Source organism: Schistocerca cancellata, chromosome 4 (genome assembly GCF_023864275.1).
Source record: "Schistocerca cancellata isolate TAMUIC-IGC-003103 chromosome 4, iqSchCanc2.1, whole genome shotgun sequence".
NCBI lineage: Eukaryota > Metazoa > Arthropoda > Insecta > Orthoptera > Acrididae > Schistocerca > Schistocerca cancellata.
In genome coordinates, this window is record NC_064629.1 from 838419297 (window position 1) to 838491385 (window position 72089).

Genomic DNA, 72089 nt, shown 5'->3' on the forward strand with positions numbered 1-72089 from the left:
TTGTATTGGTGTCTGGAACTGGATCGTCCAGTGTATGGCGATACCACGGCCACCAAATTTGGACTTCCACATTACGCTGCTCACTTCCTGGATGGCTGGCCACTGTGGCCGAGTGGTTCTAGGCACTTCAGCCTGGAACTGCGCTGCTGCTATGGTTGCAGGTTCGAATCCTGCCTTGGGCATGGATGTGTGTAATGTCCTTAGGTTAGCTAGGTTTTAAGTAGGTCTAAGTCTAGCGGACTGACAACCTCAGATGCTAAGTCCAATAGTGCGTAGAGCCTTTTGAACCATTTGAACTTTTTGGATGTAGCAACATCTTGTCTGCCCCTCGGTTGCGCCTCATTGTATTGTTACAGTGCAACAATAAGTTCCCAGAAATGACTTTACATGATTGACATAAACGACAGTTCAAGGAAAAGGGAGTTGGAGCTTAAGAGTGACTGGTGACGACACCTCCAAGATTGAGTATGGTCCTTTCCATACCTTCTTAAACTTTTTGACCTGACTCTTCTTTAACAATTTGTAGTTCAAGTAGAAAAGATTTCCAAGTCGATACTGTGGTGCGACTGCTTGGCGATCGTATTATTTCGCTTTCTGAAGAAAGGATTGATGGTTCCAGTGTTCCACTCCCCTCCACGCTTCCTTTAGCTTGTGGGATAATTCCTTTACATGCTCATTGCTGATTCTAGTGGTCAGTCAGACAAAGTCCAAGGGTAAATGCATCCTCCTTTTATATACAGTTTCATATGGACTTAGTCCAGTTGACATGAGCATTTTTGCATTGTAAACACTCATGGTACACAGTAGACACACTTCCCAATTACCATGTCTGCTGCTTACATATCTTTAATGAGTGTTCTGTGAACCCACTCAGTGGGCCCATTTCTTTCAGGGTGTGCTGGTAAAGTCCTTAGCTGCATTATTCACATCAGCATGCAAGTCAGTTTAAGCAATACACTCCCAAAAATCCACTACTTGATCTCTGATTATGCTTAATGGTGATCCAAACTTTAGAACCTACTCCTTAACAAAAACTTTAGCCACTGTCTCAGCACTCTGATCGGGTATTGGTCTCATGAGAAGATATCTGGTGAAATGATCTATCATGGTCAGTATGTATTTATTCCCGTTTTTAGTCTTAGGTAAGGGTCCAACAATGTCCAATCCTGCTCTTTCGAATATTTCACGAGCCTCTGACAGTTCTTGTAATAGTACCTTAGTTTATCCCAAAATATTCTTCATCGAGCCATGTTCGCAGTGCATCTTCATCCAGAAAGAAAATGCCTTGCAGGCTGTTCGACAGAGAGCGGAAAACATGAAAATTTGGGGATGCAAGATCAGATGAATAAGGTGGGTGCAAAATGAGTTCCCAGCCCAGCTCCTGTATAGCGCGTTTTGTCAGTGTAGAAGAATACAGGCAGGCGTTATCATGGAGTAGCATCACTTCACGCAGTCTTTCTGCTCGTTGCTCTTGGACTGCGTCTGCCAGGCGTCTCAGTTGTTGACAATAAATGTCAGCAGTGATGGTTACCCCTCAGGGAAGCAAAAAAATGGCTCTGAGCGCTATGGGACTTAACTGCTGTGGTCATCAGTCCCCTAGAACTTATAACTATTTAAACCTAACTAACCTAAGGACATCACACACATCCATGCCCGAGGCAGGATTCGAACCTGCGACCATAGCGGTCGCGCGGTTCCAGACTGTAGCGCCTAGAACCGCTTGGCCACCCCGGCTGGCTCAGGGAAGCAAATTGTAGTCACTGTTCCATCATATGCATGTCATTATATTTGTGGGTGCATTCAGGTCTTTATATGAGGAGTTGCTGCTTTGTTTGGGCTCAGCCACCTCTTTCTTTTCCTTGTGTTACCATAAAGACACTATTTCTCATCACCAGTAACGATACAAGATAGGAATGGTCAGTGTTGTTCACGAGTCAGTTGATGACAAGCAAGCAGAGATGCACATATGGCCACCCACTGACTTTTGTGATTTTGGTGTAGAGTGTACAGTACCCATATACTCGATTTTTGAACATTTTTCGTTGCTTGCAAATGTCGCACGATGGTGGAATGATCACAGTTCATCACATTTGCCAGTTATCGAGTACATTGACCTGGATTATTGTGGATTAATGCGTTTAAACTATCTTCATAAAATTCCCAAGGATTCCTGAACATGGAGATCCACTAATGTCAAAACGATCCTCCTTGTAACGAGAAAACCATTTTCTCGTCGTGCTCTCGCCAGTGGCATCATCCCCATACACGGCGCAAATGTTTCGGGTGCCTCGGCTGCTGTCACATCTTCATTGAACTCAAACAGAAGAATATGTTGAAAATGTTCCGATTTCTCAACTTGGCACGCCATATTCTAGCGTCCACAGCTCCACTCACTATCTCCAAATGATAAAATGGCAATATGTAAACTCAAATAGCAACAGTGAACCACAAGTAAATAATAGCAGTCGATAAATAAACTCATAGCAATCGGAATACCAACACACAAAACAAAAACGCTACCAACTTTTGCTCCTACCCCGACCTAATACTTTCACCTCCTCTGTATAATTTTCTTGGCCTACACATAATTCTTAGTTAACCCCCCCCCCCCCAAGTTTGCATAACTTCTCGACATTTAACCTGTGCACCCTTAACTGTGGCAACCGCAACTTATCCCTTTTATCAATGCAATACCACATTAGTGAGGTGTGTGCTCCTGTGTCAGTAAGTAGTTTCATTCATCATCCATGATATACGGCACCCATCACAAAGATATTGTCGATCTGATTTTCAGTGGGGCTAACATGAATCTCTGTCTTGGGCAGGGCACATACATCCCTATACTCGTTTAGTGATCTGCCAAGTTATCTGATGCTCGCATCTTCTTTTCTTTTATTGCAGCAATCCCTCAATATGTATCCCACAATTGTAGCAAATTCGTTTCTTCTTACAGTCTTTACACTTCTGATTAGGTTTCTTACATCTGTAAAATTCTACATTTATGTTGAATACACGACACTCTTCTCTTCAAATATCATTCGGCCGTCTTAATGCTTCCAGGAAGCCAACAGATGGGTATACTGCTACCTGAAAGGCCTTACATCCATCCTGTTTCGCTGCTTTGCTTACTACCTCTCCATACAGCCTGTGGATGAATGTGTCTGAAGCTCTCTGATCGGCCTTGAACAGCTGAATGCCATTCTCAATCTCATCTTCTACTAGCTCGTATGTTTGAAAGTTAATGTCTCGAATTCTGGCGACAACCACTCAATTGATTCGTCCTATCGCACCCACAAACTATGAAGTTGCCCTCTGTGGAATCTGATACCATTTTTTTGTTTGAATCACTGAACAACTGTCGCTGTAAACTCTTTTGATTTCGCACAAGTGTGCTCCATGCTAATGAAGTCTTGTGCGGTTCCCTGAATTCTTGATTTAGCAACTGCTGACTTATCTGAATCAGTCCATGAACCCAACAAGGTAGCTCTTCACGTTTCCGAAAGAATATTTTTACATCTTCGTCGGGTTTCCTGCTAAACTCTGTTACTGATGTCAACAATGAGTTCTTTATTAGGCCAGCACTGCATATCAGTTGACAAATCATGTGAAACACTGTGCTCGCTTCTGTCCGTTTTTAACCTGACTCTTGCTTCGCAAATCATTTACAGCGATTTGGAACCAACCGTGTTACTCGAATTAGATTCTGCGACTGGGATCACGCAAGTACAGGAAAAAGTTTTACAAATCCATCACTGACTTTCATATTTTAGCCAAATCTGAGTAGACCTACCTCAATTCCAGCGTTGGATGTCCCCATGTTATCATATGATGTCCATGCTGCTCTGCTGCTGTGTCATCTTGGAATTTCTCACATCGTTGCACCTCCTCAGGACTGTAAGGTTCCATAATTGATCCCCATGCTGACATCACTTGGATAGGGGGTTACAGGTTTTGTATCCTCAGCTGAGGACCTCCCATGCTGTTTGTCAGTATCGTGCAGGCCTTGGGTCCTTGAGGTACAGAAATATTTGAACACCGAGTAATTAACCTTCAGCAATTTATTTCTTAAAATATTTGTAATAATAACGCGCTCGCTACGCCAACCTGTCATAACTGTGCCTGACGTGCAAGTACTGCATAATATGGACTTGTCAGGACTCTTTTGTGAGCGGAAAAAGACATATTCAGCATCCAAATCACACAAGTTGAAAACAGCCTTGCCTTGTTGAGCGGCCAGTGATGGGACTCTACTTTGTCTGTGGAAGAGCTCTGCGGCAGGTGCACACCAACACTGCAGTTCGTCAGCATTCCGAGATGGCGCCAGCTAGCACAGGTATGTTATTGAGATGGCTTGTCCCATCATGTAGCCCTTACAAAACTTACATTTTATCATCACAGTTTAAACGAAAATATAATTTTTTCCATTCCTTACATAGTGAAAGTATCACGTTTTTTCCTGTCAAAAGTATATTTTTACTTAAGTGGTTTCCTCTATTTTTACATTAAGGTATATTATGAATTCATTAATTTTTAAAAAAATAATTGATCTGTGAGGCATTTTCCTAGTAGTCTTTGAATACATTTACATTATTAATTTCCCTTTTTTATGGGAAGATTATTGTATATTTTTGTACCTGACTCAGTAACTCTTGTGTGTACTTTTGTGTGAGTTGCAGAGCGTTAGCGGACATGTTTTTCCTGTCTTGTATCATGGTTGTGAGTGCCACAATTAGTCTGAGAGAACTCCCTGTTCTTGGATACAAACTTCATCAGTGAGTACATGTATTGTCCTGTAATAGTAAATGAGAGACTTGAAGAAGTCGCTACAGGATGTTCTAAAGAGGCCTGATATATTATATTACTGCTAGCTTTTGAAGTCTGCAAACATTCTCAAATCCTGCACCATTTACCCAGAAGATTACACCACAGGAGACTATAGAATGGAGACATAAAAAATATAACAACAATATGATTCATGTCTGATGATGATGGTTTGTGGGGCGCTCAACATTGTGATTATTAGCTTCTGTAAAAGTTCCAAATCTTTCCATTTCCAGTCTCGGCAATTCCCGAATGATGATGAGATAATGAGGACAACACAAACATCCAGTCCCCGGGTGGAGAAAATCATTGACCCAGCCGGGCATCGAACCTGGGACTCCGTGATCCAGAGACATCAATGATAGCCACTAGACCATGAGCTGCGGACTGATTCATCTATCAACAAAGTAAGAAATGGTTCTCAGTGCAAAGTGTACTGCACTAAGTTTCTTGAGCAGCTGATCAATTTCCTCATTCAATCTAATCTGATTGTCCATCTGGTTTCGTAGAATTTTGTGTGTATGATTTCATTAATTTTCTGGTAATTAATATCAATTTCAGGAACTCAGAGCTATTTATTTGCTGTCTGAAACTGTAGAATATTAGGTTTTGAAAAATTTATAATTAGCTTATTTGCTGTGAACCATTTGAATGCTTGGTTAATAACTGTCAGGGCTGCACCCTGCACCGTGAGTTTGGCTCTTTGACAGAATACTTGTGATACCAGAAAACATAAATATTTTTCTTCTGTAATTAATCATAATTGGTAAATCATTAATGTAGATGCACAAAATCAGTGGCACAGGAACTGAAATCTAAGGGACTCAATCCTTCACATTTCCCCAGTCTGAGTTTATTTTTAATCTTGCTCCATTAAGACAACACTTTGTTTCTTCTAACTTCTAACCAAACCAAAGATTTGTCTTTAATGCTGTAGTGTGAAAGTTTTTTAGTAATGTCTTCCAGTTTATGCAGTCAAATACCTTGGCAAGGTCACAAAAGAAATTCCATTGTATCATTATCATCATCATCATCATCATCACCATCATCACCATCATCATCATCATCATCATCATCATCCTTTCAAGGATTAGGCTGTTGCCTGTTCTGAGTTCTCAAACAAAACCATTCCCATCTTTTTTAAGGTCCTCCAATATCTCTTTTCCAATCCAGCTTGTGGTTGAGTCCCTTCTGGTGAGTTCTGTAACCTGCCATTTTCATGAGATGGTGTTTCCAATTTTCACACAATATTCGAATTTTTTTCACCCATGTTGACAATATTTAATTCTGTTCCAATATCTTCATGTCTGCTGTTCCCATTTTATTTTCTTGTTTTGAACCTCCATCACTTTATAGAATTTCATGATGCACTCTGTTTGTACTTTATTGCCCAATGTTCTGCTAGTTGTATGACAGACAGCTTGGAATTTGTGTATTTTATTTTGAGTATCAGATTCAAGATCAAAACTTATAGCACAGTCCAAATAAGAGAGCTGAGAGACTTGTATACCATCTGAAATATAGTCCACTTCGAATTCAATCCATTAGGCTAAATATAGCTCTCTTTATGGAAAATTCCTTGTGAAAGCCAAACTGTGTAGGTGTCAGCAAGCCACCTTCTGTATTGCAGCTATGAATTCTATCATACATTATTCTCTCAAATGCCTTTTGGAAGACTAGCAGCAGAGAGATGGGTCGATAATTGTGTATTACTTCCCTGTCTCACTTTTGGGCATTAACATCACTACTGCATATTTTAGAATACCGAGAAGTACCAAAGTTTTCATTGACTGGTTACACAGTTTGCACAATATGTGACTGATTAAGTCTGCACGTGATCTTAAAATTTGATTTGATACATCCTTATATCCAGAGTATTTTGATGTAATTTGCATGCAGTTAGGTAGCTTTATAGGTTCTGTATGTAACAGTTTATTATAGTTCCCTTTTTCTTCAGCTACAGTGATAAAAAATTTATTGAAGTCTGAAGCTGTTAGATTATTCTTGTCTGTTCAGTTAACAGATGATAGTGGTGTCACTGCTTGTTCTGTTTTAATGTTCCTGTTTGTCTCACTTTTTATTACTTTATTGTTTGAGTTTCTAACTTTTTTGCGTAATTCATGCAGCTTTCCTTCCTGATTGCACAAGTTAGGATTTTAGAGTAGTTACTGTAATGCAATTTCACTGCTAGGTTTGTACTAGCCCTGTATACTGATCCCTCTTTAGAAATATTTTATTTTAATGTCAGCTGTTAACAACTCTTTCCTTCCATTACAAGTTGGTCTGATTTTAATCTGTCTTTGGAGGGAGCAGGCTACAAAATGTTTAAAAAATAATTTCAAGAAAGAATTAAATTTATCATCTGCTTTGTCAGTCTGGTACACTTTCTTCCATTGTTCCTGGTGAAACCATTTCTAAACAAACTAGTAGATTCCTTATTTATTATTCCAACATGCTTAACTTAGGTGTGATCATTTACTGCTTTTAGAGCTGGCAAGTTTTAAGGTTGTCATTTGACCATTGTAATCAGACAGACGATTTATTTACTTCACAGTAATTTGTGGGGACTAGGAACAAGTTATTAATGATGGTCTTAGTGTGCTCGTACACTCATGTTTGAAATAAGTTCATAGGGAATAGGGTGCAAGTGGACAATAACGATTCCATCTGTAAACAGAGACAAATATTGTTACAATACAGGAAATAGAAGTGATTACCATCTTTAGACTAAACAACTTAAAAGACCCTACAAAGGCTACATTAATTAAAGAGAAAGCTAATTTGTAGACCAAAATGCAGAGAAATTTTAAAAGTAATTAAAAAAATTTTCAGTCTCATCTTGTATATGAAGTTTAAAAGAATATTCAGAAACTAGTTATTATAGAGGATCTTTTTACAAAGAAGATCACCTTAAACAACTAAGTATTAATTGAGATGAATAGTGTACTGTGTCACCTATCTGCTGTTATAGAAAAATGGTTGTTCTTCTATTTCTCTTCTTAATTCAGTTACAGTATCTTCAAGTACACAGCAGCCTACTGGTGCAAGCGTTGCAAAGGAACATGCTGAATGAGGGATTTTGAGTATAGTGGTGTTCAAACATATATGGATATACTCGGTAGTTAATTAGAACAATATTTTAATATACCTGTAACTACACTGTCCATACATTTGCAACATTGCTCTGCTTTTTATCTTTTTTGGATGAATTCCCATGTCATTAATGTTTGTAAAATGGTTCAGTTTCGTTAACTGAGGAATAGATACCACATAAATTAATAAGTGATGGTATTGATCCCCCATGGTATCCAAAACGGGTCAGATCGCTGTTGCAGAAGCATCGAAAAATGCATGCCAAATTTGAAAGAACGCAAAATCCCCAAGATTGGCAAATATCCTCGGTGTAGCAAAGCAGCTTAAATCACTTAATAAAGGCAAGGTCTCAGGTCCAGATTATATACCAGTCAGGTTCCTTTCAGATTATGCTGATACAATAGCTCCCTATTTAGCAGTTATATACAACCGCTCACCCACGGTAAGACCTATATCTAAAGACTGGAAAATTGCTCAAGTTACACCAGTACCCAAAACGGGAAGTAGGAGTAATCCGCTGAATTACAGTCCCATATCGCTAATGTCGATTGTAGTAGGGTTTTGGAACATATACTCTGTTCGAGTCAGCACAGATTCAGAAAATATCGTTCTTCCGAAACACAACTAGCTCTTTATACTCATTAAGTAATGAGTGACATCGACACGAAATGTAAAATTTATTCCATACTTTTAAAATTTCCAGAAAGCTTTCGACACCGTTCCTCACAAGCGCCTTCTAACCAAACTGCATGCCTATGGAATATCACCTTAGTTGTGCAACTGGATTAGTGATCTCCTGTCAGAAAGGTCACAGCTCATTGTAATACAGGAAAAGCCATCGAGTAAAACAGAAGTAATATCCAGCATTCCTCAAGGAAGAGTGCTATAGGCCCTCTATTGTTCCTGATCTATATTAACGACATAGGAGACAATCTGAGTAGCCCTATTAGATTGTTTGCAGATGATGCTGTCATATACCGACTGTAAAGTCATCTGATGACCAAAACGAATTGCAAAATGATTTAGATAAGATAGCTGTATGGTGCGAAAAGCGGTAATTGACCCTGAATAAAGAAAAGTGTGAAGTTATTCACGTGAGTAGTAAAAGAAATCCGCTAAATTTCGATTACGCGATACGTCACACGAATCTGAAGGCTGTAAATTCAACAAAATACTTACAGGTTACAATTACAAATAACCTAAATTGGAACGATCACATAGATAATATTGTGGGTAGTGCAAACCGAAAAATACCATTCACTGGCAGAAAACTTAGAAGGTGTAACAGGACTACTAAAGAGACTGTTTACACCACACTTGTTGGCCCTGTCTTGGTGTATTGCTGTGCGGTGTGGGATCTGCATTAGGTGGGCCTGACAGATGACATCGAAAAAGTTCAGAGAAGGGCAGCTCGTTTTTTATCATCACAAAATAGGAGAGATAGTGCCACAGACGTAATAATATATGGATTGGAGTGGCAATCATTGTTCGTTGCGACGGGATCTTCTCATGAAATTTCATTCACTAGTTTTCTCCACCGATTACGAAAATATTCTTTTGGCACCCACCTACATAGGGAGAAATGATCATCACAATAAAATAAGAGAAATCAGGGCTCGCACAGAAAAATTCAAGCGCTCGTTTTTCCCGTATTCGAGAGTGGAACGGTAGGGAGACAGCTTGAAGGTGGTTCATTGAACCATCTGCCAGGCACTTTATTGTGAATAGCAGAGTAAATACTGATTCACATCGACTATAACAGCGAATTTGACGTTTTGAATAGGATGATGTAATAGTATTGCATTGTCCGTGGCATCTTTTACTTCGTAGAAGACCTCCAACATTTCTCTCAGTCCCAGGTACCTTTTTGTTCCCTGAGGTGAATTTGTCAATGAGAAGTCCTGTCAACAGTCCCTGTTTCGCAGCTGCTTGTGGAAGATGGCGCTAGTACATATTTAATGTTTCTAAATACTCATAATTAATTGAAAGATGTAGGAACAGGAAGTTTACAAATAATCTGCATCCTGTTAGGGATTGGAGACAGACCTCCTGCTGAAACGGTGGTACCCAGAAACCTACACTGTCTTTGCTGAAAACAAATTTCTCAGTGTTCACCACCGTCCCAAAATCCTTAAGTCCTGGAATAGCCTTTGTAGATCCGAATCATAGATCCGAATCATGTTCTTCAGGGATAGCCGAAGAAACGAAAATGTTGTCTATGCAACACAACAAAAAAAAGGTAGGCCTCTTAGAACCTAGTGGATAAACCTTTGCTGGGATTTTATGACATTCTTCAGCCCAAAGGGCATGAAGTTGAAATGAACCAATCCAAAAAGAGAAGCAGCAGCAGTCTTCTCACTGCCCCTTCTACAGTGTTGGTGCAGTCTGCCACCTGAGGCAATGGATGTTTGTTGGAAATGGTGTGGGAGCTAAGAACTCTATAGTCCCCACACATGGGCAACTTCTGTCCGTTTTTTATTTAGATGTATAGGCAATGCCTATTTGCCATCACATGGAGTCACAATGCCTTCACAAATTTGTCTGCTGATGTCTTCTTTTGCCACGGCATATTTTTCTGTTATGAGTCTGCAAGGATGATCCACCACCGGAGGTTTAGGAGATATCCAAATATAGTCTTGTGTGTCATGCTTGCAAATCAAGCCTCTGTAATTTCAAGGAAGTCCTGCAACACAGTGTCATCCATTAGTAACTTTAGATAACTGTGCTGCTTTGAGAAGGCATTTGCCAAAATGTTGGGATGTAATTTGGAGAAATGCAGATAGTCAGCTCCTCAAATAGCTGTGTCACATGTGATACAGTAAAAGACCACTTGAATGGAAGCTTTAGTCATAAATCTAGTGAAAAAAACCTTCCTTCTACAAATTTCTATTCTGGAATTATTTGCTGCTATTAGCAGAACTGGCTGCTTAGAACTGTTTTTCCTGTGAAAGATCTTTCCAATAAGATGCTGCAGTCAGAGCGAGTGTTCGCCAAATATGACTGCACATCCATGGAACACACAAATCCGATCTTTTTCTGTAGCTGTATTCTATCTGCAGATTGGAGCTGTTCAAAACAATAGTTCTTAAACTCGTCCATGAAGGCTGTGCTTTGTCCTCTTGTAGACTTCCTTGAAATACAAAAGTTGACAACCTCAGTCGGCCTGTAAACAGCCCCATGCATACCATTATACCTCTGGAATATGTCGTTCTACATCTACATCTACATTTATACTCCGCAAGCCACCCAACGGTGTGTGGCGGAGGGCACTTTACGTGCCACTGTCATTACCTCCCTTTTCTGTTCCAGTTGCGTATGGTTCACGGGAAGAACGACTGTCTGAAAGCCTCCGTGCGTGCTCGAACCTCTCTAATTTTACATTCGTGATCTCCTCAGGAGGTATAAGTAGGGGGAAGCAATATATTCGATACCTCATCCAGAAATGCACCCTCTCGAAACCTGGCGAGCAAGCTACACCGCGATGCAGAGCACCTCTCTTGCAGAGTCTGCCACTTGAGTTTGCTAAACATCTCCGTAACGCTACCAAATAACCCTTTGACGAAACGCACCGCTCTTCTTTGGATCTTCTCTATCTCTTCCGTCAACCCGATATGGTACGGATCCCACACTGATGAGCAATACTCAAATATAGGTCGAACGAGTGTTTTGTAAGCCACCTCCTTTGTTGATGGACTACATTTTCTAAGGACTCTCCCAATGAATCTCAACCTGGTACCCGCCTTACCAACAATTAATTTTATATGATCATTCCACTTCAAATCGTTCCGCATGCATACTCCCAGATATTTTACAGAAGTAACTGCTACCAGTGTTTGTTCCGCTATCATGTAATCATACAATCCTTCTTTCTATGTATTCGCAATACATTACATTTGTCTATGTTAAGGGACAGTTGCCACTCCCTGCACCAAGTGCCTATCCGCTGCAGATCTTCCTGCATTTCGCTACACTTTTCTAATGCTGCAACTTCCCTTTCCCATAACTGTATGTGAAACATTGAACAAATCTCATGTGACATACCAGAGTATGTACCGCATTGCCCCACCAAAGGAGTTTGAGTGAGTGCACAGACTGTTACACTGACATACTGTTTTTCCGAAGTGCTAATGGTACCAACATCAAGAATTATTATTTGAGTCTCTGCACTCAGGTGACTTTTGTTTAGCTTCATGTGTGGACATTGCTCCCATCGCTGTGCTGCCACTGTGGCATGCAATTCTCTCGCACATTGTGGCAAGCAAAATTTTGTGTTGGGGCTGCACTGTCTTTCTTCACTGCTGAGGCCTGATTCAGGGACCACAGCCCTGCTTGTCTGCTGCACAATGCAGCAGTCTTTGTGCTCCAAATATACAGCAGTTGCTCCTGATTTATCTGCCAGTGATAAATTAGTATGTGCTGCCAAGACATTGTTAATTGCCTGTGGATGCTGGCTAAGCCTTAAGTGCAAGGAAGTCTAGGCAACAAATTATTACATGTTTATTTTTATTCTGAGAATGGCCTTTTTCGTGAACTATTGATGTTTCCTGATGGCAGTTGCGAGGTGCCGGGGCAAGCAGTGTATTTAACTCTAAATTCTTCTAGAATCTCCATATGTAAATGATGCTCTAAGCCCCCCCCCCTTTATTCTAACTCCGACTTTTGCTGTTGCACATGGATTAAAAAATATATACGCAAACTGGCTGTAATCAACCCTGCAAGTGGAGTAGAAAAGAGTTTGGCACCTGCAATAATTTAATTTGATAAGTAAGTTAAATAAAGGAAGGTTTCATTAACATAGTGAGAAATGATGGGTTGCTCTACCGATGAACAGAATGAAAGTTCTGTCCAAAATAACAATATGATTTATTAAGACTAAACACAAGATAATAAACAAAAACACATGAAACATTTATAATACATCAAATTGGCTCAAACTGGATACTCAAACAAACGCTATGAAGGTGAAGTTGTCCCTAAACTAGATTGTGAGGTTTAAGACAAAGTGGTATGTGGAGCCAATTCCTTGCCACTCAAATCTTAAGAGAGACACACAGCTAACCCAACATTAATTGCTGCTACTCAAGACAGAACAAAGTTAGAAAAAGACGAACAGGCGCGCTCTGCTGAGCTCTGATTATCACCTAGGAAAATCCCTATCTGCCGGTGCTGCGGACATACATTACCAAACTGTCTTCTTAACTGCCAGAACATGATCTGGCGTACCGGAGGCGATGGCTGGTTGCTTCGACGTCCTCGACCGAAAGGCAAGAGCCGACTACCTAGAGCACCCATACAGGCCGAACACACAACATTCCCGCCCCCACGACAGTGGCCGTGGTTAAACGTTCCAATCAGCAACTCGAAAACCGGCGGAAAATTCCACTCTATTGCCGGAGCACTACCATTCCACCAATGGAGATTCTTGGCGCCAGTTTCTGCGCTGATTTTGCTACGTCACGGAGCTATGCCCTGAGCAAGCCAATCACAGTTACTATTTTGCAGAAAGCGCGGGAATTTTCCCGCCACAACTGCCTGGGTACACAAGTCATTCCCACGCCTCGCTGGTAGCCCGCCAGAAAGTGTTTTCGCTAAGTTTCTGCGAAGTAACGGAACCTCTAGCCCAGCCGCTACTTCAGACCCCTCCGGGCGTGTCTTTTGACAATGTCGGCGTCTGCAAAGCATTCACTCGACTTCCTCACACCCGTCGGCTTAACCCTTTCCGGATCAGCAGAGCCCGCCTGTCACCGGACCACCCGGGTGACAAGAGATGCTGCGTGGGAAGTCCGCGTGTGAAGGAATAGCGACTTTTCACTGCATGCAATTAGAGAGGAAAATCGTAAGATAGAAATATGAGAGGGGGCTCATGCTACCTCTCACAGTTACTAGTGTAATAATACACTGTTTCAGGATTTTGCCGAAGTTTCAAATGCATTAGAATATTAGTGACATGAATATTTGCAAACTCTAATGTGTTTTGACGAAAGAAGCAGCTTTTAACATGACAACAAAATAAGTTATGTATTACTCAAAGCTTGTCATATTCCTTCATAAATCTGTCACCTACACCTCTTGATATGGCCAACAACTCGATACCTGTCCTCTGGTGTAACATTTGCAATTGCTTCTATTGTTAGCTTTCAATCTCACTGAGTGTAAAATTCTTGTAGTTTTTTTGTCACATTACTGTTCATCTAGGCCCATATATTCTCATCTGGATTTAAACGAGCGTGATACTGAGAAAGTCTGATTTATACTATGTCCTTCAGCGTCAACCAGTTTGTCGACCTGGTAGCGTGGAATTTGAGGCTTGTACAGTACTACAAGTTCGATTAACTTCGCCTTATTTTGCAAGGCATATTTCTTTGCACCCAGAGCCAAATATCCGTATTCCACCACTGCAGTGTTGTAGCTGTATAAATCCCGACAGAGTGGTATGGCGCATTCTCCATTACTGTTATCGAATTGGGAGGAATATTTTGCAACAGAATATTATCTTCAAAGTCTGTGAATATGTTTTTGGAAGACCACTTTTATTGTAAATCTCGTATTCAGTGTGCTGCACTGTTATTATTAGTGGAGCTCCAACACAAAAGACTTGTTCACAGCACCTGACGACTGCAGAGCACTTCAACTCCAGAAAATACTACTTTACAAGAAGAGCTGACGAACGTCGACGCATCTAATGTGCGACACCACATGGTACTGTTTATCCGCGGCATGGCAACAGGGCCGCTTTACCAGCCGAAGTGCTGGCGTCGTGGTAGGGAAAGCCGGCTCGCCATTGGTGTTACCCCGGCCACGGCGTCGCGTCCCCCCGCCCCCGTTCCCCCCTCCCCCTCATCTTTGAACCGAAGTCAAAAGTCGCAACTAATTTTAAACGCTCTATTGACCACTCGTACAAAATAACACCATATATTTAGATACCACTTGAAATTGCAGAATCATATTCATAGGGCAGCATCTAGCGCGGAAAACACAAAAGTAAAACTCAAAAAATACCTCAAATGCTAAGCAAAGAAAACAAACACTGAAAACTGGTCACTGCAGTCTTTGTTATTCAGGATGATATCATGTCGCTTCATATTTAATGGAAAAAATAACCAAGTTGTCATGGAACATGCGCAATTTGTCACAAAAAGAAAGCAAAATAACAAAATAAAGACTAAGGAGACGCAGAAGCACAAAATACGTTACATAAATGAATGTGCGTGGTGAAAATAGGTTAACTTCTGATGGTAGCAGACGACGACCCGTTCCACTCACCAAAGTCATCATGCAAAACTTCCTTCCCGAGAAACCTTGACGGCGATGTCCCGTTACGTTCTGTCCCGTTCCATGCTGTTAGTAGCCTGTGTAAATACTGCCTTTTGAAATACTTTGTGGAATATTTTGACGTGACGCTCCATTGCGTTCCCTCATATATAAATCGGATTTCTATGAACCGACGGGGCATATGCCAAATCAGATGGCGAACCATAGTAAACGACCGTATGAGCTGTGACGGGTTTCATAAATTCGTCACCACATCGCGTATTACACAAAGCAGAAAATTATGGATGGTTTTACACAAACAAAACGTCGCCATGTAGTTTTTGTGGTTATCACATAATCATGGTTTCGTAGCATTGTTACTTTGGAATCCATATTACGCGACTATTGCGCTAGTAGCATCTTTGGCTTAAAATGCAGTTGTTTTTTCAAGTTTTGTTTAGAATGACACGGCCGCGGATTGTTTTGGTAAATTCCTTTTCCAGAGGAGTCATTTGGCCGTGATTCTCAAAATTGAAAAAAAGCATGTGTGATCGTAATTGATTCCATCACAATTTTAAAATTTCCCGTTAGGTACTTGTCCTTTCGGAGTTTCCTTTGTTATGAACTGAGACGATTTGACAACTCATACTGGCAGGTAGAAAGTGATACATATTTTTTGTTGGCAGAATCGTTAGCCGATGTGATATAAATAAATTAGTGAACATGGGAAACTGTCTCAAAGGAACAACTGCAGACGACATTTCGCTTTTAAGGGGGTCGGAAACAAACAGGGATTCAACTTCGTCAGATCAGCTTGGTCCACCACCTCCGTACCAGGTGCGTAGCTGCGAAATAATTTGCACATTTGTGTATATGATTAATGGTTATGTGGTCTCCTTTCAGCCTGTGTCAAGTATAAACTGTTTTATTATTGTTTCGTCCTTTTTCTTTCTTGAACATCGTTTTTAATGTCTCTTTTTCTTGTTTCTGGATTAGGTGTTTTGGTAGGAAAGTCTACAATAGCAGAAACCCGTCCATATATTTTTTAATTTGTGCTTGCGAATTTATGACGACGTACCGTAATGCTCACTGGGGGTGCCAAACCGATTGGAATTCATCCATGGTTTTGGCTATAGCATCTGCAAAATTTGTTAAAATTTTTCGGAATCTCATCTGATGAGGTGTAGTTAATAGATGCAAAATTTTCCACCGACCTGGTCTGCCTCCGTAATCATGACAAGATGAAAAAGTGCGAGAATAAACTGTTGCAAAATTTTAAAATTGTTGCTGATTTCTTGATTTGTACAGTTAAGGATAGACCTGCTTTCAGTTACATGTTTTGCTATGCGACACAAAAAGATTTTGTCGCGGAAGTTTGTTACTTCTGATAGGTTGCACTATTTATAACAAAATTTTACCACAGTGGATAAATGTTGTAAAACATACAAAAAGCTGTAACAGTCTGATTTGTCACTTGTCATGTCACTTTCAACGTAGAAACTAATTCATTTATCCACATCTTTTTATGTAGAACGCGTGTACAATAAACTACTTTAAGTTGTATATTGGAACATAGAGCATGGACACTAGTAAGTTTTATGTGTATGGGGCACAGTTCCTGTTCGGTCATTATTCCAGCTCTCGTTATGTACATAGATTAAAATAGACCATAGGATAGTCATAGGTTGGATTCTGTGTTAAGCTGATAGAGAAACCATATTTATATTTACCATTTAACCATTAACAAAGTAACTGCATTAGTTAATTAAAATTAAGTATGACTTTCAGAGTACTTTAAAATATACTGATTACATGATAGTGCTATGACTGCTGACACAAATAATATTTTCCTCATGCCAGTCAGACTATCTGGATTGCATCTACCAGTATCAAAGGATACACTGTCTCTTCAACTTAAGCCTAATATGAAGTCTATCTTGACACACATTTTGGGCTGGATTACTTGGTTTTGAAAGTCAGAAAGTCCCACTCAGGTGTCTAAATGTTGAAGTGTTAAGCCCTATTTCTCCAACATTTTTTTTCTTACATTATCAAGTATTTATGGAAAAATTCTGAATAACAGTGTTGTTCAGTACCCACGTTAAACTTTAACATGCTCTTCTCTATCATGCGAAGCACTCTCCTGTTACTAGTTGCAAGAACTGGTGCCTGCTTGGGACAGCACTACCATTTTCAAACAAAGCTTTCTTGTCAATGACAGTGTGTTGTGTTTTGATTTTGAAAAATTATTTTACATTAACATAGTAGGGCCTACTGCAGTATGTGGTCTCTCCAGTGCATAAGAAATACAGAGACTTTCAGGCAGTAGTGGTAAGAGATGATAAACCCTATATTTATAATTGCTTTGAGAAAATTATGAGCTTGCAGTTAACAAAAACTACATTACAGGTTGAATGCCATGGAAAACTTGGAGGGAATAAGGTACACATTGACATTTCACATTTGTAGAGAATTGCTGGATGATTTCTTGCCACCCTATTTTTCTCAGAGACCTTAATATACATTCTGTAATGTTACTTCACTATCACTCACTCACTTGTTTCCTGTCTTTTAGTAGTGTCCTTTTCAATCTTAGGAAGCAAGATGTTACACTGGTAAAAACACTGGCATATCATTCTGGAGAAATGGCATTCAATTCCCTGTCTATCCATCTAGTTTTAGGTATTTCATGATTCCCTTAAGTTGCTTAGGGAAAGTGTGTGGATGGTTCCTTTGTAAAGGACATGGTTGATTCATGTTCCTTTCCTTAGTCAGCAGAGCTTTTGCTCATCTCTAATTATCTTGTCATTGGTGGACTGTTGAACCATTTCTTCCTTTTTTGTTTCACCTGCCTCGAGATGACTGAAAGTGGCGAGATTGGGCTGATCAATGGTTGGGAATTTGTATACGCACTGATAACCACGTAGTTGAGTGCCCCACAAACCAAGCATCATCATCATCATCCTTTTTTGTATATTCATCCTCATGAGCTTTCTGTTCTGATGATCTATAAAAATTGCCAGCCAAGATCAAGGGGAAAAAAAAAGAGTGGTTTCTAATCTTATTTATTACTTAGTGAGGAGTGTATTGTTTACAGTATTTACAACTATATCAATGTACGATCCCTGCCTGGATTATTTCTTTACTCTACGTAAAACTCAAGTGTTTGACATTATCTGACTTACGTTTGTAATGTGGTTTGATATATCACTTCCTTCCGGAGGTGCCTTTAGTACAAAAACTACTTTAGCTGTCAGAGTCTTTTCTTGTTTGCTGTAGGATACTGAGATTATTTCTTATTTTTCTTTTCTATACTGCTATTCAAACAGTTTGTACTTGCTGAGACTGCTGTCTGAGTCACTTGGTGGTGTTAGCCTACGTTTTTTTTTGTTGAGGTTGTACAGTTCTTCAACGGTGTTGCTACTGCTGCTGCTATCACAGGTAGTTCAGTATTGGACCACCCAGAAACTTGGATAATTTTCTGTCTGGTGTAGAATGCCTTATGAAGTTGGGATGTTTGGCATATGTTAGGAAGTAATTGTTTGTTGTTGTTGTTGTTGTTGTTGTTGTTATTGCCTTCAGTCCAGAGAGTGTTTTGATGCAGCTGTCCATGCTACTCTATCCTGTGCAAGCCTCTTCATCTCTAAGTAACTGCTGCAACCTACATCTATCTGATCCTGCCTGCTGTATTCATCCCTTGGTCTCACTCTACAATATTTACCCCCCACACTTCCCTCCGATACTAAATTGCTGATACTTTGATGATGTCTCAGAATGTGTCCTATAACTAATCCCTTCTTTTAATCAAATTGTGCCACAGATTTCTAAGAATCAGAAATTTCAATGAGGGTCATATCATTTACAGTACTTATAAGCTGTGCATATTTGACACACTATTGCACTGGCACATGAGAAACTAATAAAACACCTGTTCATTTATTTGTTTTTATTCATCTAAGGATCATCTCACTATGATACAGGAGTTGCCGTGGTCATACATTGAAAATACTTTTTATTAACAATTTTGTACACAACTCATTATACACATATGAGAAAGGTGGCATGCATTAAACTCTACGTACAGGATTTCATCTCTGTTCAATCAAAATATAGACTGTGAATGGATGAAAACAGTGAAAATTTAGAAGTGCTCTAAGACAGCACTTTAAAATAAATCTGTGTATAATGAATAAACAGTGATGTACTGTTATAACCTGCTTACACTCACCAGGGAGTTGTTTGATAATTTGATGTTCTGTAATAGATGCTTACAATTGTGAAAGCATAAAAATCTTGGCTGTAGAATTGGAACAAGTTTCACTCAGCCTTGCAATGACCCTTAAGGCATTATGTCAGACAAAAAGAGTGGCTCTGGTTTAAGAGCAGACTTAAAAGGCCAATAGAGAAATGTGATAACCATTTGGCCAGTCAGTACTGTCACTAATGGTGTATTAGATGAAATGTAAAGTAAAATGTCCTGTAGTAAAATACTACCAGTGAAATTTACATTAAGAGTAATGTAAATATAACAAGAGTCAGTGAGTACATGGGTAACATGTAGCTTTATTTCACTGAGAAAATGTATTATATTAAAATAAATGGCATGTTTTACATAAAAGTGAGGTATGATTGATGGAGCATTCAAGTCAGAACAAATGAGGAAAACATGTGCAAGTGATGCCAACAAAGAGAACAGTTAAGTGTAAAGACAATATGAAGAAAATAATACCATTTCCAGGAGACAATATATTTAACACAAATGTGGCAGAGGAAGGTTTCCAGTGAATATCATATATTTTTATGCTACCACTTTCTCCAACACCTGGTTTCATTTTTATTTTATTATATATCCAGTCACAGACAACAAACATTTATCAACTAGTTTATTAATTTCAGTCTGTTGATGGCCAAAAAGTAAGCATACAAAGCTGGCTGAATAGATGAAGTATACTACACACATCATGTCATTACATATATAGATGGTACAGTCATGATAATTAGCCATACATGCTTCATCATAAAGTTACAATTTTGAGTACTGTGAACAACATTGCAACTTACCTGTTGAAAGTGTCAGCATCTACATTACAATAGTGTTCATGGCACTCAAAATTGTAACGTTATGATGAAGCGTTTCTGAAGAAGAGAAATTTGTTAACATCGAGTATAGATTTAAGTGTCAGGAAGTCATTTCTGAATGTATTTGTATGGAGTGTAGCCATGTATGGAAGCGAAACATGGACGGTAAATAGTTTGGACAAGAAGAGAATAGAAGCTTTCGAAATGTGGTGCTACAGAAGAATGCTGAAGATTAGATGGGTAGATCACATAACTAATGAGGAAGTATTGAATAGGATTGGGGAGAAGAGAAGTTTGTGGCAACAAGGTTGCAGTAGGTACTGGGAGATAAAGAAGCTTGCACAGGATAGAGTAGCATGGAGAGCTGCATCAGACCAGTCTCAGGACTGAAGACCACAACAACAACAACAACAACAACAACAACAACAACATGATGAAGCTTGTGTGAGTATGACTGCACCATCAATACTGGGTGGTCGGAAGAGAGTGTAGTGGTGTTACAGGATAGAAATAGTTGTTAAGGAAAAAATGTGATACATTGCACTGCAATTAGTGTCACTTGATCTTATAGCATAGATGATAGTGCACGAGACAGCCCATGTCCAATTTTTGTGTTGCTCTGTTGTTAGGTTTTAGGAAACAAAACGAAGATTGTGACTGGTGACACCTTCTGTGGTGGGCTGTTTGAAATTGAGCACACAATGGTCTGATTGGCTAACTTCAATGCTAATTAACTTGGGAAAGGTGCAACACATAGAATTTTTACTCAAAAATTATTGCTCAGCACAGCCTACTTTGCAATGTGCTTACAAGCTGTTTCTGGCCACCCTGTATATGTAATGACACGATACTTGTAGTCTGTTGCATCTACTCAGCTTCATCTATATGCTTATTTTTAGGTCATTGACCGAAATTAATAACCTGATTGATAAACATTTGTACTCTGTGACAGATTTTATAATGAAATAAATATTCCCTGAAGTACTGCAATATCTTATTGTGACTGTGTCACATTTTGTGATTTCATTTTTCACATTTTTTGGGATCTATATTTCAATATAGATTCTGAAGGAGAGTTAGGAGCTGCTTAAGATCCAATGTTTCAATCTGACTATTTCACATGCCATATGACTAGTTTTTGTGCACTGTGAACATGAAACTATTATTCATAGGAAAAACAAATATATGTAGTAAGTTACTCATCACTTTTCTTCCCTCTGGGGAAGAGGGAGAAATGTGAAGTATTCAGGTAATAGTTCCAGCCCTGTTGCAAGGGAGCATGTTACATACACAAGCAGAGAAGTCAGAGAACACAAATCAAAAGTAGACAAATTAAATATTGAGATATTGGTAAAACAAGTTTGATGAAAAAACAGTTTTGTTGTCTGGTAGCTATCAGAACAGAAAAGGCAAATCAAGCAGGCTGCTTTAACACAGAGGAGGATGCAGTAGGAAAGAAACTAAGAAATAATGAATGAACAATGAAAAGTAATGGGAGAAAGATAATCTAGAAGTAAAATAAAATAAATGAAATAAAGAAGGGACAAAAGCAAAGATTAGATAGTGATGGAAGAAAACTGTGCAATATAAGTTAAGGTCTAACTCTGAAAATATTATGACGTGTGTAGATGCCAAATTTCCAGGCACATAACATTTATACTGGATATTTTTCTTTCATAAATAACAGCATAAATTGAAGAACTTGTAGAAAGCACCTCCAAGAATCACGGCATTGCATTCATTCAGTTGAAGCTTATTTGAGTAGCAGTCAGTCCTATTGTCAATTGCAGCAATATTCATAAACCTGGTTGGTTGTTATGTATCATGGAGTTCCCACTTCTTCCATACTTACATATACTGTTGAAAGCACAATAAAGTTTTATACAATATGCTTGCCAAATTGAAAAAGAGCTCTTTGAAACATGATTCAGAGAAGCTTCTTAAAAAGAATGGCTTAGGACAAAAATGTAAAATGTATACACAGTAAACAAGACATCCAGTTCCCCAATATATTCACCATCTTCAGAATGGGGAATAATCACTACAGTTGCACCACAGAGATCAATACTGGCTCCATACTTGTTATTATTATAAATAAATGACCTGCCGTCATATAGCCAAAAAGCAGCAATAGTTAATTTTGCTGATGAAACAAGTAATGCAATCAAGCTTAATGGAAAAACTTCATTAATTCAAAATGTAAATAAAATCTTCTTGAAAGTTAATGGCTTGTTTTCAACCCTCATGCATGAATCTTATTGAAGTCTTTCACTATGATGTGGAATGAGTGTTTTGCAGTTACAGTGCATTTTCTCACTGAAAAAAATGGCAGCATGCTGACCACTTCCATTATTGTCTTGAGCTACGTAACTAATATGTAGCTATGTCAAATATATCTCCCTGCTCCCCCTCCCTCTCCATGCTATTAACAGTCCATATTGGTATGGTTGGTGAAATATTGCAGGATATGTGGCTTTTGAACCATTTGTTTCAAACCTTTTAATGGATGAATTTGTTGCACACTGTGGCACAGATAAATTCTGTAAGAATCTGTTTTGTTTTGTGTTCATGTCCTTGACCAGTTTACATTAATTAGTCCCATTCCTAAGCAGCAAGCTAGTAACTTAAGCAGCACTTAAATGAGTATACAGTTTACATGTGTACATCATGTGTCTTTTTACTTCTGCGGCTGTATTGCATTTTCCGTTGGTCTCTGTTTCTAGTTACTCTTCTCTTCTTTGTTTCAACCCACTTTCTTTTTTGTGGGAAAATTGAGTAATGTTAACCAATGTGGTGAATAGCACTACTCCAGTTTCTTGACATGCCTTGTGACCCTGAAAAGTTCCCCAAACAAGTTTATCAGGGAATAGCAAGAACAGGTGTGATACATCATCATCTACAAGGGAGCAGAACTAATAATGATACGAACATAATGCTAATAGAAATGTGCCCATAGATCTGAATCAGACAGTGGGTATGGGATATACACTGAGGTGACAAAGTCATCGGATAGCGATATGCACGTACACAGATGGTAGTAGTATAGCATACACGAGGTATAAAAGGGTAGCGCATTGGCTGAGCTGTCATATGTACTCAAGTCATTCATGTGGAAATGTTTCCAACAGGATTATGGCACAAAATGGGAATTAACAGTCTTTGAATCCAGAATAGTAGTTGGAGCTAGACGTGTGGGATATTTCATTTCAGAAATCCTTAGGGAATTCAATATTCTGAGATCCACATTGTCAAGAGTGTGCCAAGAGTACCAAATTTCAGGCATTACCTCTCACCACTGGCAGCACATTGTCCGACAGTCTTCACTTAATGACAAGAGAGCACTGGCATTTGTGCAGAGTTTTCAGAGCTAATGAACAAGCACCACTGCATGAAATAACCACAGAAATCAATGTGGGACATATGATGAATGTATCCATTCGGACAGCAGTGAAATTTGACATTGTTTGGCTGCAGCAGAAGATGAGCAGTGCAAGTTCCTTTGCTAACAGTATGACATTACTTGTAGCACTCTTCCTGAGCTAATGCTTCTAGGTTATTGGAAAACTGTGGCCTGGTATGATGCATCCTAATTTCAGGTGGTCAGCGTTGATGGTAGGATTAGTGTGTGGTGCAGACTTCTTATAGCCATGGACCCAAGTCGTCAACAGGCACTGTGCAATCTGGTAGTGGCTGGTGTGGGCTGTGTTTACATGGAATGGACTGAGTCCTCTGGTCCAGCTGAACCAATCATTGGCTGGAAATGCTTATGTCCAGCTACTTGGAGACCATTTGCAGCCATTCAAAGTCTTCATGTTCCTAAACAACAATGAATTTTTTATGGATGACAGTGCACCATGTCACCAGATTGCAATTGTTCTTTATTGGTTTGAAGAACATTCTGGACAGTTCGAGCTAACGATTTGTCACTCAGACTGCCCGACTTGAATTCCATCAAACATTTATGGGACATAATCAGGTGGTCAGTTCATACACAACATCCTGCACTGGCAACACTTTCGCAATTATGGATGGCTATAGAGGCAGCATGGCTTACTATTTCTGCTGGTGACTTTCGACGACTTGATGGGTACATTTCATGTAGAGTTGCTGCACTATGCTGGGCAAAATGTGGTCTGACATGATGTTAGGAGGTATCCAATGATTTTTGTCACCTCAGTGTAAGAAGAAACAGTGGTGGAAAGTGAACATTAAGAATAAAAGAGGATTGTAAAAAGGATAAGAAAAATTGTTAAAAATAGCGAGCAAAAATATGACAAACCCAGTAGCTTAGCATGGGAAACAAAATATTTGAAGGGATTTGTTACTGAATGGTAAGTGCATTTAGAATTATGAAAATGAAGACCAGAAATATATAAACTCTGAGGCTTGATGTCCAAGAGGCCTTTGGCATTCCAAACTCATTTAACAGATTTAAGTATTTCACATTTGAAAGCCTACATGTTATTTCATTTATTCTCGTTTGGACATGAATACTTCTTTCACAGAGGATGAAACCCCCCTCCCCAAATATTATCCCAGAGGACATAAGTAAATGGAAATATGCAAGATGTTAACAGTATAATTTCTGTCCCCCCATTGTTGCCAATTTTTCTTATGGCACTAGTAATTGAATCTATTTTGATTAGCAGATCCACTGTTTGATTTTTCCTTTTTTCATTGGTATGAGCTGAAAAATGTATACTGTTTACATTGTCTTGTTTGTATAATGCGTTATTGGTATGCTTCATGAAGATTGGCATGACAACAGGTACAGTGCATATGTCTGAATAGGGTCTTACCGTATTTATTGCAAGTGATTGTAGGCCTCATTGACTACCCGTAACTGTAGAACTGCTATTCAGCACAAAGTTATGTGCAGCTGAATACATATTTGCTTGGCATTGTATTTCCACACAGATTTTAAAAAAAAAATCTGTTTAAAAACCACAGTCCTCAATTCTCAAATTTTGTGTTCCGTTTACATTCCTTGTCCATCTTACACAGTCTCTTGAGATGTATTAGGGATAAATTTATTTTTTTGTCACAAATTTGCATAATCTGCATGGCTGTTTGTAATCTGTGCTGTTACAGCTGTTAACCTTTTCATAGTGTTGCGGTGTAATGACATGCATGACATTTAGTTATTATTTCACGTCATGTTAAACACCCCCCTCCAACCTCTCACCTTGTATGTGCCATCTTTTCGATCCATTATTTCAAATTTGTGTCTATGAAACCATTTTTTATTATTATTGTCATTGTCTTCTTACAGAAACTTTGTATTTTATACATTCTCACTTTTTTTACATTGCTGATTCAGTGTTATATTTTACCTGTGTGTTCTGTTCATCTAGCCACGAGTCCAGTTTTATTTTTTATTTGTTTAAGTGTTTAGTTGATACTGACAACTTTGTGTCCTCGCTGAAAATCATTTCATTTACCTTCCTTCTGGTGTGCCTTTAATTTGCAACAAGATCCATTATGAAAATAACTGTTAAATTAGGTTGCCAGAGTTCCATTCATTGGGAACAAAAGAACAACTGCAGCAACAGCAGTTACTTACTTCAGTCGACAGTGTAAATAAGTCAAAACACTTTCTAAGCCAATAGATTGCACTGTTCTCCTGCCTGTAAATAATAAATGTGCTACATTTATTGTATAGGATTTCTTGTAGTGATTATTTAGCTAGGTAAGTTAATATGGGTTAGATATACTGGAAATATGTTACAGTATGTATAGTGAAGTTCTTTTCGGTCTGTAGTAATTATATTGTATCTGTCCCCCTCCCCCCTTCCAATAAAAGTGTTAGCAGCTTTGACCAATAACATTGGTTTATTAGCAGATTCTGTCTTTACAGTGACCCAAACTTCAATAGACAATTGTGTAGAGAGAGTTGTCTATGATGTTACATTTCCCTTCCAGTACATTCTGAATAGGTGTGACATGCATCAAAAATTTTGAAACAACATATTCATTTGCTGTTTCTGAGGAATTACACATTTGCAAAGATAGAACACAATATGAAGAACTGTTAAAATTTTGCAGTGAAACAATATCAATAGTTCTGACGTAACCTGTGTTAGATTGTCTGTCTGAACTACTGATGTGTTATTTATCCTAACACTATAATTTGTTGTAACTTCTGTATCAGCAATTTCGGTTATTAGTGAAAACCGCGAGTGTTCATCCTCTTCTGCGTCTGTGTTTCATGAGGAGTGTTACTGGTTGTTTCATACTTTATTGGGATGTGTTCCACTATGAACATGAAGAAGAATACTTTATATAGCAATTTGAATACAAAATGTAAGGAATAAGTATTTCATTCCATATTCTTCAGCTAAACAGATATTATATTTAACAATGAAAATGTTAGGTTCTACTTACATTATTTATTCATGACGTGTGCCATATATCGGTGACTAGAAGATCACAAAAAAGCTGCATGCTGCAAACTGCATATCTTTTTTTGTATAAGGTGGGATGTGAACATCTTTCTGTTTGGATAAGTTGTGATTTCAGTATTTACTTCCTGCTTTTCACATTGTTGTTTTTTTTGCTCCTTGGGAAACAGACTTCTAGTAACAGTCATTTTAATTTAAAGTAAATCTTTTTCATATGATTTTAGTTGTGTAATTAATGTTTGGAGCTTTTTTATGCTCCAACATGTCCATCATGTTTTTTATACAATCAAAGAAAAAAAGTTCGATTATTTAATACCTTGGAGGTAGTATATAACTGAACTTGAAGACATGAAGAATTCACAAAGTAATTGACTCGTGTAGCTGTGAACTGACGTCCAGGAAGTTGCAGCTAAATAATCTCAATGTGGATTTGATTTCTCAGCTAATGTGTCTGTAGTTTGTGACAATAATATCATTTCTGTTGCATACAAATACTTTTGTGTTACTGTGCATATTAATTTAAGGTAAATTTATATTTTATTTCCTTACTAAAATGTACAAAACTATTTTTATATAGCAAGAGCCTACACCTGTATATTACCCATCTCCAAATGTAAGTAGGCCAGTGACCCAACTTACGGAAGAGGAGCAGGTCAAAATTGCTAAAAGAATTGGATTAATTCAACATTTACCTACTGGAACATACGATGGTTGTAAAAAGAACAGAGAGTAAGTTGTAGTTTTAGTCACAAACTGTTACAGTTTAAGATTTTTATTAGTAACAACTTCAGTAATAAATCATTATTAACAATAGCTTATTGAGCACTGATGATTCAGTTATTACGGAAACCAAAAGTGTGGTTGGTTAGTTATTAGTTAGGTATTGCTGTATGTTCCATGGATCATTTTGCACGATAGAGTGTGATGATATCATATCACAAATTAATTTGCACATACAGTTTCATTCTGAACATTTATAAGTTTATTTATTCATTTGTTATTTCAAAGAGATAAAAGAGATGTGTGTTAGCAATTCCAACCCACCACCTTTTACGCATTACAGTAACAGAAATTCTTCTACGGAATTGGAGTTGTTGTCAAGGAGAAATTTTCTCAGTTTGTTTTCAAATTTTACCTTGCTGTCCGTCAAACATTTTGTATCACTGGGTAAGTGAAAAAATTTATTTTTGCAGCATTATACACACCTTTTTGTGCTAAAGACAACATTAATGTGGAGTAATGAATATCATTTTTCCTTATGGTATTGTAATTAAGTGCATCATTGTTTCTTTTGAACTGTAGTGGATTATTTACAACAAACTTCATGAGGGAATAAATATATTGTGAAGCAGTATTCAGAATGCCCTACTCCTTAAACAGTGTCTACAAGATGATAATGGGTGAGCACCACATATTATTGTTACAGCTCATTTTTGTGCAATGAAGACATTCCTTCTCAAAGATGAGTTACCTCAAAACATTATTCCATATGACTATATTGAAAAATATGCAATATACGTCAAATTACTGATTTCTCTCTCCCAAGATCTGCAACGATTCTAAGAGCAAATGTGTCTGAACTAAGTTGTTTTAGACATTCCAAAATGTGTTTTCCATTCAAATTCTCATTAATATGGGCCCCTATTTGTTGTAGAATTGTTGCATTCATTAGAAACACACACACACACACACACACACACACACACACACACACACACACACACACACACTGAGAATACAATGAGAATGTGTAACAATATTTAATAGCTGATAACATTGCTTCCTTGCCAATTTCTGTACAATGAAGACTAAAGTTTGAATGAGAAATGTAGCTTTGGAACAGCACTGTGTAGTAAAGGTTATGTATATTCTGTATTGAGCAGGCAGATGGTAGTCTTCAGATTTCAAGTTATGGTGTGTCATTACAAAACAGTTTACAGTGACCATGAAACCAAAGGGCAAAACCGCAACATGGCTGTTGCTTCAATACAGAAGCCATAATATATTATAGTGTGACATGTCTGTGTTACTCTGGACTTACGCGAAAAAAGTATATGCGCTCGGCAAGCTTCTGAAGTCTGCCCAAAATCACATCGGCAAATGTTTTTCCAGGTATACTCAGAAATGAGATTCCACAGTAACAGTTGCAATCGTCGCGATCACCTTTACCTTTGTATAAAGTAACAATGTTGGCATCGTGCATGTCTTGCGGCACAGTACGCTCAGCCCAACAGTTCAGTAAGAGGTTGAAAAGCAGCAGAAAAACTGGCTTAAGTTTTACAATTTCTGTGCAGATATTGTCTTTGCCAGGGCTCTTCCTGTATTTGAGCTGTGTAATTGTTCTTTGAAGCTCCTCCATAGTAGGCATAAAATTCAAGTCATGGTAAGGTGTCATCTGAGGAATTTCATCCATTGCGTTTGGACTAATGTTGATGGGATGTGAGTAGAGGCTGGAGTAACGTTCTACCCAAAGGTGCAATTGACAATTTTGATCTGTAATGACTTTTTCATCTATTTCCTTGAGTGGTACACTCTTCTTTGAATGCCCGAGCACACACCAACAATGTTGCCAGCATTGAAACACTCATGTATGCCAGTGCAAAGTTGCTCTCAATAGGAGTTGACATAGTTACAGACAGTGAATTGAACAGCTGCCTTTGCTTTGCTTAGCTCCCTGCATGTAGAATTGCATGGATTTTTATGCCAGATGACAGTGGCCTGACACTTAGCTTCAAGGAGCGGTTTCAGGACATCTATGTTCTCGATGAACCAATCCTGGGATTTTGCTTCCAGATTACCGATCACATTTCCAGCCATAACGGTAAGAAGTTATTTTTATCTTCTGGCAGTCTTCAGAAATATGAGTGGCTGGGTCCCAGGGATCCAGAAGTGCATCCAGGAAACCTTGTGGTCCAGTTTGCCTTTAAAGTATGTATTGGCAACATACAACTGATATTTTGCACAGAATTCAAGCAACCGTAGACTATTTTCATTAATCGTGCCTGCTCTGTGTTTGCCTAGGCAGTCAGGCCCAGTGGCAAAATCACTACCAATACTAGTGTTGAAATCGCCAAGGATGCATAGACGGTCCCCGGAGTGCACTTCTTGTACATCACTGAGTTGTTCATAAAACTGATCCTTGGCTTCTGCAGCTGAGGTACGTGTTGGTGTATATACAGATATCAGTGTCAGTGGTCCACTATTTGTTATGAAATGCAGTGAGAATGTGTTCTGAGATCCCAATTGGGATTTTGGTACAACACAGCAAGTCATTGCAGACAGGAAAAGCGATTCCGTGCTGTATGGGGCTAGCAACATCTTTGCCCTTCCAGAAGAAAGTGTAGTTTTTTCCCATATTGAGCATTCTTCTGTTAGCCTGGTTTCCTGCAGTGCTGAGTCTGACTAGCTCTAAGTCAATAGCAGCCATTTTGCGTAGCTCTTGCGAGCTTCCACAGGTGTCCAGGAAGCCTTGCAGCATAGTGCGGATGTTCCATGTACTAATGCAAAATGAAATATCTTCACTTTTTATTTTTTTACTTTTGTAGTAGCGGTGCCGAATATTATGATGAAAACTTCTAGCAGTGCTAGTGTTCCATACACCCAGTGGAACAATTGACACAAGGCCGGGCCAGTCCCTAACCGACTGCAGGCTGCTCAGCGTGAAGCATGCAGTTATTGGCCAGTAGACCCACGATGGCCCCTCCCATTGTCAATAGCGACCCGTGGCGGCTGCTCCTACACCCATTAGAGCGAGTTTATGACAGATAACTGCTGCTATCCGTGTTCTTCTCACTTGGATGGAATGTCCTCTCCATGGATGCTACTGTGCGTGGGACGCAGATTTTAGGTGACAGTGAGCTTGCCCACTACTCGTGCCATGCTCTCGCCCTAGATGACTGGTTCCACAGGAGCAAAAATACGCGACGTGCAGAGTCAGGTTAGCTGCAGGCGATTGCCGCTCATTTCTGGTTGGACCGTACTCGTGCACCCAGAAATGATTCATATGACTTTGATTTGCCCAGTGCAAAGCTGTCTTTCTGAGAGTAACAGAGTCATTGTATTCTGGTGGGCTACAATGGAGATTGTTTGGATCAAAATGTAAGGTGTGTCAGGGTAAGGAATCTTGTATATGCAGGGTTAATGCAGGTGGGGTTCAGAGTTGTATTAAAGTCAAGAAAAATGGAGAAAATTGGTTTAAGAATTAGTGATGGGCAAATGGCTGAAAAGAAAGTGAGACGTATAATGTACATCTACATACATACTTTGCAAGCAACTGTACGATGTGTGATGTAGGGCACTTTGTGCCGGTATTAGTCATTTTGTTTGAAGATGCCATTATGGCCTTATCACTTTAGGACATGGTGTAAAAAAGATCTGGGGATGGTCATTACGGACTGAAACCAGTCATTGTCTAAACAATTCATATTGTGATCAAAGACTGGAATAAAAAAAATAGAGCGAGGGGAAAAACGACCATCCATATGCCTTGGTATGAATCCTAATTTCCCTTGCATTATGTTCATTGTCCTTATGCGAAATGTACATTGGCTGCAGTAGGGTCATTCTACATTCAGCTTCAAATGCCAATTCTCTAAAGTTTCTCAGAGCACAAACTTTTTTATATTCCAGACATCTGTAGCTGTTGAAGGGCATGTTAGGAAGAAATCCACTAACAGCTGGTAGAATTGTTATTTATTAAAACACCGTCTGGTTTTGCAGCCTAAAGCTGCATCATCAAGTGCAACAACATAAAAAGATTATAGACACAAACATTGGTCCTAGTTAAAATTTACTATTCAGTGAATGTTGTCAATATAATGATGACTGAAAGGCAACGAAGATGTGCTCATTAATTTAGGACAAAATGCTGTTTGTAGGTGCAGCTTACGGTTATGGAGCCATGTTTTAAAATTTTCCTGCATCAGTGACGGCAGGGTAACCTGGTGTTGAACAAATTACAACCAGTCCACACAAACAACAAAGAGAGACGCTAGTAAAAGCACCCTGCACAAACGACAGAGAGAGACTCAAGAGTGTGTCTTTTTGTTGTTCGTGTGGGCCGCTTTTAGTTTGCCCAACACCAGGTTGTCCTTCCATCACACCGTGGCGGGCCAATTTTAAAACATGGCTCTGTAACCACAAGTTTCACCTAACAGTATTTTGTCCTAAATGAATGGAGCACATCTTCTCTTTATTACTTTCTGCTCAGCATAGTATTTACAATATTTACTGAAAAGTAAATTTTGGCGAGGAGTGATGGATACGCCTATGATCTTTCAACTGTGTTGCACTTGATGATGCAGCTTTAGGCTGCAAAACCGGCTGTGTTTTAATAAACATTAGTTTTACCACCTGTTAGCAGAATTCTTCCTAACATCATGTTTCTCAATAGTGTTCCTCGAAAAGAACGTAGCCTTCACTCAGGTATTCCCATTTGAGTTCCCGAAGTATTTCTGTAATACTTGAGCATTGATTGAACCTACTGCTAACAAATCCAGCAGCCTGTCTCTGAATTGTTTCAGTGTCTTCCTTTAATCTGACCTTGTGGGATCCCAAGCACCTGAGCAGTACTCAAGAATGGGTTGCACTAGTGTTCGGTATGTGGTTGCCTTTACAGATGAATCCTGAAATTCTCCCAATAAAGTGAAGTCATCAATTTGCCTTCCCCACTACAGTCCTTACATGCTCATTCTATTTCATAATGCTTTGCAGTGTTACACTAGATATTTAATCAACATGACTGTAATGTTACTTGAAATCCGTCTTGATTGCAAAAAATTTTTTATTATTCATATGACCGGTTTCGGTTCATTCAGAACCATCTTCAGATCTGTAAAAATAATTATACTAATTTACTATTTCACGGAAACAAATGTTTTTCATCCTATCTAATGAACATCAAATGTACCAGAATGTACCTGATATTTCAGTTACAGGAGTAACCCGTCCAAATCCAGCACCTTTCACATGCTACGTCACACAAAATTGGTTGGCAGAGTGCACGTCATTTATATTAATAATAACACTATAACCGACAGGTGGCGTCTGGTACATTTGTTACATTCCATTTGTACATACTGTATTCAGTAGATCTTTTTATATTAAAAATATTTGGTTAAAATATGTAGATGTCAAAGTTAAAATCTGTACTTGTCAGGATTAAAAAACAGTAAAATTATCATTTTTATACGATCTAAAAGCATAGGGCGATTTATATATCTATGGTGCTGGTGTGAACTTGTTTTCCTCTACGGTCTGCTTCCGTGGTTCCCGCCACGGCTGTTGTCCCATAAGACATTATGTCTGTTTTTGCAACATGACTGTGTCAAATATCACACTACTAATGCTGTACTCAAACAGTACAGACATTGTTTTTCCTATTCATCTGCATTAACTTAAGTTTTTCTATCCTTGGAACCAGTGCCATTCATCACACCAACTAGAAATTTTATGTAAGTCATCTTGTATCATCCTACGGTCACTCAACTGTGACACCTTCTCATACTCCGCAGAATCAATAGCAAACAGCCGTAGCTTACTCCTCACTATGGCCATCAGATCATTGATGTATATAGAAAATAATATCAGTCCAATCACATTTCCCTGAGGCACTCCTGTTGATACCCTTGTCTCTGATGAGCACTCGCAGTTGAGGACAACATGCTGTGTCCCATTACTTAGAGGCTTCCTTTGAGCCACATGCATATCTGGAAACCTACCTTTGTTAAGTCACATTGGGGCACCGGTTCAAACACTTTTTGAGATCTAGGAATATGGAATTTGCCTTTTGTCCTTCATTCTTTGTTCACACGATATCATACGAGAAAAGGGAAAGCTGAGTTTTGCATAGTGGTTCTTTCTAAAACAGTGCTGATTTGTGAACAGAACCTTTTCTGTCTTGAGGAAATTTATTATATTCAAACTGAGAATATATTCAAGAAAAGCAAACTGATATCAAGGATATCAATCTGTAATTTTGCAGGTCAGTTCTTTTATCCTTCTAATATACAGAGGTTACCTGCACTTTTTTCCAGCCACTTGGGACTTTGTGCTAGGCAAGAGACTCATGATTTATGTGCACTAAGTAAGGGACCAATGCCATAAAGTACTCTTTGTAAAACTACATTGGGATTCCATCCAGACCTGGTGACTTATTTGTTGTCAACTCTTTTAGTTGCTTTTATTTTACTAGGGATGTCTATTACTATGTCTTCCATATGGGAGTCTGTGCAATGGTCAAATGATAGTATGTTTGTATGATCCTTTGTATGATACTTTCCTAGACTGCTTGATTGATTTATTAACCTTAGTAACCATGGTCGCCAAGATATCATGGTCGCTGATCCCTGTTTCTATACTGACACCACTGATAATGTCAGACCTGTTTGTTGTTACCTTTCTAAATATTTCCATTGTGTGTGGGCTGTCGAACTAGCTGCTGAAGATGGCTTTTGGAAAACATGTTCAAAAGCACTTCACAAGACTGCCTGTCCATACTTCAATGAATCTATAGATGTCCCAGTCCATTCTCAGTCGGTTAAAGTTGTCTGCAATTAATATTGCATCGTCCATGCTACTGATCATAGTTTTTCTTTGATTGTCTGTAAAACTTTCATGGCATCATCGGGTAACTTTTATGGCGGAACTGAGTGGTTGATAAAAACATCCAACAATTAACTTATTTCACGTAGACCAGTTGTACATTATACACATCCAGATAACTTCAGAGTCACACTCAAAATCGACCTCACAAGAGACCATAGTTTTGTTGACTGCAATGGACACTCCCCCTCCTGTGGCATCTAATCTGTCTTTCCAATATATGTTCCATGACTTGCAAAATATTTTGGAGCTTTCCACTTCAGGTTTCAGCCACCTCTCGGTCCTGAGAATAATTTGAGTGAGATAAATTTCCTAGAGGGCAGTAAATTTGGGAACCTTATTACAAATACTTTAAAGATTTACTGATAAAATTTTGACTTTCTGAATGTGGTCTGATTTCACTATCTGAGTGTCAACTAGCGAGAGCTGCTTCTTTTGTGTAGTGCACCCCTGACCTATCAAGAGGAGTCTTACAACTCTCCACCCGATAATGCAGGTCCAGAAATCTGCAGCCAAGACCATCACAGAGTCAATAAATCGTTTGGCTGAGACCCTTCACTTGGCTGTAAACCATGGGACTCCAATTAGTTCTGGGAACAAGGCTGCAAACTGCGAGCTCTGCTTGCATCCCTTGCATGAGGCCAGAGGACTTTATCATTTCCACTAGCCACCCATATGAACTGAGGATGACGTCTGAACCCAAGCGACAGGCATCATTGGTGCCGATGTGAGCCACAACATGCCGACAGCTGCACTCGGCACACTTGATAGCCGCATGCGAGGCTTCCTCCACGTATTGGATGAGGCCTACCAGAAGACTTACAGATTTCACCGTGACAAGAACAGTGACACAACTCAGAAATGCAATACTTGAGAAAAATTGATTATATATCCATATTACTGTTGTGTAAAATACAATGGAATTAACTATCAAAAATTCTTACTTGAAATCAAAAGGAAAGCTTACGCAATTTCACTGTGAGTTTTATAGAATTCTTTAAATTTTTCTCAGGTATTGCATTTTGGGTTTTTTCACTGTTCTTGCCGCCATGCGATATATAAGGGGCATTCAAAAAGAAACAAGCTGGAGGCATAATTACAGAAACCAGTACCTGTATGTTAGAAGTATTGACCCTGGCTGTTAAGACACTTGTTCCACTGTGACACAAGGCAGTGAATGGCTGTCTCATAAAATTCCCGGGACTGCGATGTTAACCAGTTCCACATGTACGTCTGAGGTGAATTGTTTGCCCCTCAGAGCCCTTTTAAGGGGACCAAAAATGGCGTAATCACAGGGAGAGAGAAACGGACTGCATGGTGGGTGGCCAAGAACCTTTTATTTGAATGTCTGCAGGAGTGCTGTGACTGTGTTGGCCATATGAGGCTTTGTGTTGTTTTGGAGCAGAATGACCCCACATGTGAGATTGCCTGGTTGTTTTGATTTGATCACTTGGCGAAGGGTGGCCAAGGTTTGTGAGTAATGATGGGTATTCACTGTTGTCCCATGCTGCAGGAAGTGAATCAGAAGGGGGGCATTTTGGTCAAAGAAGAATGTCAGCATAGTGGCAAACGGTTCACTTCGGACGAGGACGTCCAGCTGTAAGTGCAGAACCGGTTCACATTGCAGCCTCAGGAATTTTATGAGACAGCCATTCACTGCCTTGTGTCACAGTGAGATGAGTGTCTCAACAGCCAGGGTCAATACCTCTGATATACAGGTACAAGTTTCTGTAATTATGCTTCCAGCTCGTTTCTTTTTGAACGCCCCGTATAATAAACCAGAGTTGTGTTATGTGAAAATGGGCATAAATTTGAGGCCATAAGTATATAAGGAACGAATTGCTGACCAAAATAAAGAAAAGATAACATTGATGGGAAGATAAATATGGCAAAGAACAGGTAGGAAAGAACAGAAATAAAATAGTCTTTAGGAAGCAAGGTAGGTTGGAGAATGCCGGTCATCTAAGAGTCATAAGAGAAGGAAAGAATGCTTATATACTATGAAAAGAAATAAATCATGTCTAGGGAGGAGAAAAGTGCCAGAGAAGCAAAATATAAGGAAAAAGATAATACTTAATGAGATTATGGAAAATTAAAATGAAAGAACTACAGGTAACCAAGTGGGCCAATGGAAACAAAGCTTTCAGTGCATAGGAGACAGTGTGAGCAAAAGCAAAAGAAAATACTCTGACTTAAAATAAGGAGTCATTGCAAAAAATACTGCAAGCCAGTTTTGAAACAAGGAAAGAATAAAATCTAGTGCTCCCTCCCCAGATGTGACTGTTGTTTGCTTATTTCGGTGAACATGGTGCACAGAACTCCTAAAACTCTGTAGAGCTTAAATGTTGTTGCAAGAAACACAACAGAAATTAGTGAACCTGGTGCACAGAACTCTTAAAACTCTGTAGAGCTTAAATATTGTTGCAAGAAACACAACAGAAATCAGTCCAAAAATTTAGGAACCATTGACTTGGGCTAAAGTATTCTACTGTTAAATGATGCTACTGCAGTAAAAAAATCTGTGTTTGATTAGACTTTGGAAATGCATCTTTCTACTACATGAAACCATTCTGACAGAAAGAAAAGCTTTCTGTTTGTTATATCTACTCGTAAAATTTGTTGAGTCTATGTACATTACATTGAGTGCAATGCCTGTTGCGACAATTGGGGGGTTGGGATATACTAGACATGGTGTACACCTGAATAGGAGAGGGAGAGATAGGTTGGGTTAGCTTCTTGCCAATAATATACATGGAGCCACCACCAAACAAAGCAAAATCCCAGCGGTTATAAGTGTCAGGGAGGTGCCCTTTTTAGGTTCGATTCTGGATTCAGACAGCCAGTTTTGAAAGACGTCAAAATAACACAAGAGCCCCACATAATGCTTAAGAAGGCACAGAAAAGTAAGGTTAGCTTATTTCATCAAAATATTAGAGTATTGAGTAATAAGATAGAAGAGTTTCTTTTCTGTTTGGAAAATTTAGAGAGCTCTAACCACAGGGTTAGACAAGTTACATATAAAAGATTACACTTACTCGTGCAAAATTAAAGCAATAAAATGAGGAGTTGTTACATATATTAATACAGAACACAAGTTCAAAAACATGGAGGCACATAGATTTTGTAGTGATCAGCACGTAGAAGTCTTGTCTTGTGAATTAATGCAGGAAAATAGTTCACTTTTAATTGTAGCGGTATATAGATCCCCATTGGGAAATTTGGAACTGTTTATGAGTAATCTGGATTCCTTACTGTGCTATCTGTCAGACAGCATAACACAATAAGTAGTCTGTGGGGATTTCAGTTTAGTTTTTTCTAAAGTATTCTGATGGGAAAAATGATCTCCAAACCTTATTTGGATCCTACAATTTGATCTCATTAATTAACTTCCCAACATGGGTGGATGAAGATAGTAGAACCGTGATTGACAATGCTTTCTTTGGTGAAGCTCAAAGAAAAAAAATAACCATATCCAGTAAAAAATGCTCTCTTAAATCATGATGCACAGTTATAATGAAATTTAACTTGTTATATGATAAATATATACAGTTATTTGGAAATAGCTATCCGCATAAGCTAATCCTAAATGACATTAAACAGGCATGTGGAAAACCATGGATCACTAGAGGCATTGAAGTATATTTTAAAAGGAAAAAGGAAATGCTTATGTTCGCAAGAACAAATAGAGATACTGTAATAGTTGTACATACAAAAAATACTCAAAATTACTTAGAAAGATTATTAAAAAATCAAAGAACATGCACAATATGCTAGAAATCAATAATTCTGACAACAGACTTAGGGCTGTATGGAATGTAAGGAAACAAGAGACATGAAAACCAACCACAGAGTAAGATAACATCATTTTAAACTGAATGGAAAGGCTATAAATGATGTGTCACAAGTAGCAAATGCATTTAATAATCGTTTCATAAATATAGCAGGAAGTATAGGTGCAAACAGTTCAAGAGAGAAATCGTAGCAGTATGTTAAAAAAAGTAACTCCATAAAATTCAGTCTTAAAAGTGTATCACCAACATCTCCTTCTGAAATCAAGAAAATTATAAGTTCTTTCAAAAATTAAATCTTGTCAGGTTTGCATGGTGTCTTCAATAGAGTACTAAAGTTTTGTTCCCATATAATAAGCCCGGTGTTAACTGAAATATGTAATTTGATAGGACAGATGTCAATAACTACTGACCTGTTCCACTGCTGATGTCATTTTCCAAAATTTTCTAGAATAGTATCTCACCTGAGCAACAGTGATATCCTCAGCAAATCACAGTTTGGATTTCAGAAGGGTTACTCTACTGAGAATGCCACTTACATGTTTACTCACCAAATTTTAAAAGCATTAAATAATAAAATAGTGCTGGTTGGTATTTTTGTGACCTATCTAAGGCATTTGATTGTGTGAATTACAGTATTCTCCTAGATAAATTGACAAAAAATGGTTCAAATGGCTCAAAGCACTATGGGACTTAACAGCGGAGGCCATCAGTCCCCAAAACTTACAACTACTTAAACCTAACTAACCTACGGACATCACACACATCCTTGCCCGAGGCAAGATTCGAACCTGCGACCGTAGTAGCCGCATGGTTCCCTACTGAAGTGTCTAGAACTGCTCGGTCACCGCAGCTGGCTATAAATTGACATTTTATGTGGTTGATCGTATAGCCAGCCAATAGACAATGTCATATCGAAACAAAATAATTAGTATGTAAACCAGTTAGTAAGTAAACCAATGTAGTCTGGGGACATTTATTCTGACTGGAGAGAAATAATGTATGGGGTGCCCCTAGGCTCAGGCTTAGGTTCATTGCTGTTCCTCATGTATGTAAACCATCTTCAATCTAGTATAAAAGGAGGAGAATTACTTCTTTTTGCAGATGATGCTAGTATTGTAAGCATATATAAAACAACAGAAGAAATGGTACACATTGTTCTTGGAAGTATCATTGACTGGTTTTCTGTGAATGGTCGCAACCTCAGTTTTAAAAAGATACAACATATTCAGTTCTGCACATCTAGGGGTACTACACCAATGATGATGTAACACAGTGTGAGGAAATAATAAATATGTTGGAAACTTCAAAATTTGTAGGGTTCCATATTGATGAGAATTTAAATTGGAAAAACAAACTGAGAAAGTTTCTCCTTTACAACTCCTATTACCTAGAAGAATTTCTATTATTGTTGTGTAAAAGGTCGTGGGTAGGATTTACTAACTCATATTGTATATTTAAAAAATCTTATAAATGTTCAGTATGTAGCTGTATTTATAAATAAATTGGTGATGTGAATGTAAAATGACTGAGTTCACATCATTGTGTTTTATCATGCAAAATGATCTATAGAACATGAAACAAACAAACTTAAAATGCCAGACATGCTGAAGTCTTCTTTTCAAAACTTCATTTATGACTTTACTTAATATATATTTGTGTACTGTTACCCTTTCCCTTCATTACTTCAGTATGTTCGATGTGTCCATTATCTTGTAAATGTTCTTGTAAATGTGTACACTGGACGAAAATAAGATGGAGAGAACATTTTATTTGAATTGAGTGTGGTTGTCATTACCAGATGTATTGGGATACTCCATCCTTATAGTATAAAGAACTACATGACCCTAATTATTCATGACATTATTAGAGTACAAGATCCACTACAATGAAGACATTAACTTTCACCTTGGATGACCCACTAGTCAACTGTAGCTACTTTTTCAGCTGAATCAGCAGAAAATGCTGGGAACAAGTCAGAAACATCAAGCAAACCTTCAGTGACTAGCATAATATTAAAAGTTGTTAAGGGAATTTTAAATGTAACTAACACGACAATGAGACAGTCTTTGGTTCCATGGGATATGAAAACATAAGACACCACTACAGGTTCTTATGTTGAGGTCTCGTGATAGGGGATAATTGCCTTAACTGGGCTTGAAAAGTCGGTATTTCTTATTTGAAACCACTTCTTCCACTTTGTCATGGGAAGCATGGATGCTGTGAGCCTTTTTGTGTATGAGGCACTGTACAAGTTGGTTGTGACTGATTGCACTTGTGGGGAGGTATTTTTTGTGGCATTTGATGGATCCATTGAGCTAGCAGCTGATAGTGGGCCGCTCGTATACAATGTATATCCATTCATATATCAATAAAAAGAAAGAAATTATCAAATAGAATGAGAGTTCATAGGAGAAGGAATGACCAAGCTTGATTTGATTAATGATTCTGAAAATTTTCTGGTAAGAGCTTGGCCATCTACTTTGATTTGGACCTAGCCATACATTTGGAAGATGTAGACGCACCTATTCACGATGAAGAAATGTTCTTCTTAAAATGGATGGATGTCCAAATGACATTCCTCGGTATTTACCCCAGAGATTTTTCACCCGTTTACTATGTCAGTATAACAGTAAACTTCTTTGATACATGGAGGAAGTGTGTATGTTCTACAGTTTTAAGTATCGATAATGCAACTTCCCTTTTATGAACGTCATTGATATAATGGAACTCTTCTTTTCCTTACAGAAATAAGCCTCACATTAACCATTTTTACTTTAACCATTTAAGGATCATTGCTAATGCCAGGTACAAGAGTAATTAATTTTATCAATAAACCATATCTGACTGAAAATGTTTCTAAAATAATCAATGTGCACAGTTGCTTCCAGAATGTAAATGAAATTTATATGACAAAATACTATTCTGCTTTCTTTATAATGTAAATTATTAAACATAAGTGATGATAAATTGATTTCATTGCTTTGTTATTGTTGTGGATAAATGGAACAATACTGTAATTTACCAGTTACGTTCCTGTCAGTTTCAGGATAGGAATAAACTTACTTGTGTGTGACTGACAATTGGTCAGAATTGTTTTATTTTAACCACTCCCAAAAATTTAAAAATCTGCCAATAAAACAATAAAACCAACTACATTTAATTATTAAAATTTAATTAACATACAGAATGTTACATAGTTAGCCTTAAACAAATGAAGAAGAGCCATCGTCTTTATTGAAGGCAGCTATTTACTGTAACAAGAATTTATTTTATTAATGTTGTGTTTTAACTTTTCTTGCAATATAAAAACACAGCTAAATAACATTTACACTTTCAGAAAAAAAACTTTCAAGTTGATGTAGAAATGTAAGGACTGTAAAGTACAATTTGCCAGTTTTTGTAAGCGTGCAGAAATGTGAAGTTAGTCGCTAATTTCTCGCATGTTTTCTCTCCTAAATTATTTATTAATTTTGACCAAACAAGCCCGTAGGTGGAGAAGATTCTCTCAGTGGATGCAGTGGTGGCAGGGCAAGAAAAGAGGCAATAATAAAGTAGCTGTAAGACTGGGTTAGTTGTTTGAATAAATTTATAATAGGAGTTTAAATTGAATTATGTAATTGTCAATATGAAAAAAACAAAATAAAACAAAACAACAGTACCCATAAACACCCAATTTTTCCCACTAGGTTGGTGTTTCACATACCCGGATTTTTCTCAACCATGTAATAAGGGTATTTGACTGTTTTCTGGAAATTATCTTAAATGATTAATTATGTCATTCTGTGCTCCTAACATGCTTTTTTTCCTTTTTGAATTTCAGTATTCTTTTATGAAAATGAAATTCAAATAATTTAAACACCTGCTAAAATGCTCCATTCGAGTCGTGATGCCTGTGACATCACTGGCTAGCTCACTGCTCCTACTATCATAATGCTAATTAACAGTGATGTCTTGTTTTGAAATTTGTGTTTTGGGGGGAAATGGGTTACAAAAATAGTGTGTAGTATCATACTGTACAAATACATCTATAAAAATTCCTGAAAAGTTGTTTTTGAGCGTTCAAGAGAATAAGAAGATATGTAAAATGTGGTTGCGCTGTACTAGCGAATTGCCACCATGTTGACGCAGAAGTACACTAACTTACTTAAAAGTGTCTGGCACTGTGAAGTTAACATTAACTTATCTCAAAGATATGCTCTCGCGCTGTTACAATGAAGGATAGTGTCATTCAGCAAAATTAAACTCTTAGTGAAAATTGTCGTTTTACCTAACTACACTTTAATTATTCCGTAGCTCAGTTTTTAGAATGGTAAACCATTAAATGTTATAAGACAATGTTCATAGACCACTGGTTCAAATCTGACCCAAAAGAACATTTTAACTTATATGTAAAACGACTCGACAGTCCTCTCATATGAAAACAAAATCACAATTACAAAACTTCACCACACGAATCGGAAACAGGATATTATTGTGTTTTCCTTGCTGTTTACATGCACATGCATTTGCAATCGCTGTCCACACACGTCATGTTCAACAAGACATTTTCTAGTTAATTTAACCACACACTTTTTACTTTATTAGAAGCAATGTTTCTATCTTCATACTGTTTAGCTAGGATCCTTATTGTTTAAACTTTTGAGGATTCATCATCTTACATACAGATGAAGTAAATCCGCTTCAGAAGCTAACATTAGTTTACACTCACAAACATCACAAGCTTTACATTTGTGTCACTTGCGTGTTGCACACACTTTGTATCTGTCTGTATATCCACATAGTCCTACACCTCGTTGTACTGTGGACGTCTGGTGATATCTGCTCTACTAGTAATGATTTCCAAAACGTGATGTTTGGTCCCAAAGTATATGCACTTATCCTCTGTTGTCCATTTCTCAGATTTAGACTAATGTGAAACTATATGTGTTACATCCCATGAGTGAAACAACTACTTCAATCAGTTCTTGCTAACATTATTTTCATACAGGGTGAGGCAGTGAAATGGCACGATTTCGACTCTGGCTGATGGGTGCAGTGGGGGGGTTATGGAAGTGCGGGAAACGACCTTGAGCGTATAGACAGGTGGAAATTTCAGCAGTCATAATGCGTTGATCAAGCACGCAACGTGCATTTGCTGTAAAAGCATATTATAAAAACACGGATTGTGTGGTTGGTGTCCAATGCGCTTTCCATATTGAGTTTAATCTACCACCACGGTCTCCCGTGCCATCTACATCTACATCTACATTTATACTCCGCAAGCCACCCAACGGTGTGTGGCGGAGGGCACTTTACGTGCCACTGTCATTACCTCCCTTTCCTGTTCCAGTCGCGTATGGTTCGCGGGTATGGACGATAACTAGTTTGGACAAGAAGAGAATAGAAGCTTTCGAAATGTGGTGCTACAGAAGAATGCTGAAGATAAGGTGGGTAGATCACGTAACTAATGAGGAGGTATTGAAAAGGATTGGGAAGAAGAGAAGTTTGTGGCACAACTTGACTAGAAGAAGGGATCGGTTGGTAGGACATGTTTTGAGGCATCAAGGGATCACAAATTTAGCATTGGAGGGCAGTGTGGAGGGTAAAAATCGTAGAGGGAGACCAAGAGATGAATACACTAAGCAGATTCAGAAGGATGTAGGTTGCAGTAGATACTGGGAGATGAAGAAGCTTGCACAGGATAGAGTAGCATGGAGAGCTGCATCAAACCAGTCCCAGGACTGAAGACCACAACAACAACAACAACAACATGGTTCGCGGGAAGAACGACTGTCTGAAAGCCTCCGTGCGCGCTCTAATCTCTCTAATTTTACATTCGTGATCTCCTCGGGAGGTATAAGTAGGGGGAAGCAATATATTCGATACCTCATCCAGAAACGCACCCTCTCGAAACCTGGCGAGCAAGCTACACTGCGATGCAGAGCGCCTCTCTTGCAGAGTCTGCCACTTGAGTTTGCTAAACATCTCCGTAATGCTATCACGCTTACGAAATAACCCTGTGACCAAACGCGCCGCTCTTCTTTGGATCTTCTCTATCTCCTCCGTCAACCCGATCTGGTACGGATCCCACACTGATGCGCAATACTCAAGTATAGGTCGAACGAGTGTTTTGTAAGCCACCTCCTTTGTTGATGGACTACATTTTCTAAGGACTCTCCCAATGAATCTCAACCTGGTACCCGCCTTACCAACAATCAATTTTATATGATCATTCCACTTCAAATCGTTCCGCACGCATACTCCCAGATATTTTACAGAAGTAACTGCTACCAGTGTTTGTTCTGCTATCATATAATCATACAATAAAGGACCCTTCTTTCTATGTATTCGCAATACATTACATTTGTCTATGTTAAGGGTCAGTTGCCACTCCCTGCACCAAGTGCCTATCCGCTGCAGATCTTCCTGCATTTCGCTACAATTTTCTAATGCTGCAACCTCTCTGTATATTACAGCATCATCCGCGAAAAGTCGCATGGAACTTCCGACACTATCTACTAGGTCATTTATATATATATTGTGAAAAGCAATGGTCCCATAACACTCCCCTGTGGCACGCCAGAGGGTACTTTAACGTCTGTAGACGTCTCTCCGTTGATAACAACATGCTGTGTTCTGTTTGCTAAAAACTCTTCAATCCAGCCACACAGCTGGTCTGATATTCCGTAGGCTCTTTCTTTGTTTATCAGGCGACAGTGCGGAACTCTATCGAACGCCTTCCGGAAGGCAAGGAAAATAGCATCTACCTGGGAGCCTGTATCTAATATTTTCTGGGTCTCATGAACAAATAAAGCGAGTTGGGTCTCACACGATCGCTGTTTCCGGAATCCATGTTGATTCCTACATAGTAGATTCTGGGTTTCCAAAAACGACATGATACTCGAGCAAAAAACATGTTCTAAAATTCTACAACAGATCGACGTCAGAGATATAGGTCTATAGTTTTGCGCATCTGCTCGGCGACCCTTCTTGAAGACTGGGACTACCTGTGCTTTTTTCCAATCATTTGGAACCTTCCGTTCCTCTAGAGACTTGCGGTACACGGCTGTTAGAAGGGGGGGCAAGTTCTTTCGCGTACTCTGTGTAGAATCGAATTGGTATCCCGTCAGGTCCAGTGGACTTTCCTCTGTTGAGTTATTCCAGTTGCTTTTCTATTCCTTGGACACTTATTTCAATGTCAGCCATTTTTTCGTTTGTGCGAGGATTTAGAGAAGAAACTGCAGTGCGGTCTTCCTCTGTGAAACAGCTTTGGAAAAAGGTGTTTAGTATTTCAGCTTTACGCGTGTCATCCTCTGTTTCAATGCCTTCATCATCCTGGTCTGTCTGGATATGCTGTTTCGATACACTTACTGATTTAATGTAAGACCAGAACTTCCTAGGATTTTCTGTCAAGTCGGTACATAGAATTTTACTTTCGAATTCACTGAACGCTTCACGCATAGCCCTCCTTATGCTAACTTTGACATCGTTTAGCTTCTGTTTGTCTGAGAGGTTTTGGCTGCGTTTAAACTTGGAGTGAAGCTCTCTTTGCTTTCGCAGTAGTTTCCTAACTTTGTTGTTGTATCACGGTGGGTTTTTTCCGTCCCTCACAGTTTTACTCGGCACGTACCTGTCTAAAACGCATTTTACGATTGCCTTGAACTTTTTGCGTAAACACTTAACATTGTCAGTGTCGGAACAGAAATTTTCATTTTGATCTGTTAGGTAGTCTGAAATCTGCCTTCTGTTACTCTTGCTAAACAGATAAACCTTCCTCCCTTTTTTTATATTCCTATTGACTTCCATATTCAGGGATGCTGCAACGGCCTTATGATCACTGATTCCCTGTTCTGCGCTTACAGAGTCGAAAAGTTCGGGTCTGTTTGTTATCAGTAGGTCCAAGATGTTATCTCCACGAGTCGGTTCTCTGTTTAATTGCTCGAGGTAATTTTCGGATAGTGCACTCAGTATAATGCCATCAAGGAAAGCTATCCTCTTTGGGTGAAAAACTTTGAAGCCACTGTAAGCACGACGAAGAAAATAGGTGGTAGTGAAAAAACAATCCGGACCCCAGAGAACAATGATCGTGTGCACGATGCATTAGCACGAAGTCCGCAAAAATCAGCAAGGTGGCACAGCGCTGAACTTGGTCTCAGCAATCAATCAGTGAGACAGATTTTGAAGGCTGACCTACACTATCATCCATACAAAATACAGATAGTGCAAACCCTAAAACCGTACAACTACAACCATCGCATAAACTTTTGCCAAGCGATGCTTAATGTTATCGGAAGAAATGGAGAAAGAGTGCATAACTTATGGATGGGTGATGCAGCACACTTTCACCTTAGTGGCTACGTCAGCAAGCTGAACTTCCGGTATTGGTCCGCAAATAACCCACGTGATTTTCATGAAAAACCTTTCCATTCTGAAAAAGCAACAGTTTGTTGTGCAATATCTTCTTGTGGAGTTGTGGGACCCTATTTTTTTTTTTTTTTTTTAAGATGTGCATGGTAACACAGTAACGGTAAACTCTGAACATTATTCTGACATGTCGGCAACTTTTGGTCTGCCTGAAATTGTTCAGTATGATCCAGATGAAGAAACATTCTTCCAGCAAGATGGTGCAACAAGCCATACTGCTGATGTCTCAATCAATTTGCTTAAACTCGCATTTCGAGGATGGCTAATCAGCAAGAATGGTGATATCCCTTGGGCTGCCCATTTGCCAGATTTGACCGCCCCAGACTTCTTTCTTTGGGGCTATAAAAAAAAAGGGGGGGGGGGACTCTAAACACTATGGGACGTAACATCTGAGGTCATCAGTCTCTTAGAACTTAGAACTACTTAAACCTAACTAACTTACGGACATCACACACATCCATGCCTGAGGCAGGATTCGAACCTGCGACTGTAACAGTCGCGCGGTTCGAGACTGAACCGCCTAGAACCGCTCAGCCACAGCAGCCAGATTTGGGGCTATCTGAAATGCAAAGTCTTCGAGGAAAATCCACCAAGAACAAAAGATGATCTGAAGGAGCGAATCTGGCAGGAAATTAACAACATTACGTTGCAGATGCTACAGAACATCATGGGCGGATTTAATCTTCGACAATGTGTGCAAAACCAAGGACGCCTCCTTACTGACACCATATTAAAAAAAAATGATTGTTTTTAACATTAATTTACACTCATGTACGTAAGATTCATGTTGAAGTAATTATACTCTTTTTGTAAATATATTATTGGTGATTTTTTCAAAACTGTGCGGTTTCACTGCCCCTCCGTCTGTATTTTGTGTAAAACTTTTAAAAATATAAGACCCTTCAGGGATTCAAACATTTGATCTCTTTCACTACAGTCAAATGTGCTATCCGTTGCACTATGGAATGCCTGATGGGTGCAGAAGCTTTACTAAGTGCCTTCTACACAGGAGATCAGTACTAAGATTTGCCGAGAATAATTTTGTTGTGTTGTGGTTCGAAGCTCATGACTGATAGTCCACAATCTAGTTATAATATACGGACCCATTTGCAAAAGTTCTAAAGTTCCTTCGTTTTGAGTGAGGTTAATGATGTTGCAGGGAGCAGCAGGGAAAAGAATGTCTGTTGTTGCACATATCACTGCTCTAAATCGGTGGAGCACCTACCTCTTTCCGTATGTGCTCACAACAGTAGCATGTGAACATTCGACCAGCTTCATCGTTTTCAAGATACCCATTCACAGGCTTTGCATAATAATAATCTGCCCTTTGTCAAAGTGGCATATGTCTAAAATGGTTTTGGTAATAAGTTTGTCATATTGTACAAACTGAAATCAGATGCAGCATTGAAACACTGATTGAGGTCTTCTGAGAGAGACACTGGTTTTCATTACTTGAAGTAAAGCTTTGTACAGCTTAATTTGTGCTAAGATGCATTTTGTGCTACCAGCCATGTTGATTGGCCCAGTTCATTGATGTTTTCACCACTGCAGTGATTTTTAGACTGCATTTTGGGTGGAGCAACAGCAGCATTCAAAATGAAGTCCAAAGATGCACCCTTCTCCTTTAAATACACAGAGAATGCATTGTGAAGGAGTCCAGCATGCTACACAAATAGGAATATGGTTTATACTGCAGCTCAAGAAGAAGTGACAGAATTTTACAATCCTACATATAACACAGCATAAATAATTGGCTGTTGAATCTTACTGTCGGTGAATTCAGTTTACTAAAATGAAAGTATATTCAACCAACACCTACAAAAATGGTTGAGTAATGGAAAGAGGAAGAGTACATCGAATGATATTTAAGAAGTCAGTGGCATAAAAATCTGTATGATTTCAAAAGAACCATAACTACCCTGTACTTAGAGAATATTTACTACATGTATTTCCTTCGACGATATGTGTTCCTACAAGTTAATGTTATAAAGTGTTGGAGTAATAGCTACTTGTGCCGTATTATGTAGTATACAACTGATTACCAAAACAACTTGAACACCCACATTTTTTAATAAATAATGTTTATAAAACAGTGAGAATGATCTTTGTTTTTTGAGTAAAGGAAGTATATTTTGCGGTATGTTAGGCAATAAATATTTGTCCAACCATCTGGTCAGAGAAGGGTGAAGGAAAATGGTTGTCCTTTCATACTTTCAACATAGGCAGATTGTTGGACTGTGTTTAGTTGGAACAAGTGCCCAACAGGTTGCCAGTGCATTCAAGGTATTGAGAGAAAAAATATCAGTGGTGGTAATGGCATACACACCTCATGGAAAAACAGCATCAGCCAGTGGTGATAATGGACGATAACCAAACCTTAGTGACAGGAATTGGTCAAGATTAAAGACAGGCACAAAAGGTCATAAACTAACTTACAGTTAAGTGACGTGAGAACTTTATTGACATTCAAACAATCTGTGTCTTGAATCTGTGACACAAGACACGCAGACTGAAGAGCATGTCTGGGTAGTGATGTATACATGTCTGATCATAACCAAGGATGTATTATTACAAGGCTAGTAAGTACGAAGGTCATGCATCATAAAGAAAGAGAGTAATGTAGTGCAATAAGTCAAGAAGTTAACTTAGTGTGACAAGATCAAAAGAAACTTGTCCAATGTATTGCCTTTTTTACCATTAAGCTTGTAGGTAGCAAAAGTTTAATGTTATTTTGTCAGTTATAGTCTTTCTCTCAAAGGCTGAATTATAGCGAAGTCCTCATTTGAGACATCAGTACCGTCAAACGGGATGATTTCGGACGGTTTTGTTGTTATTTTGATGGTAACTTTCGTATATATTGTTAGATTAAATTGATTGTTATGGAAGTGGTCGGGTATATGTGTAACGAATAAAATATCCCAGAACCAGAAAGTGTATGTGTAGGTATATTTATCTGAGGCAGTTAAAATGTTTGAAGTCACCCTATGAGTTGAGGTGATTTCGGACACGTGTATTTTTTAATCTCTGTCCGAAGTAACAGTATATAGAGGGTGAATTCAGACAATTACTGCATTTTTTTTAAATTCTACATGCTTTTTATTTGATTTTGGTGACATTTTACACATTTTAAGGTAGCCCTTTGTTAAGAATAAGTGATACGGAATGATGGTTTCATCATAGTTGATCATGTTGCTAGGTGGGAGATTTTCCAGCTTTGCCTTGGTGTTGGAGAAAAACATCTTAACAGTCTCTTTGTTCACTTCTGCACGAGTTCGTTTAATATTTCCGCTTAAGCGAATGGAAAGATCTTCTGGCTGTTGCTTGAGGAATAAATGCACCCATACTTCACCTGGCAAATTATTATGAAATTTCTTCTCTTTTTGGCCAGGTTTATCAAGGTAGCCTTTAACTAAATATCTAATACCCAATTTAGTGAAGGGAAATCGCCAATGTGCTCAAGATACTTTGCTTCAACATTTCTTCTTCTTTATTTAGCACTGATAATTTACCACTCTGAATATCACGAACAGCTTTATCTAAAAGTTCCAGGTCATAATTACACCGTACTGTAGCACCTCTCCTGCTGTTATATGTTCTTGGCAGCGTCCGAAATCAGCCCACACAGTACACAGTTTTACAAAAACCGTCGTTATTTTATAACCTAGCACGAGAAACTCGACAAACTTGTACAGAAATTGTCTCAATGCTGTTAGCTACGGAGCGCGTCGACAATTACGGTTACAATAACTTCCCGCTTGACGCAACAATAGAAAGTTTCCACTTTACGATGATGCGTGGATTTTTAACACTGAGACGTTTCGTCAATTATTCACATAGGGAAACAAGTGACGCAAAAGAAAAGTTGTGGAAAGCGATAAATGCAATCTTGCGCTTAAAATAACTGGCGCATGGACATTAAAATAAGTAACTCTTTGTTTTTATGCAGGGGCAAAGAGCAAATAAGCCATACTGTCCGATTTCACCCCAGTGTCCGAAATCATCCTGTTTGACGGTACATACTGCCAAGTTTCTCTAGGTGTGTGTTGATGGACTTCCAGAGTCTTTTGTGGCCCACCCAGTCTCCTCCTTTGGATATTGTGCAGCATTTGTGGCCAGTTTTTGATCAGAGAAGCCAGTCAAGGCTCCCTCCATTATTATTGCTGATGGAGCTAAATGCGTCATTGTTCATTCAGAATCTCACATATATAAAATTAATGTGAGGACAGTATGTGCCTATTTTGTGTTTAATTGTAGCTGTATGAGTGGCTAAATGCCATATTTGAGGGGTTATCAGCATTTTGATAACCATAGGTAGTGTTGCACATGTTGCAATCAAAACACACTGTTCTACATGATCATGAACTTTTCAGTTCGCATTATCAACAAGAGTTTCTTGAAGCTGTTGATGCATGTTGCTTACAAATAGTTGGGTTCCTCCTCCTGGCAGATATCATAGTACTCTTATGCAATATTATTTTATTCATAGCTGTTATTTTTCAGCAAATGTAGCATATATTTCCGAATAAAATTCAGTCATCAGTTGCACAGATATTTTTATTTTGGTTCACTGGTTTCAACAAATGAGTTGTCTTTAGAAGCCTACAAAATGATGTACCGTAGTTATACTTTTCATATATGCTCCTTGCTCGTGGTGCAACAGCTGGACATGTCCACAGATGTGATTCATTTACTGTAAATGATCAATCTGTTTTTACAGTAATCACATACAGTACATACATTTTTGAACATATCATGGTATAATGAACCTGTGAAGAAGTTGACATCTACTATACCTATACTAGGTTAGTTTCTGTAATATGTTTCTTATACTTTACATAAATGTATAGCCCTCTGTTGATTTATAATACCCGAATTTTGTAGGCTTCTGCTGATGACAAATTAATTTGTCAAAACTGGTAAAGCAAAATAAAAATAGCTGTGCAACTTACAACAGAATTTTATTCTGAAGTCTTGTATGGTAACAAAATTGTGTCGCTGTAATGTAGTTTGTCAGAAGACTGCATAGTATTAGTGTGCATAAGTTTTATGCTGTGACCAGCAATCCCTTTTCTTGTATTGTGTATCTTGCAGAGATCTACATGCTCACAGGCTTTACCAAAAGCCTAAAAAATTCTGTTGTATCATGAATGTGAACAACATGAACATGTTTGTGAAGTAAGAGATAAATGGTAATAATACAGCTATTCTGCAAGTTGTAATCTACACATCATGTCTACTTACATAAATTAAAACTTTATTGTTGCTGCAAGCACTCATTTTGCTTGCAAGTCCTTTGTTAGACTTCAAAGTGTGAATGTCCCAGTGCATGGACACTCGGATTATTTGAAGGGTTATAAGTAAAGAATCTACGCATTTTCCCTTACTAACATTTCCTTTGAAAATTCTTTGCTTTAAGGAAGCAAATGTGTTTCAGCTTGAAAGGTGTCTTAACTATTGAACTAATGGGAATCATGTCTGGGAGGGACTTGGCAGCAGTTGAAACCTTTGTTAGGTATTCCACATGAAATGCTGTGAAGTATACGGGAGGGGGATTATTTACACTGCATTATATTAAATTCATCTAATTGTATCCAAATTTTGAGAAAGTTATATAATTTTGGAATGTTTGTTGCATTTTTATTTATTTATTTATTTATTATTATTATTATTTTTTATTTCAGATGTGTGATCTGTATGGTGGAATTTAATGTGAATGACCCAGTACGATACCTGCCATGTATGCATATTTATCATGTTCAGTGCATTGACGATTGGTTAATGAGGAGTTTCACGTGTCCTTCATGTATGGAGCCTGTGGATGCAGCATTACTGACAAGTTACGAAACGAATAATTAATATTTATGTTTCTCTTGCTCAGAGCAGTGCTCTGTCTTGGAACTCTTTAGGGATGCTGCACCTCTGATGAAGAGGTGACTCCACAAGACTGACTGTTTTATTGTTTTTACAAGCATAAAGCAGATTTGAAATTTAGAACTGTGCTGTGATGTGAATATGAGGTAGTGCTAAGAAAGTTAATAATCAGGGTACTGATAATGTCTTTATACACAAGTATTCTGTTGCTTTCCTTCAGATCAATAGTTGGCTTATACATAATTAATAATGATAAATATGAATAATCATAATAATCATAACAATAATAATTATATTTTCACATTTTATGGTTATAAGTAAAAAAATCGGTAACTTATATGTGAAATCAGAAAAATACAGAATTATGTCTGGTACATTTAGTGAAATAACAGGAGGTTCTAATACAGTTTTATGCTTGGACAAAATATCAATTTTTATGTGTATGTTAAAAAGTTATTTGTAAAAACATCACACACACACACACACACACACACACACACACACACACACACAATGGAATGGGGAAATTAAATGAATTATTTTACCAAAAAAGAAAAAGATTGGTGTTTTATATATCTTGAATAAGTATTGATGTCTATTTGTCATTTAGTTGAAATGGCGAGATTGTGCTGTAAAATCTTCTTTTAACAACATTTGTTATTACAGATTATTGAAAAAGGTGAGTAATCTAGAATATGTAATGGAAAGAAGGAGAAAGAATACTATTACTGTCACTTACATAGCATGACAATGATCTTCGTAGTCACAACTAAACTGCTAATACCATGCATATCACCACCAGTATGAAACGGTTTTGTCATATTGCATTATTGGGGAACAAATGGTATGTATGTATTTTTGTTTTGTGAAAAATCAATTTCAGTTCTCAACAGTCTCCATCAAGTGACTGCTAGCCACTATTAAATGTAAGGGAAAAATGTTACATAAGTCTCTGCAGAATAGTGATTGTGGTTACAGTAGCCTTCTCTGTTTATGGAAAGTGTGTGTCAAGTCATTATATTTAAATGCAGGAACAAAAATAAATCAGCTGAGATCTGTCAAGCTGTACTCAACAGTAGCTCCCTCACTAACTGGCTGGATAAATCAGTCCAAAGACTGGTGGAAAGTGAGGGCATACCGGGTCTAGTAATGAACTGGAGTGTTCAAACAAACTTTAATGGTGAGGACCGCCATACCTTTCCACTGTATCCAAGCAACAGAGTGCTTTACAAATTAATTGAAATCTCAGTTCACACAATTTCTTTGTCACAATGATTGATTTGTTAGAAGGCAGACTGTTACACTGAAGCTTCTGTAATTGAGGCAGAGTTCTTTAATTTTTCATTTGACTTTATTGGTACCTGAGAAGTGGATTCACGATGAAGTCATAAATTTATTCTTGAGAAAAAGTGACACATAGCTTAAATTACATTCTGATAATGATTTTAAAAAAAAGAGGTCTTGAGACCATTTTTTATTTTTACAGTTTTGTTTCCAAAGAGTAAATGGTGAATCAATAGTTCAGTGTCAATCTGCAGTACTTTATTCTTATATTCCACACAGAGAAATCTGTATGGCTCTTTCAGTAGATCTTGTCTTACCAGTGTCATATTGTGTTAATGTACCTGATGTTCCTATTCCTGCTGTAGATAAGTGCCCCATATAGTTGGACTAGCTGATAACTCCTCTTGGCAAGGATAAATAAAAATTACATCTGAAACACACTAGTAGAAATGACATAGTGAAACAATGGTCTAACAGTTTTATTCACAAAAGCGCACTGGTCATGTATGTTATTGCTTGATTGAACACCACCACACTCACAAATGGCCATCAGTTGCAAGGCAAACTCTGCTCACACCCAAAGCACAACTTGGAGTTGTTCATCCCTCCAGTTACATCTCTTCCATTACATGATTAGAGACATGCTGCATGGTAATGGCCTGTGAGAGGAATCCTGGTGAACAGTACCATTGTTTTTAGTACAGCTTCTATCTAATACTTACTGATATTCTTAGTTGACATTCTACATGTAACATTGGTGCTAATTCATGCTGTAGTGATTGTGAGATAAACTTTGATTGCTACCGGCAGAGGCATGAATTTTTATACTCCTGTCATCCAGAACCAGTGTGACAAGTGTGAGCACCTTCTTGGACAACTGACACCAACATGCATGAGTTTGTTTTCATGTCCCTTTCTTCCTTGGATGGAGGGCAGTCCCCAACTGCTTAATTATTGCAATATTCACACTGCAGAACTAGTAGCGTAGAAAGATTTTGTAAGTAATTCACAACTGGTTTCAATGAAATATGGTAATTGCCCTAGGTTATGACAAGCAAGCGAGCATAATAAAATTTGCCTTACTCCTGTGCAATCAGAATGATGCAAATTACGTTACTCAACTGTCATGTTACGGTCCTCTTGTAGCCAATCAATGATGTTCTCAATTTGAAACACTGAAAAAAATCCAGGATGGAATGATGACAGTATTATGAAAATGATAGTTGCTACTCACAATATAGTGGAGGTGCTGAGTCACAGATAGACACAACAAAAAACCATGTCACTTCATGACAGAAATCTGCCAAGGACAGTACTTCTACTTATGGTATGTATCAGTTAGAAAAATGCACCAATGATGACTGATACCAGTCAAAATCAATTTGCAACAAGATAAATAAATTATGTTTCTGCAACTGGTTGCTACATTATTTATAATTTTACTGTCAAACAAAGCATTTGGCCAAACAGGCCTTCATAAGAATTAGGCAAAAAAAAAAAAAAAAACACACACACACACACACACACACACACACACACACACACACACGAGACCACAGTCTCTGGCCTTGGCAACCAGAGGCTGAGGCTCTCTCTCTCTCTCTCTCTCTCTCTCTCTCTCTCTCTCTCTCTCTCTCTGTGTGTGTGTGTGTGTGTGTGTGTGTGTGTGTGTGTGTGTGTGTGTATTGCCTAATTCTTATGAAGGCCTGTTTGGCCGAAAGCTTTGTTTGACAGTCTTTTTGTTGTGCCTATCTGGGACTCAGCTTCTCCGCTATATGGTGTATTTGGTGAGTAGTAACTATCCTTTTCATAACAGTGCCACGTGTGAATTTCAAATACTCTTTTTATGCAACTAGAGCTGAAGTCTATATATTGTGTGGTTTGTGTTTGTTCACACAATTCGTATATATCTCCAATGTTCAATAATGACCTGACCCTGAATGATAGGCCACTTCAATTAAAATACAAATATGGACTCATCATATTCATTCTGAGCATAGTAGTTTGAATAACACAATTACTGCTCTTGTATCAGTGCCCCATGGTATTACATTATAGTCCATGTCTTCAGAAGTGTTGATTCAGTATCATCTGCTACTGTATGTTTAGGGAAACATTTGGACTCATGGTTCTTTTTATCATTGGTTTTATGGGCATTAGGCCATTTTCTGACATGTTTCTGTGCCTAATGTTTTGTTCCTGACTGTAGATGATGATCTCAGAGACTATAAAGACATAATATGTTAAAACTAGCAATTGCGTACCAGTTTCGAAGAGTGCAGATTCATGCCATTTGTGCTATTGTGTTTGTACAGCTGTTTGCTTTGCGTAGCGCTACGGCACTTCACTTGCTAATTGCAGTCCTCCTCCTTTTCTGTTAGAGTTGTTTGTGTATTTGACTTTCTTTAGTATCTCTGTATATCCTAGTCTAATAATAATTGTTTCATGTAAATCTTTAGTATTGGAGAATCGAATTTGGTGTTTCCTTGGTCCCAATGCATGATCTGCTACTGCTATTTCATGTTTTCTGGGTGACTATTGTTCCTGTATTCTTTAGTATGGTGTTCATGCTCATGCAAATAGTTGTTGTTGTTGTTGTTGTTGTTGGTGGTGGTGGTGGTGGTGGTGGTGGTCGTCGTCGTCGTCTTCAGTTCAACGACTGATTTGATGCAGGTCTCACACTACTCTACCGTGTGCAGGCCTCTTCGTATCAGAGTAACTACGGCAACATACATCTGTCTAAACCTACCCACTATATTCATCCCTTGGTCTCTCACAGTTTTACCCCCATACTTCCCTCAGTTACCAAACTGACAAATCTGTCTTGCATCAGGATGTGCCCTATCAATCAATCCCTTATTTCAGTTAAGTTGTACTGTACATGTCATTTTTCCCCAATTTGGTTCACTATCTCCTCATTAGTTATTCAATCTGTCCATCTAACCTTCAGCATTCTTGTTTAGTACCATATTTCAAAAGCTTCAATTCTCTTCTTTTCAAAACAGTTGATCACTCACATTTCTACACTCTGGACAAATACCTTCAGAAATACTTCCTAAGATTTAAATTTATATTAAGTGTTAGCAAAGTCCTCATTTTCAGAAATGCTTTACATGCTATAGCCTGTCTCCATTTTATGGCCCCTCTAGTCAGGCCAGCATCAGTTATTTAGCCACCCAAATAGCAAAATTCATCTTCTACCTTTAATATCTCATTTCCTAATCTGACTCCCTCAGCATCACCTGAGTTAATTTGACTGCAGACCATTAATCTTGTTTTACTTTTGTTGTTATTTCTCTTATAACCTTTTTTTACAACATCCATTCTGTTCATCAGTTCTTCGAAGTCCTTTGCCGTCTCTGATAGAATTACAGTGTCATCAGCAAACTGCAAAGTTTTTATTTCTACCCCATAAACTTCAAATTTCTTCTCCAAATTTTTCTTCAGTTTCCTTTATTGCCTACCTAATGTGCCACTGCTTTCCTTTTCGTGCCCTTCAGTATTATACTGTAGTGTGGTTGCTGCAAAAATTGTAGATAACTTATTGCCCCTTGTATTTTATCCCTGCTGCCTTCAGAATTTCAAAGGGCGTATTCCTGTCAACACTGACTAAAACTTTCTCTAAATCTACAAATGCTACAAATAGAGGTTTGCCTTTCTTCAACCTATCTTCTATGGTAAGTATAAAGAACAATATTGCTTCACTTGTTCCTAAATTTCTGTGGAACCCAAGTGGACCTTTCCTGGGATTGGCTTCTATCTGTTTATCCATTCTTCTGGAAATATTTTGCGTCTGTTTTCACACATATCAATGTGCGCCTTCTTTATAATTGGGATTATTCCATTCTTTTCTGAAGTGTAAGAGTATTTTGGCTGTCTCATATGCCTTCCACATCAGGTGTAATAGTTTTGTTTGGCTCTCCCAAGGACATCAGCAGCTCTGAGGGAATGTTGTCTACTCCAGGGGCAATATCATATCTCCCATCCTACATTTATCTGTTTCCCCTTCCCTTTCTTAATGCTGCTTTCAAGTTTGTATACCATTCATAGCCTTTCTATATATTCATTCAACCCTTCAGTATTCCCTTCTTTGCTTAGTACTGTGTTTCCATCTGAGCGCATGATATTAACACAGAGGCTTCTCTTTTCTCCAAGAGTCCCTTTAATTTTCGTGTAGGCAGTATTTATATTTGTCTTAGTTATGCTTGCTTGAACACCCTTTCATTTGTGTTTTAGCCATTCTTGTGTAGCCTCACTTTTTGATCTGCATCTGGCCATCCAGATTGGGTTTTCTGTGATTTTGTTAAATCGCTTAAGGCAAATGCCAGCCAACATGGTTCCTTTGAAAGGGCATGGCCGATTTCCTTCCCTACCCTTTCCTAATCAGAGCTTGTTGTCCATCTAATGACCTTGTTGTTGACGAGATGTTAAACATTAACCTTCTGTCATTTTTTTAGATGTATGTATTCCCTTGCGTCTGTTTTATTAGCTGCATTTTTATATCTTGTCCTTTCACCTGTTACATTCAATATCTGGTGCATTATCCAAAGAGTTTACTGGGCTTTGTCTTTTTGTCCCTATGATGCCTTCACTATTTCATCTCTCATGGCTACTCATTCATTTTCTATTGCGTTCTTTACCCATGCTTCAGTCAATCATTGCCCATTGCTGCCTTTGAAACTCTTGGCAACCATTGGCTGTTTCAAATTATCCAGGTCATATCTATTTAGTTTTCTTCCTTTTTGTAATTCCTTCACCTTTAATTTGCAGTTCACAACAGAGAAATTATGACCAGAGTCCACATCTGTCCCTGGAAATGTTTAGCAATTTAAAATCTAGTTTCAAAGTCTCTGTCTTACCATTATGTAATCTACTTGACACCGTCCTGTGCATCCATGTCTATTCCGCGGTACAACCTCCTTTCATGATTTTTAAATGAAATATTAGTAATGATTAAATTATGCTCTGAATTAAATTCAATGAAGGGTTCTCCTCTTTCACTGCTTTCCCCATATATGTTTCATAATATTTTTCCTTACTTTCAATTTGATACTATCAAATTTTAGTCCTCTATGACATTAAATTTATGCCTCCCCTAAATATCTGAATAATTTCTTTAATTTCATTAACCTCTTCACTTGCAGAGCTAGTTGCAGTGGAAGGGGAAGTTTCGTTCTCATTCACAAAAACAATAACGGATCATTTGTACAGAGTGCTAATAAGAGTTGGTGTTTATTAAAACAAGAAAGGTGCATGAATATTTGAGTACTGCAAAAGTCAAACACCCACTGCCTTCCACAGCAGGAGTATACAAAATCTTTTTCTCGTGTGGTTAAATGTTCATAGACACTATTAAAAGAAGCATCAACACCCAACTTAAAAAGAATTGCCTGTAGCAGATAATACACTGGGACTATGATTCCACGAAATTCAATTCTCTGATATTAAAACTGTGTCAGTGTCCAGCCATTACTGTGCTAGAATGTAGAGAGATCATATAAATTAGGTAAGCTATGGGACTATATTTTCAGCAACCCAATTCACAGAGGCAAAGAAATTTGTTGTAGTTCCTTGAGAATTAATCATTTATCGCTTAGCTTCAATTCCTATAATGAGATACCATGTAATTATTAGGACACAGAATTTTTTTTCTTTTCTTTTTTTACATGCTTATGTGATGGAAGAATGATCCTTCAAAACAACAGCTACAGCAAGAAGACTTTGTGTCACAAGCAATTAAGCAATTCGCCTTAACATATTTTCTGACAGCCTGTTTACTGATTTACAATTGCTTGGTATCACAGAATGTTTCACAACATTGCTGGGCAAAGGAATGAAAACTTATTAAACAATGATTTTACAATTTACACTCAGTTACCAAAAAACACACACACACACACACACTCTCTTCAAAAAATACATAAAACAAGCAATTTCTTTTGGGTCCACACGAGTACTGTTGATCAAGAGACAATGCAACCTATGGCCTCAGAATCCAACTGGCTGTCCCCAGGTAGTTATTCAGCGTAAATCTGATATAGACACCTCCCAGATAATTGAGACAATTCTGCGCCCGGTGTTAGTAACTGCTGGTAGTACGTGGCAAGAAAAAGGATCTTTAAGTTCAACAAGTAATCTAATCATAAATTATCTTTAGCCTCTCAATCATGGAACTGAACACAATATGTTTACGAGTGTAATTACACACCCACATACAAAAAGGGGCCAAAACTAAGCCCTCCAGTATTATAACAAAAATGCAATCATGGCCTTATTACTGAACACACACACACACACACACACACACACACACACACACAGATGCAAAGATTCACCTGTCAACTGCAATTCAGTTTCAAAACAATGCCCAGTGGCACAAAAGTAACAAGAGGTCACCATGCGGGGCAGAAAATCAGTGAGATTTGAATGGATGCACACAGTTGCCAAACGAACTTCGATTACATTAGCAGAAAGTACCTTAAATACAAAGAAATTGGCATGAACCCTTTTCTACCAAAATTAACACGTTAACTAGCAAGCATCAAAGTCACTCGCAGCAATAAAAGAGGTAACTTAAACCACAGTCCACAAAGTTATCATATAGGAAGGTAAAAGTGCAGTATGTCTTTAAATACAGAAAATCACAAATTTATGTTGGTATAATAAGCAGTTAGTACAAACACGTGCAGGCCTCTTGAACTCCAACTCAGCATACTCATGACAGGGGCTTAAGCAAGGGGGAAGATTGAATCGGTATTTTAATGGTTATAATAGCTGTGAAGACGGGTAAGGCGCATAAGCAAATGGCGGCACACTGGGAGAGACAATAGGAAAGAACATTTTGTGAACCTCATGCTGTCGCCAAATTACCTCAGCAGAAGTAAGGTACCTCACCATAGTTCTAAGATGGCACACTTCCCTCTTAACCAAAGCGCCACAGCCACAGACTTCTGCAATAGGAATAGCTGTGGCCATCTCAAATATTCGGAAGCCAGCGAGATGAAAACTTATTCTCAGACACGCGACCCCAATTGGAATACCGAAGTCCGTTTGTCCAACAGAGAACTTACAAGACTCAAAATCACAACACATCATGCTTGAAGGGCCCTCCCTGCTCTGTCGCCAGCCATTGTATGGCTCACTCCTCACACTGCCACTTGCTTATGTCAAAACAGCACGCCCTCCATTAGAGACAAAGATGGCATGCGGAAAACATACGACAACCTATCGACATGGTATGGCTCACCAGAAACTAATGTTTTTATGTTTTGAGTTAGGGGGTTACTTGATCTGTTTATAAACACTTTCTTTGGATGCTGCACATCACTCAGTATCATTTGTAATTAATTTTAATACAAGTATACTTCTCTTTCCATAGGACTGCTGATTTTAAAATTCCAGGCCAGGAAACAAGTCAAACAGGGGCAGTGTGTTCACAAAATCTGTAAATAAATTATTTCAGCTTAATATCAATAATGCATTGATACCATAATTTACACAGGAAAGCATGTAAGTTACTATGGCACAAAGACACGGTGAGAGATACGTGATGTTGAGCACCCTCCAAAAGCGCTCCCCCCCCCCCCTCCCGCCCCGCCATCCCCCCCCCCCCCCCCCCCACCACACACACAAAATCACAACTTGTGGATGGTATAGTATCTTTTTTTAAATCTAAATTGGGAGATATTTTAATTGCATAAAGATGCAATTATTGTTAAAGCACAGGCCACTAGTACTTCTGGTTTTGAGAATTTGATTCTTGGTGCGAGGGTGTGCTCAGATGATTAAGGCAAATGCTCATGATGAGCAGAAGATCCAGATAGGTATTTTGGTGTGGCTGCTCAAATTTTTGTGTATCATGACACATTCAATATACTGCTTGTTCGACATTTCAGAACAGATTTCGCTAGTGGAATTCCATGTCACTGCATTTCATTAATTTAAGCTCCATCTGAATAATGTAACAGCCTTCAGATTAGAAATTTACCATGACATTATTGCTGTCATTGCCAGAACAGCTCAACATAGTGTTGTTGGGATACTCTTTCGTTGCATTGAATGAGCCCATACACACAGTACATATCTGCCATCTCTTCATCGGTGAACCTATTTTGCTGTGTGTCATTGTCAATGTACAATTAACACCACCGGAAAAACAAACCTGAGATAGAATGGAGCAAAACTGAAAGCGAACTTGAGGCCAAAGAGTAAACTGGGCTTTACTGTTGTCAAAAGCAGTTGCCATGAGTGAATAGAACACATTTGTTTCCAAACAAAACACACAGCACTTTTGTCAACACTTGCAGTGTTGTGCAGATGTTTTCAGTGCAATACAGATACAAAGGTACATGTGGTTATGAATCAAATAAAATGCAGTTACTCTGCAAAGAGCCATGGGAGACTGTGGGTCCCTTATGCCAAAATACACTGAAAATATCCACGATCAATCTTTGAAATTTTGTGTTAAAGTTCAGGTTCACACTGTGTAATCTGTCACTGAATCTTACGATTGGAAAACTGTGGTGTGGAAATCACAGTTTGGATTTCTAAAGGCTTTGGTACTAGAAATGGCTGTTTTTACATACACTGAGAACGTACTTAATTCTTAGACATTTACTTAGTATTTTGGTGTATTCTGTGGTCTGTCAAAGTATTTGACTGCATAAATTACAACATCATTATAAGTAAATCAGAATATTGTAGGTTGGCAGGAAATTATGTGACATGGTTGAAGATGTGTCTAACAGCAAAGAAAGGGTGTGAGAAGTTCCAGTCTTAATGTAAAGGAAAACTAATTGAAAGTGGTGTGCCACAAGTTTCCATCTTGTGGCCCTTTTAATTGTGTGTGTCAAAACCCTCCAACAGTAACAGTATTAGGTGCTAAGTTTGTTTTCTTTGCAAATTATACAAACATTATGTAAACAGCAAATCAAATGCAGTTGTGGAAAGAGCTGTTAACAAAAGTTAATGGGCATTTGTAAATGGTTATTGACCAGCTCACTTTCATTAAACTTTGGAAAAAGATCCCCTCCCATTATGCAGTTCAACATATACATAAAATATGAGTACATGCAAACAGAAAAGGTTGACAACACTAAATTCCCGTTATGAAGACTTCATAATAAATTTCATTGCGAGCAGCATAAACAGAACTGCAGATATGCATAAACAAATCTTTGTTTGCAATACAAAGGGTGTCATTCTATGCTTACTTTCATTCCATTATGTCATACAGTCTTATAGTGGTAGATCCATAAAATATTTTAATGTAATAATAATAATAAGAATATGAATAATAATAATTTGTTTGCATCAGTGAATACTGCATTGATTTAGCACAATGTCCAAGAAATTGCAATTCAGAAAAAGCATACATCAAAAAATTTTAGAAGTACTGGTACAAGTGTGATACAATTAATTAAGAATTATAATAACACCAAATTAATTCAGCTTTGACTATGTCATAATTTATGCAATGTTGTGAACATGGTTTTGCAGGTAAGACTCTGTAAATGAGGGAATGCCGTTTCTTTCAGACATTTTCTCCTACCTTTGGGAAGGCAGGCTTTTTTATACTCTTTGAATTTCCCTTTCTGTCTTGCCTAAGGATGGGTCCACTTGTTGAGACCAACATTGACTATATTGGTACTACTCCGTTGCTTGTCGGTATTTCAACCAAACATAAAAGGCTGTTGGGGCTAATAGGGATACTTCGACCAAGCATTGGTACCAACATTTTCTGGTTTGGTTGTTGTTTCGAAATCTGAATTCATTTGTTTTTCGCTTGTACTTCCAAGTTGGGATTTTGAAATCAAAATGTCTCAGGAGCAGTGGAGTAACAGACAAGTTTGTGAGGTTTTGAAACTTTACCAGCAAGAAATACATTTATGGAATCTCACTGCTGCAAGGAACCACAAAGCCACTTTGCATGGAAATGCATCCAGCTAAAATTCGGCATGGATTGCACCACAGCCGAATTAAAGAAGAAGAAGTCTTTAATATGAACTTAAAGCCTCAGAAGAGGTCAAAAGACTCAAGTAGTTGAGGGGCACCAACTGCTGAAGTATATTGAGGTTGTATGTTTTGTCTGCATTCTTATGCTTTATTTAATATTTACTGATTTTGACGTGTGTGAAGTGTTGTAGCCCATCATCTTTTAAATGATTTTCTTTTCTGTTCTGCAATGACAGAGTATAATTATTCACACCCAAAATTGCAATGCATGTCCAAGATGTCTGCGTAAGACCTGTTTACATAGGTCCTCTACGAATTCAACTGAAAATGTACTCTCGAATGTATGGGCACCGTCCCAGAAATGTTGGCACCAATGTGTAGCCAAAGATTACTGAATTACCTGTGATTTGCGGGTTCTGACTGTGAACTCATTTTTGAGACTTAGTTAAGGTGTGTCCAGAAGTAACGGAAATTTTGCAGTTTTGCTTGTTGCATAAGCTAATGAGACGTTCCGGTTTTGTCAGGATAGTTCCAGTTTTCATATAAATGTCAGTGCTGTCCGTAGAAAATCTTTTGGGGACAAATAATTGTTCCAGTACGTGTGCAATAATATTTCTCGTTTATTTAAATATTTGTGCAAAACAAGTTTCCTAAAAGCAAAACCTTATAGAAATGTGGTGTAGGTTTTCACAATACATATATAGGACTACCGCATTTCCTTTAACTCGTCTTATGTGTAAAGAAAGAATAAGAGATATGTTGAAAAGAAAAGCAGGTGTTACCTACCCCCACCTCTAACATGTAGACCTTCTTCTTTATGGCCCTTGAGACAAGTAAAACCAAAACCCAAGAAGATATAAAGGAGCATCACTAAAATTGTCTCCCATATTGGGACTGCCGCCATATGGAAGTTAATTTGGTGAAGAATGTGAGTGATGCAGTAAGTGTTAGCAGCGATAATTGAATATCGGTTTTCATGTATGCATCATTTGTGTCTGATAACTGGTTAGTAATATTACATACTTTTTAGGATTAACAAATTGCACCTAGGTCCCTAGTAAGTGACTAAACATTGCAGACAGTATACTCAGGCTATCATAATAAAAAAACTATGTGTCAGTCTTTCTTATTTCTGAAGAAAAGGATTTTTTGTGTGTAGCGTACCTACATTTTCCTTTACAATTCACAAAATGGAGATACATTCTTGCTATGGGTTTTTCAGCTGCTGCATTGTCATAGCCCTATTGTCAATTTCAAAATATCACGATAAGTGCCAAGAAAGGTAAGCATAAGTGTAGTGATGAAGTTAGGTATAGACACTAGAGTCCTGGTTTATTCTCTTTGAAACCCAGTCAACCTATTGTAGCATTTTAGCCCAAGTAGCTCAGTTTTTTTCTTTGTTGAGTTGGTAAACATGTCTGAAAAAGTATCTGTACAATGTTAGCCATATCTAGTATTTAGTCTGTTGTCAGTCGTTGAAAAAAGTTACGTGTGTTTTTGTAGTAGAGAAGATGGTTTATTTTGGATAAAAATGTTTCAGAGAAATTGTACTAAATTTTTCTGTAAGAATGGAATGAAGTGCATCAAAGTTTTTCTAATGTTAGATACTGCTTTTGTGAGTCTGTTTTGAGTAAGCCGTGGGTTTATGAGTGGTATAAGCATTTCGATGGCCATGAAGATGCCCGCCCCTCTCCCCAGTACATTATCAACCAAATAAATTGTGGAAAAAGTGAAAGAAATGATTATGAACTATCACTGAATCACAGTTAGAGAAGGTGCTGGTAATGATGATGATCCCGTATAATTTTGCTTGTGCTTTGATATTTTTTGCGTGTTGTGGTTATGAAACGTATGACAGCAAGTTTGCTCCAAATTGATAAATTTCGAACAAAAAAAAACCACAAAATTTTCCCATAGTCTCTAAGTTACTTTAAGAAAATCTTACCTAGATGAACAAATAATTTTTTTAAAAAAAACTACTGTTCAATTTTTTCTGGGCACACATTATGTGTAAAAATATAAAGGGTTCTACAAAAACAACTTGGGTGGGATCATGACCCTTCTTGGCTCTGCTCCAGCAGTCTCATAGGTGGGATCATGACTCTTCTTGGATCTGCTCCAGCAGTCTCATATTTTTGGGTAACAGATCAAAACAAACAAGATTTTCGTAGATCCAAAAGCATGTAAGACAAATCATTTGTAGTGTGAATTCATGAACATTTTGTAAAAGCCTAGCCAAAGAACTTACTACTGTACTTTAATGACAGCTTCTCAGTGTATTTATTATGAAATGAAATTTTCATTCAGATTATATCTCTCTATAGAACTAACAGAAAACTTCTCAGAACCAGTACAAGAAATAAGAACAATCTTCATAAAGACTTACAACCACTCATAATGGTCCAGGAAGGTATTCATTATCCAGCAACACACAATTTTTGATATTTTGCCAGTAATCATAAAGACATAGCGATAATAAAGTACAGCTTAAAGGAGGCCAAAGGATTCATTTGTGGCCACGTCTTTCTACTCCACTGAGACTTTAAGAGAATCAACTGATTCATACATTATTACAAGGGCATGCTGAATAGTAATGCCTCCAAATTTTATACATCTATACTCTGAAAACCACTGTGAAGTGCATGGCAGAGGATACTCCCACTGTACCAGTTATATGGAGTATGGGAAGAATGATTGATCGAATGCTTCTGTGTGTGCTGTAATTAATCGTGTGCTCATGATATCTATGTGAGCGATACATACAGGTTTGTAGTATATTCTTGGAGTCTTCATTGAAAGCCAGTTCCTGAAACTTTATTAGCAGACTTTTGTGGGATAGTTTACATCTGTCTTCAAGAATCTGTTTGTTCAGTTTCTTCAGCATCACTATGACACTCTCCCGTGAGTCAAACAAACTTGTAACCATTCATGCTTCCCTTCTCTGGATACATTCAATATCTTCTGTTAGTCGTATTTGGTACAGGTCCCACACACTTGAGCAATATTCTAGAATGGTTTGAACAAGTGATTTGTAAGCAGTCTCCCTTGCAAACTGATTGCACTTTCCCAGTATTCAGTTACATCGGGTGATGAGTCTGGTGAGCAATAGAAGGATCCAATTACAATATTATCATCACCCCTGATACTGAGTCTTGCCCAAACAACATGAATCTTCAATTTCTATCTTGGTATATTTGAGTTTCTTGTCTGCTGCCTCCATGTCCCATTAGCCTGTCCTTTCAGCATACACTTAAATTTTCCCCAGAAATTTCACTGCTATCAATTTCAGGTTTCAACCATCTTTCTGTGCTTAGTATTATGTGAGCTTCACTGCATTTCAGGAGCATTTTGAAGTCTGGCGCTTTGTTGCAAATGCTTCAGCAGTTAACCACTAGGATTTTAATATTCTCACCTGTGGGAGGCAATTCTTTCGATCTCAACACCAATAATTCTGGGTTCCTACAGCTATCGCTATCTGGATTGGATGGAGAGTAGCCTGATCTCAAACACCCTTGTGTCCACTCCACACACAGTCAGCTACCTGATTACAGTTCTCAACCCTATGGCGCAAGTGCGTGAAGTCGCAGACTAGCATGTCACAGGTCTTCTGTACTCTCTGGTTCAGTCCTTCCACTAAAGTCAGAACCAAGGGGCCACAATGAGTTCTGGGCACAATGCTGCAAAGTGCGAGCTTCAATGAAACTCCTTGCACAAGGCTGGTCTTCTCTACCAGTCACTGGAATGATACAAGTACTACCTCGGAGCCGAGACAACAGGCATAATTTTTTCCAACATGTGCCACAATCTGCTGTTGCTTGCATCCTGTTCCCTCAATGGCTGCCGGAATAGCCTCTTCAACATGTTGAATGAGGCTCCCAGGCATGCAGACTGAGTGCACCTGGTGCCCTCTCCTGTACCTTGCTGCCATTTCCTTTAGGGGTAGCATCATTCACTGTATGTTTGAACTACTGAAGATTAATATGCCCCTAGCCATTTGTGTGTGCCACCTGTTGATACCAGACAAAACAGGTTTCCACAAAAGAGGTGAAGTGAGTCCCACTGTGTCAGTTTCAGTGAAATACAGCACCTTGAACTTGTTGGCTAGGAGGATCGGTATAATACACTGTGTTCTCCCTGGTCCCTGTCCACACTGTACAGTCTGCCAAGATCTATGACTGAAACGCCACTTACAGCCAAGTGGACGAGTAATGACAGATCCCATACTTTCTGCAGAGGAAACAGCATCCACAGGAGACGATACGATTTTGTGGTATCTTTGGACTGGTACTGAGGTACATGACTCTTGGGAGCTCTTCCAAGAGGTGTAGCAACTGTCAAACGTTTGACAGTATTCAGGGCAATTTTCAACCACTTATGAACCAACCCACTCTTCCCATGTTGGAGAACAGCATTCTTAGTGGGATTGCATTTTGGCTGGTGCAATGAATTACAGGACAGTGAACAAATAACTTTAAGCCTGCAAAAAATTACTAATTCTCTACAACAATTGAATCAAAAACACAAAAGGCAACAGAAAGACCTGTGGTAAAATTACTAATTCGTAAAACTTGTTGAGCTTAATTATAGATATTAACAAACTCGAATATGGAGTTAATTAACAATAGATGTAAATAATATATATTTCATAGTAAAGGGAAAACTAGAGGTTACAGAATATGTTAGTTATATCTGCTACAGTAACTAAATTACAAACGTCGATTTATTACAGATTACCGCGCGGTTAGACGCGCCATGTCACTGACTGTACGAGTCCTCCCTCGGGCATGGGTGTGCGTGTTGTTCTTAGCATAAGTTAAAGTAGTGCGTAAGTCTAGGGACCGATGACCTAAGCAATTTGGTCCCTTAGAAATTCACACACATTTGAACATAATACAGATTAGACTGTACAATGGACAAAGGTACCGGTAACTTCCGAAAATTCTCAAAACCGCACATTTATTTGCGTTGATGTACGATGAAATTCGGGCTGATCTATTCTTTAGTAGTAACTGTGAAACACAAATGCGGATTTGCTACGAGATAAGTTATCCAAAAACATCCATAACAGTAACTTACGAAAATATAGCTTCGCAAGCGTCCAAAAGTTACCTGTTTCTCATTTGAAGGCTGCTGGCGTCGCACGAGGGGTGCAAGCAGAGCTCGCAATTTGCAGCATTGTTCCCAGAGTTGATCGAGTCCCTCTGGTTTGGAGCTGAGTGGAGGGTCTCAACCAAAGGCTTCGTCAACCCTGTGATGGTCTTGGCTGCAGATTTCTGGACTGCGTTATTGGGTGGGGATTTGTAGGACTCACCTTGATAGGTGAGCTATTCGGCTAGCAGAGTACATGTGGAGTGCACGTGTTTTTTTAGGCTAGTCGGCAGTTTGAGTCGATACGCATATAGGGAAATCGGAGCGTGTTTAGAGTAAAGACAGTTCAGTTCGACTGTAAAAATTTTATTAGTAAATTGTCAAAGTATTCGTAACAAAGTTCCCGAGTTAACTGTCCTCCAAGAGAGTTCTCAACCTCAAATTATTCTTGGGACTGAGGGCTGGCAGAAGCTGAAGTAAAAAGCTCTGAGATATTTAGCGAGTCTTGGAATGTTTCAGAAAGACAGATTAGATGCCGAGGGCCGGGGAGTGTTCATGGAAGTCGACAAAAATATTGTCTCTACTGAGATTGTGTGATAGTGAAGTTGTCTGGTCATGCATAACAGGTCTAGGTGAAAAAAAGTTAATTGTTGAATGTTTTTACCGACCACTCGAGTACTCTGCTGTGATAGTTCTAGAGTCATTCAAAGAAAGTCTATGGTCAGTTGTGCATAAATACCTAGATAATGCAATACTTGTTGTTGGTGACATAACCTACCGAGTATAGAGTGGGATGTGTGTGGATTCATTGCAGAGGGTACAGACAGATCGTCTTGTGAAGTACTTTTGAACACGTTTTCCGAAAACTGTGTTGAGCAGCTAGTTCAGCAGCCCACACGCAATACAAGTATATTACACCTTGTAGCTACTTATCGATGGCGTCAGTATAGAGAGGGGGATTAGTGATCGTGATGTCATCATAGAGAATACGGTTACGAAAGTTAATAAATCAGTCAAGAGGGCTAGCAGAGTTTTTCTGCCAGAAAGAGCAGATAAGCAGTTGTTAGCATCTCACTTAAACAATGAACTGCAATCATTTAGTTCCATAATAATGGGCATAGAGGAATTATGGACAAAGTTTAAACAGATTGTAAATCGTGCTCTGGACAAGTATGTGCCTAGTAAGTGGATTAAGGACGTAAAACACACTCCATGGTTTAATAAAGAAATTCGGAAAATGCTGAGGAAGCAAAAGGCTGTTGCACTGTCGGTTGAAAAGAAGACACGCAAATGACAACAGGCAAAGATTAGTTGAGATCCGTGCGTCTGTGAAAACATCTATGCACGAAGCATATAACAGCTACCACCACCATCACACCTTGTCTAAAGATCTGGCGGAGAAACCGAAACAATTCTGGCCCTACGTAAAATCTCTAAGCGGATCTAAGGTTTCCATCCAGTCACTCGTTCACAAGCCTGTTTTGGTAATAGAAGGTAGCAAAAGGAAGGCCGAAGTTTTTTCACGTTTAAGAACTCATTCATATGGAAGAAATGTAGAAACTTATCGTCGTCTGACCATCGCTCAGCCGGCCGTTGTGGGCGAGCGGTTCTAGGCGCTTCAGTCTGGAACCGCGCTGCTGCTATGGTCGCAGATTCGAATCCTGCCTCGAGCATGGATGTGTGTGATGTCCTAAGGTTAGTTAGGTTTAAGTAGCTCTAAGTCAAAGCGTCCCATATGTATAACATAGTAATAAGCATCCCTGGCGTCGAAAAACAACTGAAAGAGTTGGAAACAAATGAATCGAAAGGTCCAGATGGAATCTCAGTCCAGTTTACAAAGAGTGCTTACTCTACATCAGTGCTTACTCTACATAGCCTCCCAGATACGTGACTGGCTCAAAGACTTCCTAAGGAAGAGAACCCAGTGTGTTGTCTTAGACAACGAGTGTTCATCAGAAGAAGGGGTAACATCAGGAGTGCCCCAGGGAAGTGTGATAGGATCCTTGCTATTTACTACACTACTGGCCATTAAAATTGCTACACCACGAAGATGACGTGCTACAGACGCGAAATTTAACCGACAGGAAGAAGATGCTGTGATATGCAAATGATTAACTTTTCAGAGCATTCACACAAGGTTGGCGCCGGTGGCAACACCTACAACGTGCTGACATGAGGAAAGTTTCCAACCGATTTCCCATACACAAACAGAAGTTGACCAGCTTTGCCTGGTGAAACGTTGTTGTGATGCCTCGTGTAAGGAGGACAAATGCGTACCATCACGTTTCCGACTTTGATAAAGGTCGGATTGTAGCCTATCGCGATTGTAGTTTATCGTATCGCGACATTGTTACTCGCGTTGGTCGTGATTCAATGACTGTTAGCAGAATATGGAATTGGTGGGTTCAGGAGGGTAATATGGAACGCCGTGCTGGATCGCAACGGCCTCGTATCACTAGCAGTCGAGATGACAGGCATCTTATCCGCATGGCTGTAACGGATCGTGCAGCCACGTCTCGATCCCTGAGATGGGGACGTTTGCAAGACAACAACCATCTGCACGAACAGTTAGACGACGTTTGCAGCAGCATGGACTATCAGCTCGGATACCATGGCTGCGGTTACCCTTGACGCTGCATCACAGATACGAGCGCCTGCGATGGTGTACTCAACGACGAACCTGCGTGCACGAATGGCAAAACGTCATTTTTTGGGATGAATCCAGGTTCTGTTTACAGCATCATGATGGTCACATCCGTGTTTGGCGACATCGCGGTGAACGCGCATTGAAAGTGTGTATTCGTCATCGCCATACTGGCGTATCACCCAGTGTGATGGTATGAGGTGCCATTGGTTACACGTCTCGGTCACCTCTTTTTCACATTGACGGCACTTTGAACAGTGGACGTTACATTTCAGGTGTGTTACGACCTGTGGCTCTACCCTTCATTCGATCCCTGCGAAACCCTGCATTTCAGCAGGATAATGTATGACCGCATGTTGCAGGTCCTGTACGGGCCTTTCTGGATACAGAAAATGTTCGACTGCTGCCATGACCAGCACTTTTGCCAGATCTCTCACCAATTCAAAACGTCTGGTCAATGGTGGCCGAGCAACTGGCTCGTCACAATACGCCTATCACTACTCTTGATGAACTGTGGTATTGTGTTGAAGCTACATGGGCAGCTGTACCTGTACACGCCATCCAAGCTCTATTTGACTCAATGCCCAGGCGTATCAAGGGCGTTGTTCTGGGTACTGATTTCTCAGGATCTATGTACCCAAACTGCGTGAAAATGTAATCACATGTCAGTTCTAGTATAATATCTTTGTCCAATGAATACTCGTTTATCATCTGCATTTGTTCTTGGTGTAGCAAATTTTAATGGCCAGTAGTGTATATAAATAAATGTGACAGAGAGGATGGGCAGCAATCTGCGTTTGCTTGCTG

At 38.6% G+C, this 72089-nt stretch overlaps 1 protein-coding gene across 1 annotated transcript; it reads left to right on the plus strand.

The window, feature by feature from the left end:
* Positions 1-15582: 15582 nt before the first annotated feature.
* Positions 15583-52825, plus strand: LOC126184932 (RING finger protein 11). Its single transcript, XM_049927603.1, has 3 exons — positions 15583-16002; positions 27223-27374; positions 52123-52825. The coding sequence occupies exons 1-3, from the start codon at positions 15889-15891 to the stop codon at positions 52295-52297; spliced, it is 441 nt and encodes a 146-aa protein (XP_049783560.1). The 5' UTR covers positions 15583-15888; the 3' UTR covers positions 52298-52825.
* Positions 52826-72089: the final 19264 nt, after the last annotated feature.

Excerpts from the sequence above, each read along its gene's own strand:
- LOC126184932 (XM_049927603.1), top strand. The coding sequence starts at position 15,889 with ATGGGAAACTGTCTCAAAGGAACAACTGCAGACGACATTTCGCTTTTA. Across the intron at positions 16,003-27,222 it reads GTCCACCACCTCCGTACCAG|CAAGAGCCTACACCTGTATA; the intron begins GTGCGTAGCTGC and ends ATTTTTATATAG. Across the intron at positions 27,375-52,122 it reads GGTTGTAAAAAGAACAGAGA|ATGTGTGATCTGTATGGTGG; the intron begins GTAAGTTGTAGT and ends TTTTTATTTCAG.